Source organism: Nicotiana sylvestris, chromosome 7 (assembly GCF_000393655.2).
Source record: "Nicotiana sylvestris chromosome 7, ASM39365v2, whole genome shotgun sequence".
Classification (NCBI taxonomy): domain Eukaryota; kingdom Viridiplantae; phylum Streptophyta; class Magnoliopsida; order Solanales; family Solanaceae; genus Nicotiana; species Nicotiana sylvestris.
The window spans coordinates 164,566,671-164,638,759 of NC_091063.1; the positions used below are offsets into that span (position 1 = coordinate 164,566,671).

At 37.9% G+C, this 72,089-nt stretch overlaps 3 protein-coding genes across 3 annotated transcripts; 2 read left to right on the forward strand and 1 right to left on the reverse strand.

Moving 5' to 3' along the window:
- The first annotated feature begins 5,994 nt into the window (after positions 1 to 5,994).
- On the forward strand, positions 5,995 to 11,152 carry LOC104240106 (uncharacterized). The gene is made up of 6 exons (XM_009794889.2): positions 5,995 to 6,353; positions 7,411 to 7,487; positions 9,861 to 9,926; positions 10,090 to 10,164; positions 10,257 to 10,331; positions 10,454 to 11,152. The coding sequence occupies exons 1-6, from the start codon at positions 6,032 to 6,034 to the stop codon at positions 10,880 to 10,882; spliced, it is 1,044 nt and encodes a 347-aa protein (XP_009793191.1). The 5' UTR covers positions 5,995 to 6,031; the 3' UTR covers positions 10,883 to 11,152.
- Positions 11,153 to 11,703: 551 nt separating this feature from the next.
- LOC104240105 (phosphatidylinositol 4-phosphate 5-kinase 9-like) lies at positions 11,704 to 21,077 on the reverse strand. Its single transcript, XM_009794888.2, has 9 exons — positions 20,955 to 21,077; positions 18,194 to 19,528; positions 16,967 to 17,134; positions 16,015 to 16,180; positions 15,676 to 15,786; positions 14,144 to 14,331; positions 13,278 to 13,435; positions 12,304 to 12,463; positions 11,704 to 12,172 (listed from the first exon to the last, which is right to left on the reverse strand). The coding sequence occupies exons 2-9, from the start codon at positions 19,420 to 19,422 to the stop codon at positions 11,896 to 11,898; spliced, it is 2,457 nt and encodes an 818-aa protein (XP_009793190.1). The 5' UTR covers positions 19,423 to 19,528; positions 20,955 to 21,077; the 3' UTR covers positions 11,704 to 11,895.
- A 9,789-nt stretch (positions 21,078 to 30,866) lies between these two features.
- LOC138874073 (uncharacterized) lies at positions 30,867 to 32,278 on the forward strand. The gene is made up of 3 exons (XM_070152578.1): positions 30,867 to 31,231; positions 31,338 to 31,635; positions 31,730 to 32,278. Exons 1-3 carry the CDS (start codon positions 30,867 to 30,869, stop codon positions 32,276 to 32,278), a joined length of 1,212 nt encoding a protein of 403 aa, XP_070008679.1.
- The last annotated feature ends 39,811 nt before the right edge of the window (positions 32,279 to 72,089 follow it).

The window sequence follows — 72,089 nt, forward strand, 5'->3', positions numbered from 1 at the left end:
TCTTTCCTCTCTACATCTCTTGTCTATTTTCTTGTTTTATATTATTATTTTTAGCTTAATTTCTTTTAAAAAAATGTCAAATTTGGTTAGGTCAAGTGTAGTCCGAAATGGTTACAAATATTATGAGTTATGTGAAAAAATCAACAGACAATGTAGGCCAAGGAGTATTCAATGGTGTGGGGAATGGACTGCTTCAAATGTTTCTGGCTTTCAAGTTTCAACTTTATTAGTTTTATCAAGAAGATAATATATAATACTAGTAATATTTTCCTTTAATGAGTGTGCAGTAGGAACCACGAGTTCAAAATTGATAGACCCTTCATCAAAATTGATGTTTATTTGTAATTGTTTTCAAGCTATCTTAATCTATATTACATATTAACGTATTTATTTTAAATATATATATATATATATATATATATATATATTATTCGCTTTGTCGCAATTTACGTGAGGTATTTGTCTTAGCACGTAATTTAAGAAAGAATTTTTTTTGAAATGCATGGCCTAAAACAAGTCATAGATATATAAAAATAAATTTTAAAAAATTCAAATGAAAAGATTTCTCATAAAAGTTGGCCAAATGGTCCTAGCCGAGTCTATTTTCTTTCTTAATAGATTTTATATTTGTGCACCATGCCAAGTGCTTTTTTGCTTTAAAGGAGCATAGACCAAATCAAAGACCAAAGTAGAAAAGAATATGATATCTTATGAAATTAAAATTATAAAACCATTGCAAATACATCTGTAAGCGTGCTCATTTCATGATTATGTTGAGGGAAGTTCAAATTAACAAAAATAAACATTCCAAGTTTCTAATTTATTTCCTCCCCTTAATGATTCCCTTAAGTACCAAGTTATTCTTTAAGTGCAAAATAAAAGGAGAAGGCATTTTGATAGGACAAGAGGGCATTTTGGGAAAAACATTATGTGCGCCAAATGACTATATCAAACTACATCAATTCACAAAAAAGGAATAGAGTCTTGGAGCACCGATAAAGTTGTTGTCACGTGATATATAAGTTACATGTTCAAGCTGTGATAATAGCCATTAATGTTTGTTGTCTATATTAAACCCCTTGAGTACGACCATTTTCCAGATACTACACGAATGCAAAATACTTTGTGTACCGGGATGCCCTTTATATTAATTCACAAAATTTTTTACTTACAAATATATTATTATTATTGTTATTGTTATTGTTGTTGTTATTTTAATGAGAACAATGGATGCGAATAAATTGTAACCAGTATTGTGGTTTGTTGTGTATTCTTTTTTTAAAGTGTCGAAGCTAGAAAATTTAATAAGGGTGTTCAAAATCTATACATATATTCTTAACAATAACAAAAATATTTTATGCTATATACAATATAATTTTCTAGTGAAAAATATTCAGTTGACTATCCTTGACCCGTTGTGCCCCTTCTTTAGAGTTTTAGAGTGCAAGGAAGGAGCTTCGTTCACCTTCTGAGAGTGACCAGTGTCAACATCAGAAGTTTTGATGTATCAAAGACAAAGCACCAGATTTCTACTATTCAAATTCATATTCCTACCCAAAAGTACTCCACAAAATTGACAATAATACACATAAGAAAACAAAATTGATGTTTGTTGCGGTTTTGTGGTCAATTTAATAGCTGTCTCATTTATCATGAATTCATACGTACATATTTTGGGCAATAAAACGGATTTGACTAGAAACGAGGTTAATTTACATCAAGATGAAAATATTTTTTTTAAGGTTGGACTACTTTGTCTGAATAAAATATGTACATATGAATCTATAATATATATATATATATATATATAAAATAAATTTGTGTGTGTTTACCTTAAAAAACGGATAACAATTAAATTTGTAAGTGGTTTTAAGGATATGCAGATTAATTCAATACAAACGATAAATTGCGTTAGATTAAACATATAAAGGACAAAATAAATTGTCAAACCGCGTAAAGGGGGTGGTTCCTGACTCAATAACAGCCTTCACGAAGTGTCTGCCCTCGATTTCGGATACATAGTAAGTGAGAATTTTTGAATAACAGAGAAAATAATAGTATATTGCCTTATATGTGTGTTACAGTGTGTAATGAATAATTTGAACCCTCTCCCCCCTATATAGCAAGGGAGTCCTACTCTAAGTACAGTTCTATAAAAGATAAAAAATCTTCCGTTTAACTAATCACCAGATTTCCACCGGTACGTGCCGAGATCCACGCCATGGTATATGGTTGGTCACGGATATCATGGCCTTTTGTTAATCGTGCTTGGTTGCTCGGTAATGCTCTCTGAAGTCTTTTGAGATTTGAACCAGTTCCGGGGTCATGGCCCGGATAGTCCCGAGGGCGGGCGTTGTGCCCCCGGAACCCGGCTTGAGGGGCTCCTTATCTCGGTCCCTTGTCGTCATGTCTCTTACTCCGTTTATTTCATCGGCAACTAAAGCGTCTCAAGGGTTCGGTTTCACCCGCATACAGATAAAGCAATATACTATTATTTTCTCTATTATTCAAAGTTCTTGCTTTTGTTCATCAGTGCTTCGTTAATGTGAATTAGGAATCGAGGGCAAACACTTCGTGAAGGCTGTTATTGAGTCCGGAACAACCCCCCTTAAGCGGTCTGACAATTTATTCAATCCCTTATCTGTTTAATCTGACACAATTTATAGTTTGTATTGAAATTAATCCGCATATCCTTAAAACCACTTACAAATTTAACTGTTATTCGTTTTTTAGGCTAAACAATATTTTCTAGCTACTTTTTCTTGTGTAACCCTATTTTCCTTTTTCATTCTTTTGTATAATTATATATTGACTAATTAACAAAGATGGTAACTATAGGTTGAAAAATTTGAGTCGACAATTATTCTATTAATTCGTGGTTGTTTCTCAAGTCCGAAAACAAATCTACGTCTGAGTATACTTATTTTCAAAGTTGAGATTCATGCAAGTCTTCATATTTTCTTTTTGATCAGCTTTCATGGTTCATTTTCATTCTTATATCTCCAAAAAAAAAAAAAAAAATTGGTTAAGATCCCCATCAATAGTGTAAATCTCAATTAGAGGAGGAGCTGGTATTTTTATAACATGAGTGCACCCAGGGGCAGAGCTAGAGTGTTTCGAACGACGTTCGGCTGAATTCAGTAGCTTTAGTTCGAACCAGGTATTTGTCATACAAAATTCATTGAATATATATATAAATTATTAATTTAGAACCCAGTAGTTTAAAACGATTTGAATCCCGAACACATAAACTAGTAATCCTGACTCCGCCTCTAAGTGCACCATTAAAGAAAGGAGAAAAAAGAAAGTATTAAGTGGGAATTGATTCATGCTCCTTTAGCTAAATAACTTAGCATTCAGGGTGTATTTGGTAGGAAGAAAAATATTTTCCTACAAAATGTTTTCCTGAAAAATGAATGGTTCTATCATTTATTTTCCCTTGTTTAATTGGCGAGTGAAAATCTTTTTGCGAAAAATATTTTCCAAATTTTGGTTAGAGAGTATAAAATATTTTTAGGAAAATATAATTTTATGTTACTCTCCTCAACCCACCTTCTCCAAAATCCCCATATTTCCTACATTGCCCCCCCCCCCCCCACACCCCCTCTCCCCCAAACTCTATTTTCTTCAAACATTTAGTTATTCTTTTCAAAAACCACACCAACCCAAAATAGCTATTATGATACTTTACTTTTTCGCACAAAAACGTTAAAACTTGAGCTCGATAACTAAAAAAAATATATTATTTTGTTGAAAAAGAAAGTATCTTTCTACAACATAAAAAGAAATTACTCAGTTTGTTGAACGAAAGAAAATATTTTTTCTACATCATGAAAAAAAGGGCTCAGTTTGTTGAAATGAGAAAATATTTTTTCTACATCATGAAGAAAGTATTATTTTTGTTGAAATGAAAGAAAATAATTTTTCTACGTCACAAAAAGAAATTACTCGCTTTGTTGGGGAAAAAAAATACATTTTCTATTTAAGGATAATAAAATAGTTATAGCCCATTTGGATTGGCTTAAAAAAAGTGGGTTTCCAGCAAAAATAGCTTTTAAGCCAAAAAGTAATAAGTTGGGGTTGCCTAGCATATTGCTTTTGGCTAGTTTTAAGCAATTTTTAACTTATTTTAAGTACTTTTTGACTTTGCCAAACACTAAAAAAAGCTAAAAAGATCTTAAAAGCTTATCCGACCAGCTTAAAAGTCAATCCAAACACTATCTTAGTTTGTTAAAATGAAAGAAACTACTTTTTATACATCATGAAAAGAAAGTACTCGTTTTGTTGAAAAAAAGAAAATACTTTTACTACATCATGAAAAGAATATACTCATTTTGTTGAAATAAAAAAAGTATTCTATCTACTGTATGAAAAAAAAGTATTCCTAATAATAGCTCTATTTAGAGTGGGTGGTGGGCGAGGTTGGGGTGGGTAGGGTGTGGTCGGTGGTAGGGGTAGGGGTAGAGGTTGGGGTGGCGTGGTTGAGGATGCATTGGTGGGGTTGGTGAGCATGCGGAATAGGGTGGAGAAGGTTGAAAGAGAGTTTTGGAAAATGTTTCCCTCCTTTTGACGGGAAAAAATTGGAGGAAAATGAGTTGATAAGGAAATATTTTTCAAAACATTTACGCCAACCAAACAAGAGAAAATTGAAAAATACTTTTCGGAAAATGTTTTCCTTCCTACCAAACACACTCTTAGTCAAATGCACCATTTATCTTATTTAGAACACGGATATTAGCAAATAATATTAGATCAATTCTAGATAATATGTACATAAAATATCTAGTTTGATGAAAAAAATTATAGGTTCACGTGTCCTAGGCTATAAATCCGCCCACGATCTCAATAATCAGATGAGTTTATGGCATGAAATCTTCTCGTACATATGTAATGAGCGTTTATATATATATATTTTGTGTGTGTGTGTGAGATTGATGATTGACGCATATGGCCATTCAACATAAAATGTCTGCTATAACTGATATTATATATATATATATATATATATTTTGTGTGTGTGTGTGAGATTGATGATTGCCGCATATGGCCATTCAACATAAAATGTCTGCTATAACTGATACATCATTCTGTTAACTTTAGAACTCTTATAATTTTTGCCTTATAAAGTCTGGGGACCAAGTCCTATGTCCAAATAGCCGGGACATTTGCAGAAATAGCCTTTTCTTGTGACCACTATTTAAACTATGTCTTCTATTAACCCAATGGACTAAACTTGTCTGCAAAATATATATATATATATATATATATATATATATATATATATATATAAATGTAAAATTTAGCTAACTAAGCCAACAGGAACATAATTTAAAAAGTGACCTCTAGAAAGACATTTTGGTGAAGATACTCGAAAACAATATCAAAATTGAAATGGTGCCAAAAAATTTTATAATGCTTTAAAATGAAAAAAAGTGTCAGATAATTAAACCAAATAGAGCAAAAAATCGAGAAAGGGAAAGGTTTTCAACTTAAGTAGGCATTTGAATAATATCTAAGTTGAAATTGAAAAATATATATTTGAAAGTTGGAATATAGTTTGTAGAAATTGAAGTTATTTTTTAACATGGACTAATTTCTTTTTGTAAATTTTTTGAAAATGATGAGTGAAGAAAATAGTATTTCATAGCTAACTCATTATTTGTAAATATTGAAGTTCAAACCTATTTGATGTAGGCTTAAAGGAAGAAAAGAAGAATTTACCTAAATAGCTGATCACACAATTGTATTAATCAAAAATAGGTAACAAATATATAATTTAGTTTAAATAATACACACATATATATATATATATATATATATATATATATAATCGTATAGAATTAGTGTATAATTCATATATATAGAATAAAAAAAGTAAATAGTGAATTTAATGGGCTTTTATGTAAAGATACCATGGGCCTGGTTGTCCAACTGATACTGACCCGATCCATCTGAACCAACCGCGCTCTATACAACATCAATTTTACTTGCATCTGTAGCTCTTCGAGTCGGATTTTGTGACGAAGAAGAAATGGACAGAGAATGGGGTTCCAAGCCGGGAAGCGGCGGCGCCGCCTCCGCCCAGAACGAAGCCATCGACCGCCGTGAACGGCTGCGACGGCTGGCCTTAGAAACCATTGACCTTGCAAAAGATCCTTACTTTATGCGAAACCATCTGGGAAGCTATGAATGTAAGCTTTGCTTAACGTTGCACAACAACGAAGGGAATTACTTGGCGCACACACAAGGGAAACGGCATCAGACTAATTTAGCTAAAAGAGCTGCTCGTGAAGCTAAGGATGCTCCCGCTCAACCTCAGCCTCATAAGCGCAAAGTCACTCTCAAAAGAAACGGTAATGATTCAATTAAAATCGCCTTCTCCTCCCCCCCCCCCCCCCGTATTTTACAGTAATTTTTATCAGTAGATGAGTTTTGTTATTTGAATTTGGGACTTAATTCTGGTGATATGTAAGAGATGTTAGTGTTATTGTTATTATTTGTTGAGTTTGGAATATGATTTAGGGTTTAACATTATACTTCTTTATTTACCCTTAGCCACGATTATGTACTGCTCCCAGGAATAGAAGCTCGAACCAATAAGCTTCAATTCCTGGTTCTACCTGTGACCACACCTAAGGGTGTGGCATTGCATTTAATGAAGCGGGATCGAACAAATGGGAGACTAGAGTTGATTCCAGTAAAGGCAAAAAGTTTATTCCCATTTACCTAAGCCTTGATGGGCGGAGTTAACAGTTACTTCTACTGGTGGTACAACTATGGAGTTTGAGTGTAATTTCGCCTGACACCATCATTGTAAAAAGCTAGTCACAATTATGTGCCATTAGATTTTGGTTAGAGAAAGTTCTTTTAGAAAATTTAATTCCTACAATTAATTTATCCTCTAGCACCCAAGGGTGGATGAAGTTGAAAATAGATTGCCATGGGAGTCCAGGTTCAAATGCAAAAAAACTAGGTGATATCTTCTCATCCGCCTGAGATTTGGTAGACAGAGAGTTGTACACAGTAGAATAGGCAAAGTGCAAGCAAGCTAATCCAGTTTTCCTAAAAAAAATAAGAAAGTAATCCACCAACTAGCAAAAGATACTTGACCTAGGTTCTTTAAATATTGTAACTAGTCACTAGTGTGTGGATATAATCAAGAAGTGTGATTTCTTGTAAGACATAGATCTTATAGAAGGGGTACAGTCATTCTGTTGGGTTGGCTTTATGAATCATCTATAACTATTTGGCCTTTTACCTGGGTGCAAATGAATTAATGTCATGATGATTTATCATAGTTTGACTATCTTTCACGTTGAGAAATTGTTTTATTTTGTTGGTGGCTGATTATCCATTTTCCTTAATTCTTGAGTGTCATATGCTAATTTTTTTATGGGGTTGGATCTGCAGTTAAAATTGGTAGGCCTGGCTACCGGGTGACCAAGCAATTTGATCCAGAGACGAAACAACGATCTCTTCTATTCCAGGTTAGATTTTCCATTTGTCTCTTTAACTTTCAACAATGTGTCTGCTGCCAATTTAAGGCTACTGAGCATTGTTTTCTGTCAATGGTTGTTCATTCAGCAGTTCCTAATCGTTCGAATAGAATAACATTATTTTTTACATGTGGCGGAAGTCAAATCTTTTTCATTGTGGAAATCAAGAACTTCAGAACTATCATTTGAAAGATCAAAATGAGACAAGGGAGAGATAGCCTATCAGAAGTAGCTCTCCTCCTTCAACTATGAGTTTGGGGGTTCGAGTCGTTGAGGGAGCAAAGTGGGAAAGCCACCATTTGGCTCGTGGAAAGTGGGATTTTGGGGAGAGGGAGGTAGGGTTTAGTACATCCAAAAAAAGTTGAAATATGACATTAGTTTTGCAATTGTTTTAGATTATTGTATACTAAAGATTTACTAATTCAGTTTATTAGGCTGTTGTATGATATGTTTAAAAAGGACGAGTTACGAAAATCTACATTGATTTGTTCAGCCCGATTAAGAGGTTTTGGTAAATTATGTATTCTAGTGAGCTCCTCAAAATGTTCTTTGCTTTTGAAGCATATGGTTGTTCGACTAAAGTAATTTAGGCCCCCTATTTTGCTGTCACGTTCTACGAAATGGACATACCTGTTAGGATCGATAAGCCTTTTCTTGTTTTCGTTTTATCGATGTAAATTTGATCTGCTTGTCATGCTCGTATTTTGGAACACACCTTTTTATGGTTAGATGGATATCAGATGGTTCCTACCGTAGCTGTAGCAATTTGACCTAATTAATACTGCCTTTTTCTCAATTTTCGTGTTTTATTTTTCTTTTAGTCAGTTTCAAAAAGAATGTCACCTTTCTATAATTTTAAATTCTTAATTCCAGCATTCCTACTTTTCTCTTAACCATTCCCTTTTAGAAATGACATGGCATATAAAAACCACAATATGTAAAGTTTTGGGATGTTATACACACCTTTAATTTAAGACCACAAGATTGAAGTCTTACAATCTTAAACTTCGTGCTCATTCTAACTAAAACACATATATTGAAATGGAGAGAGTATATTGGGATAGCTTTACATTGTCAGGATATGGATTTGACTAGTCGTGTACTAGTCTCAGTCAGAACAAACTTGGCTCCTGAGTTTAGATGATTTCCAACTTGTAAGCTACCATATTGATTGCTGGGGTATGAGAAACGAGAGAAATTAATCAAATGGAAGATGTTTGTCTTTTCAAAAGAATCTGTGTTAAAGACCAATCTGCAGGCCGCAGTTGTGGGGGTATTTGAGAAAGGAGGTGTCTACCTGATATCTACAAAATGCGTCTGGGTTACACAGCTGGGCTGCATATTTTTGGCATGTTGCTTTGCCCAAAAAATAGAAAGTAGAAAATAAAAGCAACTCTCATGTCTTTCAAAACTTTGGAGGCTAGTGTACCAAGTAACAACATTGAGACCAAGCCCTGTACTCTGGGTGCAATGCATGGCTTCTCGATTTGTTGTATGAAGGTGAACCAGTAAAATAAGGCAGCAGGACTTATCCAGATTTTGAGCTAAAAATGTCATAATGCTAGAATATGGTTAAATAGTTGGACTAGCCGTTAGACAGTCACGGAGTTTAAGAATGAAAAGAAGCTTTTGAATAACATACCAAAAATATCCTTTGAATCTTGTGGTCTTAAACATGATATGTCATTCATATGAGGGAGTGTCACTAAAGGTAAAATGAGAACGTTGAATTTTAAATTACTAAATATAGAAAGAGGCATTTTTTAAATAAATGTGGTGTCCAGGCCAGCTTGCGCGCACCTCGACTAATTCCATGGGATATCTGCCACATCCTACTAGCAACAAGTACCAGTTAACTCTGTCCACCAAGGCTTGGACAGATGGGAAGAAATCACCTAGTGTTTTTGCCTCCGCTGGGATTTGAATTGAAACCTCATGGTTATTATCCACTTCATTGACCATTAGGCCACACCCTTAGGTGAAGAAAGAGGCTATCTTTTTTAAATAAACTAAAAAGGAAAATAAGACACAAAATGAATAGGAGGGAGTAGTAATACTTAAGACTAATTGTGGGTTGTTTAATTATTTTCTTTTGGTTATTATAGTGCACCAATCTCTTGTCACATACTCAAAGTATATATTGTAATAGAGAATTGCAGATTGCAAGAAATGGACGTTTACAGTATTACATGTGCATTTCGTCAAGTACCAAAGGAGTCTTTGCTGGCCAAATTTACCTTCCATTTTCTGTGGTTTTCCCCTTTTTCTTACTTTATAGAAGTTTGTACTTGCTAATAGTTTCATGACTTTTAAACTAAATTTTATCAAAAAGCTAATAGTTTCATGTCTTTGGCTATGGTGCAGATTGAATATCCTGAGATTGAAGACAATACAAAGCCAAGGCACCGATTCATGTCCTCCTTTGAGCAGGTTTGTATCTCAAAATATCCTTTTCTTGAGTGGTTCTACTGTTTCTAACAGAGTACTATTCAATTTCCTATTCTCTGGATTTACATGTGGAAGAATAAGTAGTTTTTTATCTTTTGAAGATTAACTGGGTATTAATCTTCTGTATCTCTTTCCTTTTGGACAGAAAATCCAACCATTTGACAAAAGATATCAGTTTCTTCTGTTCGCTGCTGAACCATATGAGATCATTTCATTTAAGGTAACTTTTTCCCATAGCCGAACATAGTCTTTCCCACCTTGTTTCCATTGTTGGTTATTTGATCATGGAACTGATTCCTTTGCATTATTCAGGTTCCAAGCACTGAGATTGACAAATCAACTCCCAAGTTCTTTTCACATTGGGATCCAGACTCGAAAATGTTCACTGTAAGCCTTCTCACTTTCTGAATTACAAACTTGTAAGGCACCTACTCAACAGGTTTTCCAAAATTTACTAATTTCTTCATGGTAAAACCTCTTTAACTCTTTTCTGGGTGAATCTATTTCAGTTGCAATTATACTTCAAGACTAAGCCGCCAGAGACCAACAAACCACCACCTGCTCCTGCAGCAAATGGGACAGCAGCACCTGGTGCCCCATCCAGGCCTCTACCTCCACCACCCCAAGCTCCACCGCCGCCCCCACCACCACCACATGGTCTCCCCCCTGGAGCTCCGAATCCACCCAGAGGGCCACCATCTACCCCTGGGTCTATGCCTCCACCCCCTCCCCCTATGGGCAACGGACCAAGACCTATGCCACCAGGAGGCAACTTACCTGCTCCACCACCTCCTCCAGTTGGTGGCGGCGCAATGGCTAATTTCACTCCAGGTGGACACATGGGGAGACCTCCAATGATGCCTCCACAAGGTTTTCCAGGCCAACAGATGCAAGGACAAGGAATGCGCCCACCACCTCCACCACCCAACATGGGTTGATGAGCTGAGGCCATATTACCTAGCAGTTTAGTTCATTTTTTTTGGTAATTTCGAAGTCTGTAACTCAGTTGTTGTATTAAGGGTCAGATGCTGGTTAGGCCCTAACAAAAATCATGCTATGTTGACCGAAACTGTTCTATCTTTTAGCTGATTCATCTGAAAGTCTTTGGAGGTAGATGTAATAGAATACCGGCTTTATTACAAAGTAGTACCTTAATGCTGTTTGTATGCTGCATCAAAAGAAAGCAATCTGTTACAGAACTTTTTAAATCTTGGCATCAGGTCATTATATATGAAGGGGGAATTGGGTGGATTTAGCAAATGCACAGGTTAGTAATAGTACAGCACATAAAGTAACAATAAGATATTTCATCCCCTTGGAACTAGATTTCAGCTTAGAGCTTATTCGTGTACCCAAGCATGCTATTGGAACTTTGAAATAATTTATTGGAAGAATATATTTGACAGTGGTCGCCGCTATTTCTTCTTGGATTCGTCTTACGAGAATATCTATCCGCCAGCCCAATTCAAAGAATTAAAAAGATCAACTCCTAAGTACGAGTTTTCGATAAATAATAATTGAAAATTATCGATGGAGATGGGGGTGATCCAATCTTGTATCTTATTTTCTTTTTCCTCCTTGATCCGACTTCTAGGCTTCACCCACAAATACAATCATGTACCGTTTCTACCAAGTTTTTGTACTTAATACTTGGAACATATCTTGAACATGGAAATATAAAGCTGCTGTAACTGCCAGCTGATCACTCGATGCTAGAAAGCTGTTAAAATAATACAACACTAAGAAAAATGAAGACATGTAAAGAAAAATCTGATATGCATTGCTATGAACAAGAAGAGCTGTGATCCGCATTGTACACACTCAATAAATACAAAACAATAGCTGTATCCTCTGCCACCCTCTGGGAAAAGGCTACAAACATTCTCAGGTTCGGATGAATTTCCATGCTAAGAGCTAAGGATGGCGGTAAAAATATACTGTTCAAACTCTTCTAAGTTGCCACTGCAAGCGTAGGAAAGACCTTCCGAATGAACTCTAAGAACCGCTCCGAGTAAAATGTTGGATCCACAGCAGAAATGGACACAGAATCAAACTGAATCGATTTGTATGCGTGTTCTAACTTCTTACTTATATTGTAGTCTTGCAATATGTCAATTATCCCAAGGTATAATACAACATCATATACTTCGTGAAAAACCTGCGTCTGACCTTCCTTTGGTATATATTCCGCCCTTGCTGGCATATTCACGCCAAGCTGAATCTGGAGTCTGTTAGAAAGGCAAAGAAATTTTTTTTAGGAATGTACAATTGTCACTACCAAAATCCAAACACGAAAAGGATCAACTCCGCGTCAACTTGGATTAGGAAAATACTAACGTCAAGCGTGGTGAAAAATTACCTTGCTGTCCCTGGGAGGAGGAGGTCCACTTCTGCGTCGCCAGTAGCTGATGACGCTCGTAATCGGCTGCCTCTGACATGAGGACCCACAACCACGCTATCATCACTTCCGCGTGGGACCAAAACAAGGCCTTGGGGCGATATTTCATCCTCCAGAGACTCTGTAGTAGTAGAACAAAACAATAGTTTATAGAAACAGTGATAAAGCAAAAAAAATCGATAAATCTTCAGGAATCCATTCTTTCCACAAATATCGGGCATGATAAGGTGCCACCAGTACAAGTTTGAAGCAACAATGGCTAGTTATTCCCCATTTTAGGGATTTAACTGTCCAAAGTCATCATTAATACATCAGGAGAGTGAACCCTATGCCTATTAGTCACTTAGGAGTCGTTTGGTATGATGTATAAGCAAAAAATAATCCTGGAATAAAAATTTGGTACCGCCTTATCCCTTGTTTGGTTACTAATCCTGTGATAAGTTATCCCAGGATTAAAAATAGTACCATGAGAACATTATGTCTGCCAAAGGGTGGAATAGTAATCCCAGGATAAGGTATCCCAAGATAAACTGATAAAGCAGTAAAATTGACAATCCCAGAATTAATACAACATACCAAACAGTAAATAAGAAATAATATCAGGATAACTACTCCCAACATAACTAATCCCATCATAACTTGTCTTCAAACCAAACGACCCCTTAGAGTGCACTTAACCTCAGGCCGAGCATAATGGAATAATATATCCTTCTGTGTGTTGGTATTATAGTTGTACATGTTTCCAACTAGTGAATAAACAGAATACTCCACCAATAAATATATGACGAGATTTGTATAAATTACGGACTGGATAAACAGAATAGCCACAAGCTATCAGGTCATACTTTTGTTTTGTCCAAGTGGTACGCCTTAAATAAGTAGTTCATGTAAATTCAGGTGCATATTATTATTAATTTTCATATTCAGAGACAAACCTTCCTCTGCAACAATTTCTAATCCATCCACTGTGGTGCGTCCACTGCACGAGATGAGAGATTGTAGGTGTTGAGGTGCTCTATAATGAACACCTAACAAGAGGCTGTAATCCATAATGTGCTGTTCCTCCAAAAATTTACTGTCGATTTCGATCTGCCTGTACAAACAAACACACATGTATGTCACGACGAAATTGAAAAAGTAAGGGAAAAAAAAGAATTTAAGATTTGCCATGAAATAGAGCAAACTTTATTCAAGACCAGATTTACAGTCCACAAATCGGAAAAGATACTGAAGCAGGTGGTCTACTTGAAAAGTATCTACTATCCTGGTGTCAAATTGTAAGTCCGAAAATGCTTCCTCTGCAAGCTCTTTATACTAAAAGGTAATCAGAAATTTACTTAACGGTTCCCTTTTCTTTTGCTCTCTTTGGATGTAACCACAGCACTTTCTTAGTGCTGGTTTTAACATCAATAGTATTTACCATTTTCTAAAAAATAATGCGAAGGACAAAATGCTAATTGGCTCATCATTACTTTGGTCAGTTTAGCATGTTCAGTCAAAGTTGAATCACAAGAAAACTAATTACACAAGATATTTTTGAGTAAAATGATTAAAGCTAAAAGTGCAGACCAAACTTAAGGGTCACATTTTTTAAGAACCATCCAAAAGATTTAAAAAATAAAACAAATAACAAGTCCTGCCATATACACTACTGTGAACAGAAGCTTTATAAGCTATCTGCGTTACATGGTGACTGGTAACCCCTGGATATTACTACATAATTAAGTTAGAACAGCAACTGAAAAGTAAAAAATGTACGTACATCAGAGAAATAAGGACTATTAAGTTAGAAGTCACTCACCTTAATAAAGCTTCGCGCCAAGAAGGCTCTAGATAAAAGCAGTAGTTCAAATCTAGATCCTTAAGTATTGTGTTCTCATCAATTTCAACCTTGTCTGCCGATCGCCCTAGTGAAGAACCTTTAAGATCAAATCTTCGGTGGATTCTCAACTCCGTACAAAACATATTTCCCATTACTACAAAGCGGAACTGCAAAAATCAATGTTACAAAAGTATAAGTCCTATGTATATAAAACAGTCTTTATTTTCTGTGAAAGTTTCTTCAAACAACATCATGGATGCAAAGAGAATTTTTTAGCAAGATTCTGATTTATCACTCCCAATCCACAAATTAATTCTTCTCCACGCCCCTTATCAGTTCATCTTGAAATGTTTACTATTATCATTACGTGATCCTCCCTCCAACTAATAAACCTGCCCTTCTTTCCTTAACGGTTAATTCCAGAAAGCTTGATCTCTTCCTTTTTTCCTCTAGTAACAGCTAATGCTCGGATCGGTTTGCGCATACCGTGACTAATTCACATTTTGGTTATCGCTACACCCTCTTTAGACAAACGATTTGAATCAAGCACCACTGGTACAATAGCGCCTTGCCTTAACAATTGCATATGCGTCCGAGCTTGAGAAGTTCAAGTAAAACCGTAGAGAGAGTGGATACCTGCTACCTTATACCAGCACAGATACCATAATTATGTTCGCTAGGCTTAAACTGATGGGAAAAGATTACCTAGTATTTTTTTGCCTCTACTGCGGTTCATTGATCGTTAGGTCAAAACCCTCTAGTGCAACTTGACCTCTTAATAAAAGTTTCCCCCTCAAACAATTTAAATTAAAACAAATGAATACAATTTTATGTTATCACATACTGGATTTGACATCTTATTACTTTAATTTTGCATATTCCAAACTATTACTTTTTAAACACTTATAAATCCAAACTCACCATAATAATTTATTGAAATAATTTCGTTTCAATAACCGCTCAGGTCAAGTTAGAAGCAGATGCCGAACCTCATTATTTAGCAGCTCTCCGAAGTCATAGAGATGGGTGGGGGCCTTTCTGATAGGTGGGACAAAGTGCTTTCAATGGTGATGAAAGAAGAAGAAATGCCTCCTTTATTGGGACAGAAGAAGCTACATTAACATTCAATATAACCTTTGGAGCTCTACTTATCTCTAAACCCTTATGAATTGTAGAGCAAGACAAGCGAGGTTTTTACAGTCACAATAGTGCAACACTTACAAAAAGTGGTTGCGAGTTCAAGTCACAATGGAGCAAAGTGGGAAAGGTCCACTGTTGACTCCTAGGCAGGGAAAATTTGGCAAGGGTTTTACCACATCGATTTCCCTTTTTTTTTGGAAAGAATTGTTGAGCAATTAGAATCCAAACAGCTTTTGTAAGCCACAATAAAATAGAAGTTTTCTTTTTAAAATTTATTGTTTAATGCAATATTAACACAAGTATATGGACACAATACAGTACAATCCTTTTATATATGCAAGATATAATTATTATATTTACAAGTATATTACCTTCTGTCCACTGGAAGGTTTTATCCTATGAAGTCCAAAAAATTTAGTGATGAGAGTATTCTCATGCGTCTTGACATGACGATGATAATTCGGAAGCATCTGCAGCAAAACCTACACGTGAAATCAATGGTCATGAGGTTCTCTTTTCACCCAACTTTATATGTAAAAGGAACTCCAATGAAATAGTTACAGGCTAAGCTTTAAAAGAGACATCTAAACAGGTTCTTCAAAATCTAGTTGACGTAAAAAAAAAGGAGCTGTTTACACAAGTATGAGCCTTACAACTGTAACTTCAGATTTAGGTATATCAACTGATAGGTTTAAGTCAAGATTACACACCTTAACTTCAGATTTACGTAATGTCTTAATCATGAAACGGTCATCTTGAGACAGGAAAAACACACTGCCGCTTTTCCCAGGAGAAGAAAGCTCTCTAAGTGCATCATTTCCACAAATTGACATCATATAATCAGCAGCATCAATCTTAAACATCTCCCTCAGATTCCTACAAGAAGATAAACCCATATTAGTTCCTACATATGTATGTAGAAATCAAAAAGTCTAACAAGCTAGCTTGAACTTCTAATAATACATCAACATTAACAAGAAAAAGCATCTACAGAAGGGACACAAAGAAGCTACTCTACTTTAACAACAAAGCACCTAAGTCGGCATATGATAAATGGAATAAAACCATATCGAGGACTTAGTTATACAGCTTCCCCAAAGAATACAACAAGGGAACTCATTTCAGTTGCTATATATGCGTGTAGCAAATCCAGAACCCTAATAAATCAGTGTGAATCTGTGAGAAAGCACCAAGAAATAGCATCTAGGAAAAGGACACAAGGGATTAGCTCAGTTGGTGAAGGTGTTCCTCTTAAGGGGAAAAGTCTAGATTCAAAGCCACTACTCTCCCTTTTGCCACATCACCGAATAATCAGCATCAATGAGAACTCAATTACCAATGTACAAACTAGAGTTTTTCCTTTACGAATAGAAAAGGGGAGTCAGAACTGAGAGGTCAAAGAAGATAAAGCCACTACTTACAGATGTACATCCAATGTACAAACTATAAAGTCAGTTGGGAGATCTAATATATTCGTTCAGCAGAAGAACATGCCATTAACATATCTAAAGAAAAAAAAGCACAAAAGGAACATGCATAATGAAACCACATCTAGCCAACAAAAAAGAAAAACCCAATGTGCATGAAGCTTACACCAATAAATATTAAGAGCTGCTTAGAGTTTATCAACCATTGTCAGAGAAAAGATTCCAAACCACCAACCTGAAGACCATTGGGCAATAATCTTTCCACTTGAAATCTTCGGACTGATGTGTAGGTGTCAATTGTGATCCTTCTTTAGGAAAATACATCCAAAAGCTAGCACGTGGACCAAAATCTGAAGCCCGTATTTCTCGTCTTTGTATAGGTGTAATTTTTCCCACTGTGTATCTGGTCACATTTCAACTGGTCATATATTTGATATAAGATAAAAGGAGCAAATAAAGCCATCTCGATAGTTAGTTTCATGGGAAAAAAGAGCTATATTTGCACACAAGTTCCTCACATCCAATGCTATTTCCACTTCAGGAGTAATTCAAGAAAATATCAGAGTAGGTTGTGTAAGATGCTAACTTTGATACTAACTCCACTTCAGGAATTTTCTAACTTCAGATTTGCCTTTCAGTTATCTCTAACCCTTCCCCTTTATTTATGTCATTAATTATCTGCCTAAGTAGTGCTTCTGCAAACCCGACGAAATATTTAGTAGTTGTTAGCACCGAAGCTCTAAATATAAAAGAATGGTTGGGATGGAAAATCGTCAGAGTATTTGCCAAGTTTTTTTGTTATTACCTTTCCCCGCCCTTTGAAAGTTAGAGACTACTTTGTAGACTTCCATCTGAATAGCCCAAGAAGAACCTAAATTATCCAATTGATGTTTCATGATTTCTTCCTTTGAACACATTAACTTACACAAAACTATTGGACGGTACTATAAAACTTTGAGCAAATACTTCCAAATCAAAGTTCTATGAATAGATGACGTCTAGAAGATGGTAACTTCCTTTGACTTCCTATGATATTCAGAGACATTCTAGTCCTCAATCTATGCATGGTGACACAAAGAAAAGTAAGACTTATAGGAAAAATTTCCACTATTCTTTTGTATGCACATGCAAATACTCGAGAAACACGTGATTATTAGCTAAAGATGTGATGCTGATGTAACCCCTTCTCCAGACTTCTTTCTTTTCTCTTTATCTAGAGAAAATAACACATACCTAAAGTAGCTTCCTAAATTCATTAAATCTAGCAAAATAGCATGGAAGATCTATACAATAATAACACAATATGTAGTTTCAAGGAACCAATAGAAAAATTTAGACCCAAGAAAGACCAGCATAAGTGAGATAATCTGTAAATAAGATGGGGGGAGGGGGGTGGAGAACAAGGAAAACATATTACAACAAACGCAAGCAATAAGGTTGTCAGCAATCACAAGTAGTGCACCTGATCCCAAGTTGAAGGCTGAGCATTAAATCATAACTCCTGTGCCCTTTTATGATTGCTTCACCTGGTCTCTTCAATTCCCTTGCAAGTTTCCTTTGCCTCCTTCTGGCTCTTCCGGATGGTGGTGAAAACCGATCATTCAAGACAACCTCACTGATTAGGACACCTTGCATGTATTCTCTTTCCAAAATTGGAGCACTCATATTGTCTTCCATGTCTCCATCTAAATCATGTCCAATCACTTTCTCAATGGCTACTTCAAGACTCCATCGCCTTTCGAGAGCAACATTTGTAGGCCGAGACTGCTCGAAATTTAACAGGTTTCTCTCTGGACGCTTATCATATGATCCTTGGTTACCACTTACTAATTTGACATTTCCCATATCAACTGAAGCAGCATGATGGATATGAGAGACTTGATTTTGTTTTCTCATATCCGGCAATAATCCTCGTTTCCTCAAAGCATTAAGGTACAATTCTTGACCGGCCGTAAGCCTGCTACCACTAGGATAAAATGTTCCTTTTCCATCCTTTAGACTATGTGTCCATGTACCGATATAACAACTACCTTCACTCCATGTATACACACCAACGCCATGCATTGTACCATTTAACCAGCTCCCTTCATACGAATCGCCATTAATCCAAGTGAGAGTTCCTTTCCCCGATATTTTCCCTCCTTTCATGTTTCCAAAGTAGACATTCCCGTTAGCCCATGTATACTTACCCGGTCCTTCTGGTGTTCCCTGAATCCATGATCCTTCAAAAATATCTCCATTTGGATACATTTGATATCCTAAACCATGTTTAAGGTTCAACCGCCAGCGTCCCCTATAGGTCACTTTATCAGGTCCAATATACGTCCCCTCGCCGTGCATATAACCACCTGAAAATTCACCATCGTAAACAGCACCGGAAGGAAATTCTAGTTTCCCATGCCCATGCCTCATCCCGTGTCTCCACTCACCATCATACTGACAACCATCGGACCAAATATACTTTCCGGAACCCTCGGGTATGTTTCCCAGCAGGGACCCGGAGTAGGATTCCCCATTTGGTAATAAGAGCTCCCCAACTCTGAAGTTGGTGGTTTCAGAAGAAAGACAAACTTCACCATTTGTCAATTTTGTAATGTAGTTATTATCATGAATGGCGTCAAGTGATTTCGTCCTATCCGATAAAGTTACTGTTCTTTCAATATCATCAACAGTGGCCCCAGGACCAGACATGCATAATTCCAGAAAGTTTCGAGTTTTAACTGGATAGGAAGGGCCAAGATTTTCAAAAAAGGCTCAAGCACACATCCAACTTTAAAACAATTTCCCCTGCTTTGACCTGGGAAATAGATATACAGAACAATTAACACTTACTCATAGCAAAACTCAATCTACACACGTTAATACAAGTGAAAGAAGAACATTATTCAAAACCCTTCCTTACTCCTGAAATGAGAATAGAAAGCTAGGGGTGATTATCTGTTTTTTATTTTTCTTCTCTTTTTTTTCCGGATAAGCACTGTTACGATTCAGTATTTTTTACCAATGTTAAGACAACAAATATAGAACTCTCTGATATCATCTGTTTGCAATAATTGTTCATAATCTCAAGTAACATGAACTGCATGCTTGCCTTCTGATGTTAGTTGAACTTTATCTCCTATTTAAACTTCAAGTAAAATTAATGAGCCAGATTCCTATTAAAACTAACGATTATCGGTCATTGAACTCAGTATACAAAGCACTCTATCCCCCCGCCCCTCGTGATCTCGTTCTTCCTCAGTACACAAGCGCAAGCACACACGAGAAGAAGTAGGTCGCAGTGAAAGAATATTGAAATGCCGATGATTCTTACAATCTATTGATGTTATCCAAGATATAATAACCCTGAAGGTCCTATGAAGTGCCAAAAGAAAGACTATGAAAGGAATATTTCACCAAGAATCGAGTAAGGTCGAAACATAATGAATTCAATCAAGAAATCAAGAAGAATAAGCATTTTACAACACCATTCACTCCAGAAAATTGTATTTACATGATTACCTATTAACATTAAAGTACTAGTTAATATACAATTACCTATTAAATTGTATTTACATGATTACCTATTAACATTACAACTATTTGCTTCAGAAATCCACAACTATTAATCATCTCATTTTACATTTCATGACCTTTTTTTACTTTTGTGATAGTTGTGGTGTCTGACCGGTTTGTGCGCACCTCGACTAATTCCACGAGATACCGCTACCTCGCACCAGCACATATATCAGGTAACTCTATCTACCAAGGATTGCACAGATGGGAAGAAATCACCTAGTGATTTTGCGAGATTTAAACCCGAGACCTGATGGTTCACAATCCACCTCATTGACCACTAGGTCTCACCCTTAAATCTCCTCCACGTGCCAAATTTGTCTTTTTTATAATTTACTGACAAAAAGAGATCATATCTTTATGATAGCAAAATATAAAATCAAATTCAATCTCTTTACACAGAAAAAATAAAACACATTCATACAAAATTTTGGCAAATATTTCTGATTAACCAATCTTTTCTATCATTCATTCTCCACAGAGCTGTAAACTTGTTGACTTCAAGTTTTCACAACAAACACCAAACCATAAATAATTAACCAAAAAAAAAAAAAACCATTTTCAAGAAAACAAAAAAGAATCAAGCTTTAAACTCTATGAAACTATAACCTTAAAAAAATGCATTATATTTCAAGAAAAATAAACAATAAACCATAAAAAATGAGTACCTTACAAAGAGAACTCAAAGGGAAGTTGAAAAAGAACTAAAGAAACAAACAGTTGCTGATTTTTGCCTTTTTTTGAAGAGAAAAAGTCTGAGGAGAAATGATATGAGAATTGAAAAATGGGACGAATCCCAAGTAGAAAGTAGTGTACGAAATTTAACAAACTACAAAAAGGCTTTCTGAGTTTTTAACTTTTACTTACGTTATTTAAATATATTTTCAAGAAAACGATTAGATTACGATATGGCTTTTAATACTACTTGTAATCTAAGGTATAAATAGCGTGTCATTTTCAAGCTTGATTCATACACCACCCCCCACGAATGATGTAAAGACACTTCTACCCTTGCTAAAAGTCGTAGGGCTCGTTTGGTACTAGGGATAATAGATAATTAATTTCAAAATAAACTTGAGATGAGTTTATCACATATTTGGTTGGGATAAAATAGCGGTATAATTATTTCCGATATCAATTATTCTAGGATTTTAATGTTATTTTATCCCTATGGGATGCTGGGATAACAATCTTGAGATAATTTATTCCAGGATAATTAATTACTCCCTTCGTTCATTTTTACTTGTCCACTATTAAACTTTGCACACCCTTTAAGAAATAATAAATAAAGTGCATAATTTACTATGATACTTATATTAATTGGTGTATAGTCTTACTGGATTTGAAAAATGATTTGAAATGAGTAGTTAATGCTAAGAGCAAAACAAGAAAAGTACATAATTTTTTTTCTCTTGATATGCGAAAGTGGACAAATAAAAGTGAAAATCTATTTTTAGAATAATGGACAAGTAAAAGTGAACGGAGGGAATATGTGATATTTGTTTCCCAATCAAATAACTCTAATAGTTAAATTTTGCTTCATTTACTGAAAGATAAATCCAATGTTGAAAGTTTTAGATTAATTTATTTGATTCAGAAGGGAATAACTCGCTGTATATTTTATTTTCAATTAAACTTGAGAGCGACTTTTTTGAGAAATATTTATCTAACGAGAACAATAAATATGAGAACATGAAATAACGGTATGCTAATTTAAAATGGTATACTAAAGTATTCATAACAAAAAGGGGAAATTTATATACATTTTCCATCACTAGGAAAAAAAAAATACATATACATGGATTGTTTGTCAAATTTCAACATTGAGTCATTGACGGTTAAAAAATGGTAAACGAGTTTTATCCATTTTAGGAGTCAAATAATTAGGACTAAACTAATGTGGAAATTAGGGGTGTACAAAGAAAACCGACAAACCGCACCAATTCGATAATCCGAGTCAAACCGAGAAGAAAAACTCGATTATGATTTGGTTTGATTTGGTTTGGTATTGGAAAAAAAAAGCCCGGCCATAATTGGTTTGGTTTGGTTTTAACTAAAGAAAGTCAAACCGAAATCAAACCAACCCGACATTACATATATAGAAATTTTAGATATATTTAATATATAAATATACTTATTGTGATGTAATTTATAAATATTTCTTAAATTTTTTCATAATTTTATCATTTAAGGTATTATTTCAAGGTTGAACTTAGAACTTTTGAATGCTCCAATAAGTTTTATAGCCATTAACATGGGAGAAATTCAAAAATAGCTAGATTTACAACTGGTCATTCAAAAATAGCTCAATTTCAAAAGTAATCGAAATTTAGCCACTTTTCATGTAAAGATAAATCTGAGCGAAAACGTTGTTCAAAACTCGAAAAATATGCCAGTATATTATACTGGAGTTCCAGCATAAGTATGCTTGAACTCCAACATATTATACTGGAGTTCCAGGATAAGTATGCTGGAACTCCAGCATAATATGATGGAGTTCAAATATAAGTACACTAGAACTCCAGCATAATATACTGGAGTCCAGCAAGTATAATTGTCCAGTATAATATACTAGAGTTTGGAGCACTGGTGCTCCAGTCTCCAGTATATTATACTGGAGTCAGCAAAGTATACCGGTCCAGCATAATATGCTGGAGTTCATACACAGGTGCACCGAACTCCAGTATATTATGCTGGACCGGTCTCTGTTGCAGCAAAATAGTGGCTATTTTTTATTGACTTTGTAAACGCTGGCTATTTTTGAATGACCAGTCCGAAAACTGGCTATACCGTGCTATTTTTACCATTAACATTAGTAAATTAAATAATGCTAACAAAAACCCAAACCAAAATCAAATCAATACTAATGCTAACAAAAGACATTCAATTCAATATTACGAACGAGAATGTATTGAATATCTATTTTTTGTTTTGCAATAATTTAGATAAAAATGCATAATCTATTTTTATTTTTCTTTAGCGTTTATTCATGTAATTAATACTCCCTTATTAGTCTATTTATTTTAGCATGACTTAGTACTTTTAGATTATGTTTATTTTTATTATGGCTTTTTAATTAGCAATATTTATATTACATAATTTTATTATTGAATTTTAGGATAATGCCATGAAACATCTCATATTTTGTATTATTTTCTTGGAAAATACTTTATATAGTTGCGTCTTACTAGGATTAAAGAAATATTTTGAGCATACATTATATGTTTTGTTCTATGAAGATTTTACCGGAAAAAAAAACCGAAAAATCCGAAAAACCCAAAAACTCGAGAAAAACCGAGATTGAAAAACCCGAGTTTTATTGGTTTGGTTTGGTCTTCAGATTTAATAACCCGACACAATTGGTTTGATTTGGTAATTGTAAAATCCGAACCAACCCGGCCTAGTGGAAACCCTTAATATAGGACAGTTAGGTTGCTAGTTAGGTTTAGGTGTGCTGCACAAACCTAAGCCGTTTGATTTTTTCACTTACCGATTATAGTAATTTTATAATGACTATATGGATTAATATATCTTTATTTAAATTTTATGAATAAAGAATTAAACCAGGTCACATCTAATCCACTTTTTTTTCACGCACTACCGAAAAAGTGCTAGAATTAACTTGAACTTTATTTCTAATTTATTGTTAAATCGCTCGTAATTAAAACAAAAAATTATAATATGTCGCTCAGTATGATTAGGCAATTAGCAAAAGATTTCTTTATTTAGTTATAAAATTTGTCCTTCACTAATTTTTTATTAATGTGACAGTATCAGATCGCTTGATTCAAAACCATGATATTTCACGATTATAATCATGATTATAATCTGAATAATACACCCAACCATCTATGAGATAAGTTAAATCAAAATTTAGATCTAAAAGTAATATTGATTTAGCTTATACCTACAACCAGGGGCGGATTTAGGGGGGGCGTAAGGGTGTTCACCCGAACATCCTTCGCCGAAAAATTACACTGTATATATAAGGCAAAATCTGTTTTTTATCTCTATATATTAAGTTTTGAACACCCTTTAACATAATCCAAAAGTGTAGTTTAGTAGTCAAGGGGGTTCAAAATCTACATAAGGTCATGGGTTCAATTCCCACTAGCTACAAAAAAAAATTTTGAACCCCGTTCGTGGAGATCCTGCCTCCGCCACTGCCTACAACTAAACATAAGATAAAAAAAAAATTAAAATTTTATATCGAAATAACTCATCTAATCCCTTGAACCAAACGGACCCTCATAGTTTATTATGCAACCAAATATTTTTAACTGAGTTGCCCTGTGGCTGTTGAAGTGACATTAAACCCCACTAATGAAAATATTATACTAGTAAAATAAGGTTTTAAAAAAGGTTTTTGTCTTTTGGATTAGCACTTGATTAAGATGTATTTAACATTATTTTATAAGAACAACGTTGGATCTTTTTAATAGTGGGTCCAATCGATATAGACAATTGGAAATTCACTATTAGTGGGTAGGCATTTTGTTTAGCGTTTATGGAAATTAAGACTTGACTAGTTAGTTAGGTGCGTTATCACGTTATGCATTAGACAATTACTTTAATTTTATCTAAAAAGGAAATTACTATACAAATTCTATTGGGATCTTATATAAATAAAGAAGCAGGTTAAGTGCAATTTTGGATTTTGAGTAGGTAATAATGATGATGTTTACCTAAATACTTTCTTGTAACGAATGAAAAAGTACCGCGAAGAAACTTGAAAAATATATATTTTTAGCTGTTCCAAAAAATAATAACTGAAAAAATATATTTTCTTATATATATGTGTATTATACACATATAATATAGATATTTTATATATTTTTTGGTTAGCAAATACAATTAACGTCTTTCGGCCGATCAGTTTTGTATTTTGCCCAAAAAACTTTTACGTTGAAAAAAAAAAATACTCTTAGGCATGGGAAAGTTGAACCATTTCATTGTGTGTATTTGATTCTCATTACACCCTTTACCCTCGATCCCCATATGTACTGAAAAAATTAAAGAAATAGAAATATCTCCTCTTTGATTATCAATATATACAAAATTATGTCAATCAATATAGCGACACGACGATAAATTATATATACTGATAATTAATGATACGGAAAAGGTCAAAAATACCCTTGTATTATTTGAAAATATTCATTTATACCCTCCGCTATACTATTAGTCCACTACATCCCCCAACGTCATACAATTATTTCAAAAGTACTCCTCTGCCGTTAGAATCCTTCACCATGACAAAATTATTCCATGTGGCCTGACATATCGTTGAGGTGGATGTCACGTGGCATGCCACCCTCATTGCACCTTCCCCAATGAGGTGGCATGTCACATGACATCCATCTCAGCGATATGTCGGGCCACGTGGAATAATATTGCCATGGTGGAAGGTCCTAACGACAGATGGGTACTTTTGAACTAATTGTATGACGCTTGGGGCTGTGGTGGACCAATAGTATAACGGAGGATATAAATAAACATTTTTGAATAGTAGAAGAATATTTTTGACTCTTTTCTGTTAATTAATGATATATAAATCATGAGGTATGACCTTTTTGTCGATCTAATTAACTACGTACTTTTACGTATAAGTGCATGACAGTAATAAGTTCAACTAACAAAATACCTAGTTGGATATAAGTTAATGATTTCTTTATGAAGGATTAGCTGGAATAAATATAATCACACTTTAACCTCAAAATCCTTTTCTTGAAATGTAATGCTACATCATATGCGATTAATCAAAAGGGAAAAAAGTGCAATTTGCATCAATTTGAAGATCAACACATATTTACCAAACAAAACCTTGTTTTATTTTGTTTAAGAGTTGATTAATTCTTGTTTGCAAACAACTTTGTTTTTAAAAAATTGTTCTATATAAAATTAATTTCGATCGTAAAACATTGAACATAGTCGATAGTTGTTTATATCAAAATGAAACTATAATAATTATATGCTAAAACAAGTTGGAAGCAAGAGATTTTATCTACGAAAGGGTCACAATCATACACGGAGGAGAACATTGATATTCCATCTTTTCTTTACCATTTATTTATCTATTTATATTTTCAATTATTAATTACTTCCTTTGTTCGGATATTCTTTTTTCTTATATTAGCCGTCCAACACCAAAAACATATTCTTTAGAACATGAATTTAAGAATTTTTAAATAAACATTATATATAGGTATTTTGTTTGACAAGAATAAATCCAATTATTTAAATAATAATACTAAGTATTACTTTAAGTTTGTAAATGACCCATAATAACTAGTCAACTTTGTATATTTATTAATTAAAAAATCCATCACCTATTTGTGTGATTGGGAAGCTAGGAACCATAGTATTGAGCACATCATTGTACCAATAGTGAATATGAATTCAAAAATAGACTGATCTTATTATTTGAACATTTTTTTGTTTATTTGATATATAATTCGAAGCGAAAGTAATGAATTCAATTGAACTCACGTAATTCTTTCTTGCCTCTTTATTTACAAGAAGCAGAGTGCCATTAGGAAAAACAATGGCATATGATAAATCTATTGAGATAAAGATAGAGGCGAATTCAGCACCCTTAGGGTAGGAGGGTCGCTGTCTCCCGATAATTTTTTTTAACAAAAAAATATGTATCTTTGTGTATATATCTTAAATATATATATATATATATATATATATATACATTGTGACAAATATATCAAATCAATATTTTTGTGTATGTGAAACATATATCCTGCCATGGAGATGTCATTTTGTTAAGTGCATACAGTTCGATATATATATATATATATATTATTGTATTATACATATATATATATATATATATATATATTGATATTGGCACCCTAAGACTCTAAGCTTAGGCAGCTGCATTGGTCGATTTAGGGGGTAATACTTGACTTTTAATGTGCTGCATAAGTTCGATCATACTCTAGCATTTACTCCAATTTTTATTCGACAGTGGTACCCCGCTACTTTCAAATTCTAGGTTCGCCTCCTGTTAAAGATGTATAGCAAAAATATGATATAGAAGATGTGGTGCTAATTTAAGCTTGCAGCAGTTCAGTATATTGACTTTATCTTTACATTAGAACGTCAAAACACAAAAGAAATAATGCGCCAGATGAAATGTTCCCTGTTGATAAGTAGTAGCTACCTTTGTGTAGGAAGAATATGTTAAAGCAATGATGTTGAAGAGATTAGGTATGTGAATAAAGCATAAAGTTCGAGGGACAACTAATAAACCAATCATAAACAATGATGTCGCATGCCTGTACGATATTCCTACAGCAGTACTACTATGTCTTTTCTCTATTAGTGTTAGGAATATTTTTGGTTTTTATTCGGTATTCAGTATACTTGTTAGAGTACCGATTAATTTGGGTTTGCATGTCGTAAGGTTTATTAAAAGAGAAAACGCTCTTTATCGTAACTTTTTCATTCTCAAAATTCAAATTTGAGACTTCTCATTAAAGGTGGATGGCTTCGTTGTGGTATAGAGAAGCGAATATATGCATGGCTTCGTCGATTTTTTAATTAAATATTTATATATAGATAATAAGTAAAATAAAAATATTAAGTATATGTAGAAGCCATGCATATATTCGCTCCTATACATATATCACACTGCCACCACGTAGGATTTTTTTTCTTTTTGGGTTTCCCATTCGGTGTTCGATACCTGTATTGGAGCCTGACTATATCTGAATTCGCGCCGCGTAGGGCCCTGCGCGCCCACATTCACATTTTCTTACACTACTTTGGGCACATCCGTTACAACGATCAATAGTAACCAGAAAAATTAAAATATATCTAGGATATAAAAAATTGAAGTTCTTGGTCAAGAAAATATTTCTTTTTATTCAGAATTTTTATTGGAATGAGTCTTGTACGTAAAGAATAATTTGTCGGTAAATTAAGCATTAAATCCATAGTAGAAGTTTTAAACTATTCTGAGAGCATCTTTTGGTATTTAATTTTTATGACTTCCAAATATTTCCAGCTCTAAATTCCTGTATCCTATTGTCTTGTAATAGCAGCCATGGCCGCCCCTAATTTCAACCCCAAGTCCCCAACTAAATAATTTGTCCAAATACTTTTATCAATTTTTTTATTTGGCCTTTTTTGTTCTATAATGAGATATTTGTACGAAAAATACATTTCTAATGGTCAGGAAAAATTGACGAAAATAGTTTTTTAATGTTTGGATAAGTTTAAAATAGTCCTTTAAATATACCGTTAAGCAATTTGATCTTTAAATTTTGCCCAAAATAAAACCTTTTGATCTTCGTCAAATATCTAACAAATTCCTCATGAGAACTGTGAAGAGATTTAACGAGAATTAACATTTGGAGGTGCAATTTTCATATTTTTCTATTATATTTTGGTCTATTTCTGATACCCGCAGAATTAAAATCTACTATATTTCAGGTGTCTGGTGCAATAGTTTTTACTGCAATTTTTGATAGTTGACGGGACTAACCTGATATTTTTTGGTAATTTTTTTTTTTGTCACAGTCCCGTTACATTTAATAGCCATAATTTGTTAAATATTTGACAAATACTAAAAATATTCACTTTTGACAAATATGAAGGACCAAAACTGTTCAAAGTGTATTTAAGGAACTATCTAAAATCTACACCAAACATGACGGATCATTTTGTTTGTGGCTGACCTTTTTCACTTGTAATTAATGGACATGTCTTTTGTTTGCTTGCGTGATTTTCTTTTTGTTTTCTTTCATATTTTCAAATTTTCTTTATGATAAAAGCAAGATTATATTATTGAGCATGATATATTTGGTTACTTTCGAGCTGCACGTTGACAAGGTTCTCCTAGGAGGAGGTAGCTTTTGCCATATATATATATATATATATATATATATATATATATATATATATATATATATATATATATATATATAAATTGTCTGTGTCTGACTTATAAGTCATGAATTTAAATCGTAAAATTAGTCACGAGTACTTGTATTAGGGTTGGTTGCTTATATTACAGTCCTTTGGAATGTGACTCTTTTCCGGATTCTACGTGAACGCGAGATACTTCGTGTACTGCGTTTTAAAAAAATATATATATACACACATACATATCAAGAAAAAGCAATTATTAGGTTCACTTCTTTAATGTGTTTCATGATGTTATTGATCTGTTTTTTGTTACGTAAACTGAAGTAAAAAAAGATAATGTGGAAGTTAGCATCTTGTCTTTTCTCTCTTTGTATGTATTTATGATTAAAGTTGATTATTTATATTCAGCATTCTAGCGAATTTCTTTTCAGCTTTTGTTGCCAACTCTTACATCGTTATACAAGGAAATGAAAAGGATTGAAAAACAATTAAAGTAGACATGACAAATAGTAAATTAAATAAATTAATTTTGAATATTTCCATATGGACACGCCAACTTCATTCTTACACCTTTAATGAATTGTGTAAAAACTTCGCCTTCATCTAATTAAACTTCATCCTACAAATCTGTTTGGCCAAGTAAAGGAGAATTTTGAAGATTGACAAAGGAACTGAGATATGGACCAGGTCCATCTTAGTGAAGCACAGATGTGGTCAACTCAAACATGTGAGATATACGTGAAGGAGATAAACCCAACTTACCAGAAGTGATATCTCCTGATCCTGATCGAAAATGTTGCATATTGGATAAGGAGAAAGACTCCTTATGCAAAGAGAACACGGTTTAAGAGAAAGATAGAGATAGAGGATGAGATCAACTAGAACTCTTCCACCAAGAAAGAGTAGCATCAGAATTCTAGCTAATCTCTATTTACTAACTCCATAAATATCAGTGTTGTTCTATTTTACAGGAAACACACATAAGCAGAAGTTAAACGTGAATTGAGAGCAAAATAGCAAGACAATTTTGCAAGCAATTTGTGTGTGATTCAAGCTTGCAAACCTGAAGCTACTTGAACCAGATAGAAAAACCAGTTCCAAGTGTTTGTCTTTTATTTCTAGTTCAATTATAGTAAGTGTTTTCATATTGTACCTTTCAGCTTATCTAGAAGCAATTATATTAAGTACTTAGAGTTTTCAAGTTAGATTTAACCTGAAGCTGTCGCAACAGTTGAGGTTGTGTGCTACAACGGGGTTAGAGTTAATCCTAAGTTTACAAAAGAGTTTTGTAAATGTAATTTTTGGCTCAGTGATTTTAGTGGAGAGTTTGGGAAAATCCTACTGAAAAGTAGGTCGTAGTTTTTTCACCTTTTGAGCCAGGTGTTTTCTATGTAAAATCTCTATGTTCTTTAATTTCTGTACTTATTATTTTGCAACAGTAGTAGTTGGAACACATAGAAGAACCGGGTCCTTCTATAATTAGGTTAAGCGAAAAATTGGACACCACACAAATCACCCCCCTCTTGTTTGGTATTGAAGTATAAAACATCAATTGGTATCATAGCGGCTTATCCTTGAAGAGGATATCACCTTAGGAACAGATCAAGATGAGTGCACCACCTGAAAACTGGGAAGGACAATCCACTGCTAGGCCTCCACTCTTCAATGGCTAGTACTACTCTTGGTGAAAAAACAGGATGAGAGATCACATCATCGGAGATGATTATGAACTATGGGACATCATTACTGATGGTCCCTTGGCTACCATGAAGAAAAATGCTGAAGGAGTGGATGTGCCAAAGACTAGAGCTGACTGCAACGCTGAGGACTTGAAGAAGTGGGAAAAGAATGTTAAGGCCAAGAAATGGCTTGTGTGTGGACTTGGTCCAAACGAGTACAGGAGAATTCAAAGTTGCACTACTGCTAAGGAAATTTGGTACACTTTGCAAGTGGCTCATGAAGGAACTCCTCAAGTGAAGAGATCAAAAAGAACACTGTTATATTCTCAATATGAGAATTTCACCATGAAGGAAGGAGAAACCATCCAAGATATGTATACAAGGTTCACAACACTAACAAATGAACTTAAATCTCTTGGAAGGATTATCCCTTAAAGAAGACAAGGTTGAGAAAATTCTGACTAGGTTTTTACCAGTTACTTGAGAAAGCAAAATCACTGCTATTCAGGAATCAAAGAACATTATCACTCTCAAGTTGGACAAGTTAATTGGAAATCTCACTACCTATGAACTGAGAAGGCAAACCATGAAGATGGATGCTCCCAAGAAGGAAAGAAGCCTGGCTCTCAGAATCACTGAAGGTGCAGATCTAGAGGAGGATGAAATGACTATAATCACGAGGGATTTCAAGAAGTATCTAATGAGAGGAAAGGGTTCTTCAAGAGGTGCAACTTACAACAAACCAAGGGTCCCTGAGAAACTACCAATGAGGGCTATTACAAATGTGGTAAGACTGACCACATGATCAAAAACTGTCCCTAGTGGGAAATTGAATAGAAAAAAGAAAGGGTTGAACGAAGAAACATGTTCATCCCAAGAAGAACAAAGGATCAACAAAGGCTATAGTTGCTACTTGGGGAGAAAGCTCAGATGAGGATTCAGAAGATGAATATAGAGATGAACAATCACTTATGGCCATTGGAGAATCACATGATGAACCAGAGGTAAGTGTGATTCATCTCAAAGACAAGATTAAATGTTTGTCTAAAGAAAGGCTATCTGAGTTACTGCTAGATTTCATTGATGAATCTGAGGTGATAAACAATGAAAAGGAACACCTGTCTAAGGAATGTGTAATCTTGAAAGCTAATTGCAAAAATCTGGAACTTAGGGCTGGTGAAAGTGATAGTAAAAATACTGAGTTGAAGAACCAGGTTCTTGAACTTGACACCACTGTGTTAGAGCTTAGATCTGAAAATTTAAAACTGAAATTAAGAACAGGTAAAAAGAAAGCTAATCACATACATCTCAACTTAGAAGAAAATCTAGGAAAAATGAAGGATGAGTTGTACAAAAAGGATGAGCAGATAAGAGCCCTAAAAGAAGATCTAGGCAAGGCTAAGCATGAACTAGACAGAAGTTGCAAATAGAATAAGTCCTCTGATGCACTGTCATGTCCACAAGAACATCACAGTAGCAATAAGATAGGACTTGGCTATGGGACCCCTGCACCTAAGTGGGATCCCAAAAGCAAGTACATCACACTTCCTGAGAACAAAATCTGCACACACTGTGGTAAGACTGACCACTAAAAAAGTGAATGTAATGCAAAAGAAAAGGCCAATCAAAAGAACAAAACCTTTGTTCAAGGAAAAAATATGCTGCCAGGATGGACTAAAAAGAATTTAATTCACCCTTTTGCTTATAGAAAGGGACCCAAACTAGTTTGGGTTCCTAAGACTAACCCCTGATTTTCTTTTACAGGTCCAAGTGAAGGAGAGCAACCAAATATGGTACATGGATAGTGGATGCTCAAAGCATATAACTGGAAGCAAGAACTAGTTCCTTTCACTTGAGGACCTAAAAGGAGGTAATATCTCCTTTGGAAATGGTAAGAAATGTGAGATCATTGGGGTTGGAAAGGTAGGTAAGACATACTCACATTCCATTGAAAATGTCTACTTGATAGAAGACTTGAAATATAGCCCAATCAATGTATCACAACTATGTGACAGAGGTAACTTGGTAGCATTCACCTTTACCAAATGTTTTGTGATAAATCATACCACTGACAAGATTGTTTTGCAGGGAAAAAGAGTAAATAATATATACATTGTAGATATGTCCACTCTTTCAGAAAATGAACTCACTTGCTTAAGTTTGTTGGACAATGATCTCCTCCTTTGGCACAAAAGACTTGGGCATGCTAGTCTAAGTCAACTCAACAAATTAGTCTCCAAGGACCTGGTGATAGGGCTACCTAACATCAAGTTTAAGGAAGACAAAGTTTGTGAGGCTTGTGCAAGGGGGAACCATGTAATATCCTCTTTTAAAATTAAGAAAGTGGTAAGCACAACCAGGTCGATGGAACTGGTTCATATAGATTTCTGTGGTCCAATGAGAACATTAAGCAGTGGTGGTAAAAAATATGTGATGGTGCTTGTCGATGGTTACTCTAGGTTTACTTGGACATTGTTTTTAACATCTAAGGATGAGGCATTTGACATGTTTACTGCCTTTGTTAGAAAAACTCAAAAACAACTAGGTAATCAACTTGCATCAATGAAGTCTGATCATGGAACTGAATTTGAAAATGCTAAGTTTGCTGAATTTTGTGATGAACATGGAATAGATCATAATTTTTCTGCCCCTAGGACTCCACAACAAAAAGGAGTAGTTGAAAGAAAGAATAGGACACTTGAGGATATGGCTAGGACTATGCTTCTTTCTAGTAAACTGCCCCATAGCTTCTGGGCAGAAGCTGTAAACACTACATGTTACATCATTAATAGGTGCATGACTAAAACTCTAGTAGAGAAGACTCCCTATGAGTTACTTAAAGGGAGAAAACCAAATATATCCCATCTTAGGGCATTTGGATGCAAGTGCTTTGTGCACAACAATGGAAAGAATTCCCTAGGTAAGTTTGATCCCAGAAGTGATGAGGGAGTATTCTTGGGATATTCTTCACATAGCAAAGCTTATAAAGTATACAACAAAAGAACTATGTGTGTAGAAGAAAGTATACATGTAGTTTTTGATGAAACTAACATTCTTTCTGAGAGACAAGAACATGAAGATGAAGCTATTGGGCTAGTAAAAGGGTTAAATGAAGTCACAGCCCAAGCTGAAGCTGTACCAGAAGAAGGAACGGGTGATGGAACAGGTTCTTCCATCCAGGGCAACCTGACAGGAGGAATCGAACAAAGAAGAACTGAATCTAATTCCCAAATGGAACCTGTCCCTGAGCCTGTTCCTCAACAATAGAACATAGGAGAAGCATCAAACAGAAACCAGTTGGTTGTGAAACCTTACAAGTATTAAAGTTCTCATCCCATTGAGAACATAATTACTGATCCAACTTCTAGAATTAAAACTAGATCTCAATTAAAGAATCTATATGCTTTTGATGCTTTTCTATCTCTTACTAAACCTAAAAATATTGCTGAGGCTTTGCAGGATGCATGCTGGGTAAATGCAATGCAAGATGAACTCAATCAGTTTGAAAAAAGTCAAGTTTGGCACCTGGTTCCAAGACCCAAGGACAAATCAGTTATTGGGACTAAATAAGTCTTCAGAAACAAACTTGATGAAGATGGAACTGTTACAAGAAACAAGGCAAGGTTGGTGGTTCAAGGTTATAGTCAGGAGGAAGAAATAGACTATGATGAGACATTTGCTCCAGTTGCAAGGTTGGAAGCAATAAGACTCCTCATAGCCTTTGCTGTATACATGGAATTTACTCTTCACCAGATGGATGTCAAGAGTGCCTTCCTAAAGGGCTACTTAAAGGAAGAAGTGTTTGTCAAACAACCTCCAGGGTTTGAAAGCAAGGAGTGTCCGGATCATGTATACAAACTAGACAAGGCACTCTATGGACTCAAGCAGGCTTCTAGAGCATGGTATGAATGACTATCCAAATTCCTGTTTGAACATGGCTACAAGAGAGGTAAAATTGATAGCACTCTATTCTTGAGGGAAAAAGGTAAGGATCTTCTTGTAGTATAAATATATGTTGATGACATAATTTTTGGGGCAACCACTAAAAAACTAAGTAAGGAATTTGCTAAACTTATGGGGAGTGAATTTGAAATGAGTATGATGGGTAAGCTTAATTTCTTCTTAGTCTTACAAATTAAACAAAACTCAAATGGAACGATGATCCATCAACAGAAATACACAAAAGAGTTTATTAAGAAGTTTAAAATGGAAGAATCAAAGGAAATAGACACTCCTGTTGCAACAGCCACAAAATTGGACATAGATGAACCTGGTTCATTTGTTGATCAGAAGTTGTATAGGGGTATGATTGGTTCACTTTTATATCTTACTTCCAGCAGACCTAACATTGTTTTCAGTGTAGGGCTTTGTGCTCGATTTCAAGCAAATCCAAATGAATCTCACTTGACTACTGTCAAGAGAATATTGAGATACTTAAAAGGCACTACTGATCTTTGTCTTTGGTATCCAAAAGGTAGTAACTTTAACCTAGTGGGATATGCTGATGCTAACTATGCAGGTTTCCCTGTGAATAGGAAGAGCACCTCAGGTATGGCACACTTCCTTAGTTCATGTCTTGTGTCATGGGCTACTAAAAAGAAAAATTCAGTGGCCTTATCCACTACTGAAGCTGAGTATGTTGTTGTTGCTTCCTGTTGTGCTCAATTATTGTGGATCAAACAACAGTTGATAGATTTTGGTATTGAAGTTAGTTGCATACCTATTTTCTGTGATAACACTAGTGCTATTAGTATGTCACGACACCAGTTCGCCCTCCGTGAACTATCGTGACGTCACCTAATCTCTACAACTAAGTAAGCCTAACAAATGCAGAAAAGAAACAATTTGCAAAAAGAAAATAATCTAATACCGAAATAACAAAATGAAATAGTGTTTAAGATACCGCCTGACACCTAACAGTACAAGAATCTCAACCTAACACTTCCCAAAATTCGGAACCCCATGAATCAAAAGCTAAGAGATACATAAGAAGCTCTAACTCCAGAAATGTCTAGCAAAAAGGAAAATACTGAAGGGCTATACTATTACAGAAAGATAGAAAGGGATTCCTCGGTCTGCGGATACGACAGATATACCTCGAAGTCTCTACAGAAGCGCCTCACCTCAAAGATGATAAGACTGAGTGGAAGTACCTGGATCTGCATATGAAAAACATGCACAGAAAGGGCATGAGTACACCACAACGGTACTCAGTAAGTGCCAAGCCTAACCTCGGTCGGGTAGCGGCGAGGAAAGTCAGGGCCCTACTGAGGTTAAATGAGATACAAGGTATAATAGTGTAAAAATAAGACAGTATAATAAGTGCAACAGTAAGGAGTAACACAGAATAGAAAGAAAAACAACAACTACTACAGAGGCAAAGTAAACACAGAGAGAAACACATCTCAACACAGAAATAACAACCGGGGATCTCCTAGGATACCGTCCTGCAGTCCCAAATATAAATATCCAGTGGATCTCCCGGGATACCGTCCCGTAGTCCAACTCATAATGCGAGGGAATCTCCCGGAATACTAATCCGTAGTCCCAAATGTAAATACTCAGTGCAGGGAGAATCTACCGGGTGCAGTCCCGTAGTTCCAATGTAAATGTGCAGAGGGATCTCCCGGAATACCGTTCTGTAGTCTCAAAGTAACATACAGGGGGATCTCCCGGGATACTGTCCCGTAGTCCCAAAGTAAACACACAGCAACAACAAAAAAAATACACAGTTCAATTCAAATTCCATACCAAGGTAAAATAGGTATTTCTAGCCTAGCATGCTGCACGTAATCCAAATAAGGCAGTTTGGGCAAGTAAAGCAATTAAGTCAATTAGACATGTTTCCCTAAGCTAACAACAAGAAAAAGAAACACAATTAAAATTTACTTAAAGAAAAACCGAATTTTTCAACAATTAGCATAAGTACGCACTCGTCACCTCACGTACAAGGCATTTCAAGTATCAATAATACCAAATTCTAAGAGGAGTCCCCCCTCCCCCCCACAAGGTTAGGGAAGCCACTTATCTCGAACCGGCTCAAAATCAACCCGAAACCACGTTTTTGCCACTAGTACTCGACTCCAAATGGCCCAAATCTATTCAATTAAATTGAATAATGTAAATAACATTTCAAGTAACTGATTCTACAAATAAATTCTAAACTAATACGTGAAATTAGGTAAAATAACCAAAATGCCCCTCGGGCCCACGTCTTGGAATCGGGTAAAATTTACATTTTCAGAATCCTCATACTCTCACAAGTCTAACCATACCAAAATTATCCAAATCTAATGTCCAATCCACAATCAAAACTTGAATTTTTTGTCTAAAAACTTTCCCCCAATTTTCATACAAATTCTAAAATTAAATGATGAATTCATATTTAGATTAATGGGTTACAAGAAAAAAAGAGTTAAGAATCATTACCCTATCGATATCTCTGAAAATCCCTCAAAACCTCGCTCAAACATTCTGCCCAGGCGCGTTCTTCTTCGCGAACGCGAGACAACGGTGGCGAACGCGAGACAACGGTCACGAACGCGATGCACTAAAGTTCCATTGGCCAGTCTCCCTCTTCTAGAATGCGATGCCCGAGCCACGAACGCAATGGTCATTTCTCTTCTCCTACGCGAATGCAAGACAACCTTCGTGAACGCGTAGGCACAAGGTCCTACAGCCTCGCAAATGCGGGAGCTCCTTCGCGAACGCGAAGTGATAATTACTCACCAGCCCCAGCTCCTCTTTGCGAATGCGAGACTCCACTCGCGAACGCGTAGAATGAAAACCACAACTGACCGCTGCAACATTTTTTTGCAATTTCTAAGTTCCAAAAATGACCCGTTGAGTATCCGAAACATACCCAAGGCCCCCGGGACCTCAACCAAACATGCAAACCAATCCTCAAACATCATTCAAACTTTTTCCAATCTTCAGAATGCTCAAAACAATATCAAAACACTAATTAAACAACGGATTCAAGCCTAAGAACTCCAAAACTCTCAAATTACGCTTTCGATCAAAAAGTTTATCAAACCTCGTCCGAATGACCTGAAATTTTGCAAGCACGTCACATTCAACACTACGGAGCAACTCCAACTTCTGGAATCCCATTCCGACCCCGATATCAAAATCTCACTATCGAACCAAAAACTTCAAAAATTCGACTTTCGGCATTTCAAGCCTAAATAAGCTACGGACCTCCAAAACACAATCCGAACACACCCCTAAGCCCGAAATCATCCAACGGAGCTAACGAAACTGACAAAATTCCATTTGGAGGCTATCTTCATACTGCTCCAACTACGGTCCAAATTCTAAAGGTTAAGCTCTCATTTAGGGGCTAAGTGTCCCAAAACACTCCGAAACTCAAAATCAAACATCCCGGCGAATCAAAATAGCAGAAATAAATATGGGGAAAGCAGTTAATAGGGGATCAGGGGGTTAATTATTACAACGACCGGCCGGGTCATTACATAGTATGACTATGAACCGGTTCATTATAAGAGAACTAAGCACATAGATGTTACACACCATTTTTTGAGGGACAACTATGAGAAAGGACTGATTACTATAGAATTTTGTGCTACTGATAAACAGATTGCTAACATCTTCACAAAAGCACTGAGTAGAGAGCACTTTGAAAGGAACATGTTAGAATTAGGGATGATTAAGATCGCCTAATGGGACCAGTTTAGAATGCATAATGAAAAATTGAAAAGAAATAAAATGGATTTTTTTTTGCTTAGAAAATTTGGAACTTGTGTAAATATCTAGATTAATATTTGCTTAGTCTCATATTGTAAATAGTATACTCCCGTGACATGTGTTGATATGACTCACTGATCTCTAATAAAATTTTCTCTATTTTGGTAAATTGAGGCATGATAAAGAGGATTCTTAGTGAAGAACCTGGTTCATCAGTACTGGTTCATCTGAATAACAAGGTATGTTTTCTACACTCTGCACAATTAAAAATATTAATAATTAATTCATGAGCAGAGTCCTACCTATGCTCAAAAACGTCAGAAAAACCTATCCTTTTGAGTTTGAACCAGTTCCATCTCTATTAGAATCCTCACCGTATAAAATGCCTAGAATCTTGGGAAGCTTAACCGCTCATTCAACCTGAAATTTCAGGTTGATTGGACTTTTAGTTGACTACAAAAAGCCGTCGTTTGACATTAATTAACCCTTTCTCTTTAAAAACCATCATCATCATCACCGCCACTCTCATAATTCTCTAAACCGTCAATTCTCTTTCATTTTCTACTCTTCTCTCTTCCAAAAACCCAATTCAAAAATCCTCTTCTAGAATTAGCAAAGATGACCAACCCCCAAGATAACCCATGCACTCTTCCACCTCCTACACGCTCTGATTCCTCCACTACTCCTCAACCTAGCACAACCCCCCAACCTAGGAGAAGGCGGGTGAAGATGCTTGCTCGCAAAACTGTGGCTATAGGTGCTCTTTCAAAGAAAATAAATGCCAAATTAAAGGCTAGTCAAGTTCAAGATTCTGAAAATTATGATGATTCTTTCAAGTCTGCAAGTGAGGGGGAAGGAACTGCGTCTTCTGATTCTGAAAAAGGGCAAAATCCCCCTTCTGAGGTACATTCTATTCTAGTTGAAAATTTAGAAAATCATTTTGTTCTAGTTGGGTCTGTTATGAATGTGGAAATACCTGAGTCAAGAAGGAGAGGAGGTAACAATAAAAGTGAAAAGGAAAAAGAGAGTGGGGGTGTGAGTAGTGATGTGAGGGGAAAAGGGAAAGAAGTGGCTGATTCCTCACCCACTTCTGAAATAGTTAGACCAACTATCTATGGGGTTGAGCATGAAAATGTGGTAGAGAGTAGCAAGAAAATAGAGGGAAGTAGTTCAGGGAGGATGCTGAAGGGCTGGTCAATCTCAGTTCACATGCAGATGAACCCGATTCATCTATTGAGGAGACCCTAACAGACCTTCTGAAGAAAGTGGGTGCAAGCTATAACCACAAGAAAAGGAGAACCCCAACACCAAAAGCTCCTAGCACTACAAAAACTACCAAGAAAAGGAAGGCTACTTCTCCAACAACTATTGAGATTCCTCTACCAAAAGGAATGGCCACAAGGAGTAAGTTGAAGCAGAGTGAGGATGAGTTAAAAAAGGCTATGGCAGAAAGCAAGAAGAAAAGAATGGACAAAGGGAAAGCTAAGGTTGTAGAGCCTGTTGAGGCTGTTGATATGGATATGATGGACCCGGTCCCTCAAGATAAACATGTAACTGTGGATGTAGAGGTTCAGACCCATAAGCCAAAGAAAACCAAGACTTCTTCAAAGAAGTCTTCATCTATTTCCAAGGCTGCTGAACCTTCTTCTTTGGCTAAAAGAACAAGGTCTAATGTGAAAGCCAAGTAAGTTAAGATTACTGAGGAAGAAGATTCGAGTGGTGAAGAAGAGGGTGAATCTGATTATGAACAAGATAAGCTAGCCAAGTTTGGTAAATGAAAAATCTTGAAGGGTAAATTGTTGAAGGATTTGGAGGAACCAGGGATGGTTCGACTGGTTAATGCTCTAGTTATTTAGGGCTGGAAGGACATGGTCCTTCAGTTAGATGGCAGGCTGACAAGAAATGAGGTTATTGAGTTTATGGCTAATGCAGAGGTCAAGGATGGCAGAGTTACCAGTCAGGTGAAAGGGGTTCAAGTGATGTTTGATGCAAAAGAGCTGGGTGAAATCCTTGACATTCCTTCTGAAGGGTATGATAACTACACGAGGCAAAGAGGCCAAGTATTGTTACAACCCATATCCACACGCGTTAGTTCATGACATATATTAGTTAGCATAAATCCAAGAAGGAATTACCTTTGAGATGATAAGAAGTTAATCCTATTGGTCTTAAGTGATACAAGGGTGTATAAGGGTGATTAACAAGTATTAGAAGTTAAACGAATCAAGGATATTGAAACTCGTATTTTCAGGTAAACCTAGAGGTTCTTAATACATTCAAGGTCATGTATTAAGGTGTTTGAATCATATAATATCCGTATCATAAGTCTTGAAGTCAAACGAGTTATGAAACAAAAGTCGACAAACGTTGTCGCAACTTAGGTTCATAATTTTACTTAAACATTAGGTTAAATGTTTCTAAGCTTTTCTCCTAATTTACAAGGAATTACGGGGTGATCTACCCACCAAATTAAAGATCTATGAGTCTAGTTTCCAACTCATTAAACAGTTTGTCAATACAATCTCTAAGTATAGAGATATTCATATTTTCACAAGCCTGCGCAGATTGGTAGATGACAAGTAGGTGCATCACCTACTTGCCAAAATGATAGGACAAAATTAAAAGACCTAAGTCGACCAAGAGAGGACTTTTAAGGGGTTATGAACTCAGTTATTTCATCCATATTTCATACCCTCAAAACCAAAGTTAACCCCTGCAACTCCTCCCTAAAAATCCCACACAAACCCTAATCGATTTTCCCTATCTTTCAAGTTCTATTTGAAGGTAAAACCTAGAGTTTGAAGAACCAAGGGAAGGGCTGAGTTATCCAACAAGTAAGGTAAGTTACTGCCATATTTTATACATTTTTATCTTCTATGAATTCATGGTAATTCGTTCTATGCATGTAAGAACTAACAGGACGGTGATCGGAAGCAGTGAGTTCGAGTTATTCACTTGTAGCGGACTGTTTTGTGTTGCTATTGGGCTGCGTGTTTTACTACTATTTTGTGGAGATTTGGAGGTGTAAGGGTGTGGAGGAACACCATATATATGTAGGGTTGTGGGCTAATAGTTATTCATAACATTTCCGGGTCGTTTGACACGACTACGGTGTCGTCGTATGTATGATGTAATTAGGTTGTGCGTGGACTATTTTGGGAGGCTCAATATGTTTATTATTGATGTTGTTTGGGAAGTTTGGTGATTGTTTTGAATGGTGTGATGTCATATATATAGGGGAGGTGCTGTCCGTTTCAACGTAAAATAGGTTGTGGTCGATACATAATAGTTATGACGCTTAAATGATAACGATAGTACCGTTTCTCTTATTGTAGACTAAGGAGTTGTGACAATTGCATAGCTTGTGATTGGGGCAGTATATACAAGGTATGTGAGGCTATCCCTTTTCTTCTTTTGCACGACTCCAATTGTACATAATGTAATGAACGAGCTTCCAAAGATACTCTACTCTTAGAAGCTAGCAGTACTTACATTGCTTTCCCTCTTATGGAACGATTGATGTTAATGTTGCTTCTCTTATTCTTATGTTATCAATGTTGTTGGTGCTTCCTGATTCTTATAAGGTTCGTAATGAAGAGTTGGTCCTATTAACGTGTATAGAGGATACCGACCTTACGTCACTCCGAAAGGTTTAGAATATGATTCCATGAGTCGAGCATGAATTATATATATGTATCTATTTTACTATACAGAGTCGCGCTATAGTTGGCTGAGTACGAAACATATTGTGCAACCACTGATCGGTTGGGTTTTACCGAGCTCCACGTGGCCGAGTACGATTCACCCGAGCCTTATGATGGCCGGGTACATTTTTTACCAAGCCTATTATGGCTGGGTACGATATGATGATGATGCTGCCCACAGAGGTGTATGTTTTAAAAGTTTATGTATACATATATATGTATCATGCATTTCATGTCAGTAGCCCTCAGAGGTACTCAGATGTTCTAGGTTGTATATTCTCTATCCCTACTTACATTACTGTTCGTATTTATGGTTCCCTGCCTTACATACTCAGTACTTTATTCGTACTGACGTCCTTTTATTTGTGGACGCTGCATGTCGTGCTGCAGGCCCTAATAGACAGGCAGGTGCAACTCCCCCGCCACAATAGGTTGTCCAGTTCAACAGTGATTGGCGAGATCCCTTCTTCGGACTTGCCGTGGTCTTGGTATGCATTTTTGTTATAGACATTATGGGTATGTCAGGGCCCTGTTCCGGCTATGTTGCAACACTTATGTTCATTTAGAGGCTCATAGACAAGTGTCGACTCATGTATAGTTTGGTATGCCTTGTCGGTTGGTTTTTGTTGTATAGTCTTTCATGGTAACGTGGTAGCTCGTACCTTATATGTAGTTTCTTGATTGTCTGGTCATCCCCTGCTATGTATGTTCATGCCATCATATTTTATTGCTGGTTTTCCATGATCCAGGTCTAACATTTATATTGATCTCGTCAACCCTAAAAGATAATAAAAAATGGGTTATTATAAAATGTACATTGGTGCTCGGCAAGTATGGTCGGGTGCTAGTCATGACCCTCCAGTTTGGGTTGTGACAAACTTGGTATCCGAGCAAGTCTATCCTAGGGATTGTTTATGAGCCGTGTCTAGTAGAGTCTTGATTATGGATGTATAGCGCGCCACATTTATAATCAAGAGGCTACATGACATTTAGGGTTGTTACCTTCTTCCTGAATCTAGATCGTGCGTAGAGTTGAGTCGTAAGTGTTCGTATCTAATATTCACCTTGTTTTCTTTCAGTGATGCCTTCGACTAGGAAACAAACAATTAGTAGACGGCTTGATACAGGTGCGGGAGAGGGTACCAGTCAGGTGCCCCAAGCCAGAGCAGGCCAAAGTGAGGCTCAGAGTGAGATGTCGTCTCATACCTCATCTACCCCATCTCCTCCAGAGGATATTAGGAGGCACCCAGCACCTCCAGTTCCTCCGTCTGGCACTACAGACCAGGATATGCGGAGTGCTTTGCAGTTATTAACTAGCTTGGTAGCTGCTCAGGCTCAGAGGCAGAATACATGTGCTGCTGATAAACCAGTTAGTACGAGAGTTCGTAATTTTATTAATTTAGACCCTCCAGTGTTTACCGGATCAGACCCCAAGGAGGACCCGCAAACTTTTATTGACCAGGTTCATCGTACACTGTGGGTTATGCATGTTAGTGATATAGAGGCATTAGAGTTGGCTTCTTATCGGCTACGGGATTTAGCGGTTTTCTGGTATGATAGTTGGGAGAGATCTAGGGGTTTGAACGCTCCTCCAGCTGTGTGGAAGGAATTTTCTGAGGCCTTTCTTCGTCACTACTTGCCAGTTGAGATACGACGAGCTAGAGCTGATAAGTTCTTGAACCTTAGACAAGGTAATATGAGTGTGCGAGAGTACAGTATGCAGTTCGATTCTTTAGCAAGGTATGCTCCCCATATGGTGGCCGAGATGAGTGATCGGGTGCATTTGTTCATGAACGGATTGGGACCATATCTGATAAATGAGTGCACGACAGCCTCCTTGGTGGAGGGCAAGGATATTTCCCGTATTCAGGCTTATGCCCAGACCCTAGAGGATCGTAAGCTCTATCAGAGGGCAGATAGGGAGCAGGATAGGGGCCAACATAAGAGGGTGAGATTTTCAAGGTATTCTAATGAATTCAGAGGCAGTGTCAGGCCCCAGTCTTCGAGGAGTTCGGCGCCACCTGTAGCTAGTGCTCCCCCACAGTTTCAGAGGCCTCGATATGATCGGTTTACCCATTCTGGTCCAGGTCAGAGTTCGCAAGCATCAGGCTCGCAACATCACATGGATCTAGTCAGACGAGACCCACAACACCACGTTGTGATCAGTGCGGCAAGGCTCACTTTGGACTGTGCCGTCGAGGTTCTGATGCATGTTATTCTTGCGGACAGCTTGGCCATATGATGCGGGATTGTCCTAACAGGGGAGGTGATGGTATGGCTCAGCCGATTGGATCTATGTCTGCTTCTTCCTCATCAGTTCGACCTCCAGCACGGGGTTTTCAGCAGTCGATAGGTCGTGGTAGATGTAGAGGTGTAGTGCCGAGTTTGAGGGGTGGTCAAAATCGAACCTATGCTCTAGTAGGTCGACAGGATCTCGAGTCGTCTCCAGATGTTGTTACAGGTATATTATCTGTGTTTTCTTACGATGTATATGCGCTGATTGATCCAGGATCTACATTATCATATGTTACACCCTTTGTGGCTAATAAGTTTGGTATTGAACCTGAATTGATAAGTAAACCCCTTGCGGTATCTACTCCGATAGGAGATTCTGTGATTGCTAGAAGGGTATATATAGGTTGCACTATGATGATTTGTAGTCATCAAACCTCGGCAAATTTATTTGAGTTAGAAATGATTGACTTTGATGTGATAATAGGAATGGACTGGTTGGCCTCATGCTATGCAAATGTTGACTGTCATACGAAGATGGTTAGGTTTCAATTTTCTGGTGAACCCATCATTGAATGGAAAGGGAATATTGCTACACCAAAAAGTAGGTTTATTTCCTATCTTAAGGCAAGGAAAATGATCTTAAAAGGTTACATTTATCATTTCGTTCGCGTTAGGGATGCAGAGGCGAAACCGCCTACTTTACAATCAATCCCCGTGGTCAACGAATTCCCAGATATTTTCCCAGATGAACTCCCAGGCCTTCCTCCTAAAAGGGAGATTGAGTTTAGCATTGATGTGTTGCCTGACACACAACCGATCTCTATCCCTCCATACAGAATGGCCCCGGTAGAGTTGCGAGAGTTGAAGGTGCAGTTGAAGGACTTGTTGGATAAGGGATTCATTAGACCTAGCACTTCACCTTGGGGTGCATCAGTCCTATTCGTGCGGAAGAAAGACGGGTCGTTATGGATGTGTATCGACTATCGAAAGTTGAATAAGTTTACTATAAAGAACAAGTATCCACTTCCAAGAATTGATGACCTGTTTGACCAACTCTAGGGTGCCAAGTATTTCTCCAAGATTGATTTAATCAGGGTATCATCAGGTGAGGGTTAAGGAGAAGGATATTCCAAAGACGGCCTTCCGGACAAGATACGTGCAATTTGAGTTCTTGGTGATGTCGTTCGGGCTAACAAATTCCCCAGCAGCTTTTATGGATCTCATGAATACTATATTTAGGCCCTATCTTGATGTGTTCGTGATTGTATTCATTGATGACATTCTAGTATATTCTCGTTCGGAGGCGGAACATGCGGGCCACTTGCGGATAGTATTACAGACGCTTCAGGATCGTAAGTTATATGCTAAGCTCTCCAAATGTGAATTTTGGCTGAACTCAGTAGCGTTCCTTGGCCATGTGATATCTGACGAGGGTATTAGTGTCGACACTCAGAAGATCGATGCAGTAAAGAATTGGCCGAGACCTACAACACCATCAGAAGTCCGCAGCTTCCTAGGGCTAGCAGGATATTATAGGCGGTTTGTGGAAGGGTTTTCCTCTATATCATCACCATTGACTAAGTTAACACAGAAAGCTACCAAGTTCCAGTGGTCTGACACTTGTGAACGTAGTTTTCAGGAGCTGAAGAATCGATTGACATCCGCACCAGTGCTCACTCTTCCTGAAGGAACAGAAGGTTATGTGGTATATTGTGATGCCTCAGGTATAGGTTTGGGGTGCGTATTGATGCAGCGTGGGAAGGTGATTGCTTATGCATCAAGACAATTGAAGAAGCATGAAAAGAATTATCCAACCCATGATTTGGAATTGGCTGCAGTAATATATGCTTTGAAGATATGGCGGCACTACTTATACGACGTCCATGTTGACATCTACACAGATCACAAGAGTTTACAATACATCTTCAAGCAGAAAGAGTTGAATTTGAGGCAGCGTAGGTGGCTTGAATTACTGAAAGACTACGACATCGAGATATTGTATCATCCCGGTAAAGCCAATATTGTGGCAGACGCTCTCAGCCGTAAATCAATGGGAAGCTTAGTACATATTGAGGCAGGTAGATGGAGGTTGGCTAAAGAGCTTTATCAGCTATCCAATATGAGAATCAAATTGTTAGACTCTGATGACAGAGGTGTTACTGTACAGAATACATCAGAATCATCTTTGGTAGCTGAGGTAAAAGCACGGCAATATGAAGATCCTATCTTAGTACGATTAAGAGAGAGCATTCAGCAGTGTAAAAGTATGGCTTTTGAGATCGAAAGAGAAGGGGCACTGAGATACCAGGGCCGATTATGTGTGCCTAATGTGGCAGGGTTGCGAGAGAAGATTATGAATGAGATTCATCAATCCCGATATTCCATCCATCCCAGCTCGACAAAGATGTATCATGATGTCAAGGAGCAGTATTGGTGGGATAACATGAAGAAGTCTATTGGAGAATTTATAGCCCAGTGTCCCAATTGTCAACAAGTAAAGATAGAACATCAGAAACCCAGTGGATTGCTTCAGAATATAGAGATTCCGACCTGGAAATGGGAGGTGATTAATATGGACTTCATTATTGGATTACCTCGCTCTTATCATAAGTTTTACTCCATCTGGGTGATAATTGATCGACTTACAAAATGTGCCCATTTTCTGCCAGTTAAGACAACTTACACGGCTGCAGATTATGCGAAGTTGTATATCAAGGAGATTGTTAGGCTTCATGGTGTGCCGATATCTATTATATCAGACCGAGAAACTCAATTTACAGCTAACTTTTGGAGGTCTTTTCAGAAGGTTTTAGGCACACAAGTGAATCTCAGCACTGCATTTCATCCGCAGACTGACGGACAGGCTGAACGTACCATTCAGACACTGGAAGATATGCTATGAGCATGTGTTATAGATTTTAAGGGAAATTTGGATGACCATCTTCCACTCATAGAATTTGCCTACAATAATAGCTACCATTCCAGTATTAAAATGGCCCCATACGAGGCACTATACGGGAGAAGATGTAGATCACCAGTTGGATGGTTCGAAGTCGGTGAAACAGAATTATATGGGCCAGATTTGATTCACCAAGCTATTGAGAAGGTGAAAGTGATACAGGAGCGATTGAGGACGGCACAAAGCAGGCAAAAATCTTATTCCGATGTCCGACGTCATGATCTGGAGTTTGAGGTTGGTGATTGGGTTTTCCTGAGGATCTCACCAATGAAGGGTATTATGCATTTTGGGAAGAAAGGTAAGTTGAGTCCAAGGTATATCGGGCCGTATAAAATTCTTCGACAGATTGGACAGGTTGCTTATGAGTTAGAATTTCCATCCGAATTGGAATTTGTCCACCCGGTATTCCATGTATCTATGTTGAGGAAATGTATTGGAGACCCTTCTCGAGTCGTCCCTATCAAAGATGTACCGGTTACAGAGGACCTATCATATGAAGAAGTGCCAGTGGCTATATTAGATCGACAAGTCCGCAAGTTGAGAACAAAAGATGTAGCTTCCATCAAAGTATTGTGGAGGAACAAGAATATGGAAGAAATAACATGGGAAGCAGAAGAGGAGATGAAGTCTAAATACCCGTACCTATTCCAGAATGAAGATAACAAGGATGCTGGTGGAACACATGATACATTGGAAGGTGAAATGGCTCTATGAGGTAAGCAATAACTTGAGAATACTCTTCCTTAATACAAAATGGCGATATGCAGATAATGTACATGTCCATAATGCTTTTCATACTCTTGTAAGGCCATACATTGAGTTAACCGCTTGCAAGTTTGTCCTCTATTTATGGGAGAAACTTGACTGGAATCCACGATGATTTAAACTCCCCATGAACCCTTACATTCAAGGACGAATGTTCCTAAGGGGGGAAGGGTGTTACAACCCATATCCACACGCGTTATTTCATGCCATATATTAGTTAACATAAATGCAAGAAGGAATTACCTTTGAGATGATAAGAAGTTAATCCTATTGGTCTTAAGTGATACAAGGGTGTATAAGGGTGATTAACAAGTATTAGAAGTTAAACGAATCAAGGATGTGGTAACTCGTATTTTCAGGTAAACCTAGAGGTTCTTAATACACTCAAGGTCATGTATTAAGGTGTTTGAATCATATAATATCCGTATCATAAGTCTTGAAGTCAAACGAGTTATGAAACAAAAGTCGACAAACGTTGTCGCAACTTAGGTTCATAATTTTACTTAAACATTAGGTTAAATGTTTCTAAGCTTTTCTCCTAATTTACAAGGAATTACGGGGTGATCTACCCACAAAATTAAAGATCTATGAGTCTAGTTTCCAACGCATTAAACCGTTTGTCAATATGATCTCGAAGTATAGAGATATTCATATTTTTACAAGACTGCGCAGATTGGTAGATGACAAGTAGGTGCATCACCTACTTGCCAAAATGATAGGACAAAATTAAAAGACCTAAGTCGGCCAAGAGAGGACTTTTAAGGGGTTATGAACTCAGTTATTTCATCCATATTTCAGACCCTCAAAACCAAAGTTAACCCCTGCAACTCCTCCCCAAAAATCCCACACAAACCCTAATCGATTTTCCCTCTCTTTCAAGTTCTATTTGAAGGTAAAACCTAGAGTTTGAAGAACCAAGGGAAGGGTTGAGTTATCCAACAAGTAATGTAAGTTACTACCATCTTTCATACATTTTTCTCTTCTGTGAATTCATGGTAATTTGTTCTATACATGTAAGAACTCACGGGACGGTGATCGGAAGCCGTGAGTTCGAGTTATTCACTTGTAGCAGACTATTTTGTGGACTGTTTTGTGTTGCTATTGGGCTGCGTGTTTTACTACTATTTTGTGGAGTTTTGGAGGTGGAAGGGTGTGTAGGAACACCATATATATGTAGGGTTGTGGGCTGATAGTTATTCGTAACATTTCCGGGTCGTTTGACACGACTATGGTGGTCGTCGTATGTATGATGTAATTAGGTTGTGCGTGGACTATTTTGGGAGGCTCAATATGTTTATTATCGATGTTTTTAGGATGTTTGGTGATTTGTTTGAATGGTGTGAAGTCATATATATAGGGGAGGTGCTGTCCGATTCAACGTAAAATAGGTTGTGGTCGATACATAATAATTATGACGCTTAAATGATAATGATAGTATCGTTTCTCTTATTGTAGACTAAGGAGTTGTGACAATTGCATAGCTTGTGATTGGGGCAGTATATACAAGGTATATGAGTCTATCCCTTTTCTTCTTTTGCATGACTCTGATTGTACATAATGTAATGAACGAGCTTCCAAAGATACTCTACTCTTAGAAGCTAGCAGTACTTACATTGCTTTCCCTCTTATGGAACGATTGATGTTAATGTTGCTTCTCTTATTCTTATGTTATCAATGTTGTTGGTACTTCCTGATTCTTATAAGGTTCGTAATGAAGAGTTGGTCCTAATAACGTGTATAGAGGATACCAACCTTACGTCACTCCGCAAGATTTAGAATGTGATTCCATGAGTCGAGCATGAATTATATATATGTATCTATTTTACTCTACCGAACCGAGCTATAGTCGGCCGGGTATGACACATATTGTGCAACCACTGATCATTTGGGTTTTACCAAGCTCCACATGGCCGGGTACGATTCTACCGAGCCTTATGATGGCCGAGTACATTTTTTACCAAGCCTATTATGGCTGGGTACGATATGATGATGATGATGCCCACAGAGGCGTATGTTTTAAAAGTTTATGTATACATACATATGTATCATGCATTTCATGTTAGTAGCCCTCAGAGGTACTCAGATATTCCAGGTTGTATATTCTCTATCCCTACTTACATTACTGTTCGTATTTATGGTTCCTTGCCTTACATACTCAGTACTTTATTTGTACTGACGTCCTTTTGTTTGTGGACGCTGCATGTCGTGCTGCAGGCCCTAATAGACAGGCAGGTGCAGCTTCCCCGCCACAATATGTTGTCCAGTTCAGCAGTGATTGGCGAGATCCCTTCTCTGGACTTGCCGTAGTCTTGGTATGCATTTTTGTTATAGACATTATGGGTATGTCGGGGCCCTGTTCCAGCTATGTTGCAGCACTTATGTTCATTTAGAGGCTCATAGACAAGTGTCGACTAATGTATAGTTTGTTATGCCTTGTCGGCTGGTTTTTGTTGTATAGTCTTTCATGGTAGCGTGGTAGCTCGTACCTTATATGTAGTTTCTTGATTGTCTGGTCATCCCCTGCTATGTATGTTCATGCCATCATATTTTATAGCTGGTTGTCCATGATCCAGGTCTACCGTTTATATTGATCTCGTCAACCCTAAAAGATAATAAAAAAAAAAGGTTAGATAAAATGTACATTAGTGCTCGGCAAGTATGGTCGGGTGCTAGTCATGGCCCTCCAGTTTGGGTCGTGACAAGTATGGACTCCCTTCCTACTGCCTTTGCCATTACTAGGAAATTTTGTGATGTCACAAAAGTGAATGAGGCCAAGGTTGTGCATAAAAGTGAGATGAAGCCTTGCCACAAAGTCCTATTTGAATTTGTCAACAAGTGTTTGCTGCCTAAGTAAGAAAGAAGACACATTGCTAACTATATAGATTTGGTTTTGATGGAGTGTCTTGAAAGTGGAAGATAGATCAACTGGCCTGCGTTTATGATCAAGTTACTTGATAAGGTTATCAATGGCTCCAAGGCACATGTCACTCCTTATGGGTTTATTCTCATCACTATTCTTGATCGTTGCAAGGTTCCACTGAAGAAGTAGGAGATGGCCACAAGCAAAGACTATTTTGGAATCAACACTTTGATTGCTTGTGACTATGAGGTCAATGCCATTCCCAATAAACCTGGTTCATCTAAAAATACACCTAGTAAGGTCAGAGCTCTAGTACAGGAGAGTAGGGCAAATGATTCTAAGTTCGCTAGGCTGAAGGCTCGTTTAGCAGAGGTTGAATCTGAGAGAGGTGCTCTCAGAACTGAGCTCATAAAGAAAAAGGAGAAGAATGATGGCATTCTTCAAGACATGCCACACCTTCTCCAAGATAAGACTCAACCCTCTAGTTCTTCCAAGCCTTAAGTTCTTTAGCCTTCATTTCCTAAACCTTGTCTAGACCTTTCAGTGACCCAGATTAGGGATTTTTCTTGTTTTGCTCACGTTTTGACTATTTTTGTTTCTTTTTGTGGATTGTGATAGAATCATATTCTCTATCAATGAAGTTTTTTGTTTTTGCTCTTGTTGACTGTTTATATTTCCTTAATACTTTGAATATGTTTGGTTGATTAATGATGATTAATCCATGATTTCACCTGTAGTTGCCTCAGTGACCATGAGTAATTGTTAAAATTTAGGGAATTACACTGTGTTTATGCAACTTTTCGATGATGCCAAAAGGGGGAAGAGATATTGCGCTTTATATTCTGAATAAGTGATGTTTATAACCTAATGAACCTAGTCCTTGATGATAAGTAACAATATTTCTAACTTTTCATTGATGAATAAGCTGAGTTCTGATAGGGCCTAAGTGAGTAAAAAGCACAGAGTTTGTCATCATTAAAAAGGAAGAATTTGTTGGCCCAAGTAAAGGAGAATTTTGAAGATTGACAAAGGAACTCAGACATGGACTAGGTCCATCCTAGTGAAGCACATATATAGTCAACTCAAGCATGTGAGATGCATATGAAGGAGATAAACCTAACTTACCAGAAGTAATATCTCCTGATCCTGATCGAAAAGGTTGCATATTGGATAAGGAGAAAGACTCCTTACGCAAAGAGAACACGGTTTAAGAGAAGGATAGAGTTAGAGGATGAGATCAACTAGAACTCTTCCACTAAGGAAGAGTAGCATCAGAATTCTAGTTAATCTCTATTTACTAACTCCATAAATATCAGTGTTGTTCTCTTTTGCAGGAAACACACATAAGCAGAAGTTAAACATGAATTGAGAGAAAAATAGCAAGGCAATTTTGCAAGCAATTTGTGTGTGATTCAAGCGTGCAAACCTGAAGCTACTTGAACCAGATAGAAGAACCTGTTCCAAGTGTCTGTCTTTTATTTCTAGTTCAATTGTAGTAGGTATTTTCATATTGTACCTTTCAGCTTATCTGGAAGCAATTATATTAGGTACTCAGAGTTTTCAAGTTAGAGTTAACTTGAAGTTGTCGCAACAGTTGATGTTGTGACGAGATTAGAGTTAAACCTAGGTTTACAAAAGAGTTTTGTAAATGTAGTTTTTGGCTCAGTGATTTCAGGGGAGAGTTTGGGAAAATCCTACTGGAAAGTAGGTCATGTTTTTTTCACCTTTTGAGCCAGGTATTTTCCACATAAAATCTTTGTGCTCTTTAATTTCTGTACTTATTATTCCGCAACAGTAGTAGTTGGAACACATAGAAGAACCAGATCCTTCTATAATCAGGTTAAGCAAAAAATTGGACACCACACAAATCACCCCGCCTCTTGTGTGGTATTGAAGTATAAAACATCAAAATCATTATGAAGTTTGGCAAATTATTTAATTTTTTCAAGCAAAATAAAAGGAAAAGAAAAAAATCACTATTTCGCTTTCCCGTGCAGGACCTATTTACTAGCTATCACTTTTGTTTTGCATCTTTCTTTTGGATTTCATTTTGTTCCTATTTTTCCTATGATTTCTGTTGTGATACTAATATTATCTCCTTTTGTCCTTTTATTTTCTTGACTCGAGGGTCTTTTGGAAACAGCCTCTTTACTCCTTCGGGGTAGGGGTAAGGTCTGTGTACACACTACCCTCCCCAGATCTCATTAGTGAAATTTGACTAGGTTGTTGTTGTTGTATTTATAAGTGTAATTTTTTTTCCATATAATAAATAACAAAGTGGTCGAATAAGAAAATTGTGGAACAAGGATTGATGGTTACAAATTTAAGTTTAGCTAGCGGATAATTAGTGGTAGATCATGATATTAGTGGTTGCATGAGTTATACCAAAGATAAAAATCACTTTTTTGATAATTTATATATACTAATAGCACAAAAAATAATGTACACTTTAATATTATAATTTTAAATTTAATATTAAAATACGCATAATACAAACATAAAGTGAATTGTACTAACGAAGGGGAACTGAGTGGTAATTGGTCGAACTAATTATTTTGCATGATAATCAAGGTTTTTCTGACCAGACATTTTGTTATATTATTTATTTATGTTTACTTTATAACTTTTTAGGGGGCTAAAATTTTTTTGGGACCGCGGTTGTTCGGTATTCGTATTTGGCCTGATTAATTTCGGATTGAGTAATTTATGCAAAATAACCATTGAGCTTAAAATAGTTATCTTTTTCTACTCATTTGAAAACTATTTATAATATATACCTACCCAATTAAAACTAGTTATCCCTACCTCCCACCTATTACCCATTGGCTTAGGTTAGCTTGATTTGGCTTGAATTGGCGTCGCTTCGCTTGATTTAGTAGTTTAGTTTGACTTCATTTGGTTGACTTTGACTGAACTTAAAAAAAAATGGGTAAAGGGCAAACCAAATGGGCAAAGGCGGGTAAATATTTTCCCCCGTCTGGGTATTTGCCAAAGATTCCCATTCGGATTGGCACCTGAAAGTCTTGCATTGAGGGTAAAACGCTTACTATAGTAAAGGTAACTCCATATTCAAAGCTCGAACCCAAGATTATTGGTTAAGAATATAGGAGTATCACTCTCCAAATCTTTTGGTAGGGGTTAAATCTTGTTAATTAGCCATAAAGTAAGAATTATTTATGTGTACTTTATAGCTTTTTAAAGGGCTGAGTCTATGTATTAGCCCTAAATTTTTTCTTTATTGATATTGACTCAATCAATCATTCTATATATACTGGCCAATGGCTACTTTTGCATGTTGAAGTTAATGCAAAACCTAGATTTTTTTATATATGCCAACTTGTGCATAATTATACATAAAAGGTGGAGTACGTACCAAAATAATACTATTAAAAAACTGTTGAAAATAATAATCTTCTGGAAGGAAGTGCTTTGCTCCACTTAGCAAGCCTATATCAAATGCAAATTAGATTTGATTAAATTACTCAGTAAATTTAATGTCTAAAAAAAGGACAAAAAAGATGACTAGGTTGGGGTGGGAGGTTTGAGCTAAAGGGCTGAAGTAGGGGGAGGCAGCTCTTTAATCTTTATCTAATAGAAAGATTATGAAATGGTTATCTAAATTAATTATTTTTATATTATTCGTAATTATTCAATTTTTTCGAAACTACACTTTTGATTACGAAATAGTTATTCAATTTTGTCGAAACTACACTTTTGATTACGAAATCAACTCATATATGGGTTAGCTTAGTGAGAGAATCTCCTACCTCTCTCTAGAATCCTTAGAGAAAAATCTCCCCCATCTCTTCTCAATTAACCTACAGCTACCACGCCTCTATTGTAACAAGCAACACATACACCATTCATGCTCGATCAAAACAGCCCAGATCTACAATACGATGCCTCCAAAACATCGCCCTCCGTTATAACTGATACTGAGATGGAGCATCTCGAAGAAGAAGAAACAAAAAAGAAGTTCCTTCACCAAAACATGAACATCCAAATAATGGGAGACCAGCAAAAGCCCCTAGAACAAAAAAATGAACAACAAGATCAAAAAATATCCTTTCTAAACAAACTGCAAGCCAATATCCAAAACGTCCAAATAAGAAATCAAATAACAGTTCAAAAATCCATCATAGGCTTTGACATATCGGATGAAATTGAAAACCACTTTGACTCGGACAATTTCATTCTCATAACTTCGGAAGACAAAGAAAGAATATACAAAAATTGGGAAAACTCCCTGATAATTAAAATATTTGGCAGAAGAGTAACCTACCAATTCCTCCAACAAAAATAAATGCAATTTGGAAATCTTCTGAACATCTAACACTGATAGACCTTGGCCATGACTACTACCTCATAAAGTTCACTAGACCAGAAAATTACGACAAAGCACTACACGTGGGACCTTGGTTCATTGGAAACCAATTCCTCACTATAAGGAAATGGAAACCTAGATTCATAGCTTCAGCGGCATCCCGAACCTACTCAGATGTATGGGCTAGGCTACCAGAGCTCCCAATGGAGTTTTATGATTATGAGATCCTTCAAAAATTAGGGAACAAATTAGGCAAATTACTTCGGATCGATGCTTGCATATCCTCAACCACACTAGGGAAATATGCAAGGGTATGCATCCTAACACCCATAGAAAAGCCCCTAAAAACACATTATCATAGGAAACCATTACCAACAAATAGCCTACGAAGGCTTCAATCTATCGTGTGAATCATACGGAAGGCTTGGACACACCCTAAGGAATTGCCCTAACGTGACACCTATAGTGGAAACTAGAACTAACAACAACAATGGAAAAGCTAAGGAAATCGACTCCCTAACCAAACAGATTGACCAATGGACCATCGTGACTGTCACGACCCTAACTCGGACCCAATCGTGATGGTGCCTCTCGTGAAGACAAGGCCAGCCGACACTTCCCATTTTCCAATTATTAATAGTTAATTATTTAAGAAACGGTTTAAACATGATAAAATAAATCTGAAATAACAATGATAACATAAATACACGGAAGAACACCCATACACAACCCTAATCGGGATGTCACTAGTCATGAGCATCTATAAGTGATAATACAAATCCACTAAGTCTATGAAATTAGTACACCTGTCTGAAAAGAGATAGAACTGATAGAGGGGTAGAGACACGGGGCTGCGGACGCTAACAGCTACCTCGTGAACTCCGAATGTCCGCCTGAAGCTGGAGGGATCAGCACTCGGGAGCGGAACCAGCTACGCCTGAATCTGCATATAGGGTGTAGGGAGTAAAGTGAGTACTCCAACTCAGTGAGTAACAAATGTAAATAATGACTGAAAGTAAGAAATCATGTAAGGCACATGACATTCTATAATGAAGCAGTAAAATAATTTAAAAGCAGTAAACCAGTGAAAAGCTAAGTAAAAATCCTTTTTCAACAAGTAAATAGGTAATTGACAGGCAGTCAAGGTAAATTAAACAAATAGAAGTTCGCCCCTCGGGCACAATATCAACAAATCTGCCCCTTGGGCAGTATCTCAGAAGCTCAATCTCACGTCACAATAGGTACCCGTGCTCACTGGGGGTGTGCAGACTCCTGGAGATGCCCCTTACGACCCAAGTGCAATAACAAACCATCTCGTGGCATCAAAACTAGGATTTCGGCCTCATATCAATCAAGCCACCTCGTGGCGTACATGTCTCAGGCCCTCGGCCGGAAATCTATATTAGTGTTTCCTCACAACTTAGGCCCTCGGCCTTACTCAGCCAAAAATCCTCCCAAGCCACTTGGGTAATAGTAAAACAGTGTTTCTCAGCCCAAACATCATATAAAATATCATTCAAGTATTAAAACTGAGTAAATATGGCTGAGTATGAAAACAGTGGAAAATAACATGATTGCGTTCAAGTATAAAGTCAACATAGTGAGGAAATATCAATAAAAGCCCCGAAGGGTTCAAATAGTTGGCACTAGGCCCAAATATGACATTCAACCCAAATAATGATGATAGCAAATAGATTTCAATCAAATACGCGGTAAAATCATCAATCGGGATGGACCAAGTCGCGATCCCCAATAGTGCATGACCCCACGCTCGTCATCAAGCGTGTGCCTCACCTCAATATAACACTACGATGTGCAATCCGGGGTTTCAAACCCTCAGGACATCATTTACAATCATTACTCACCTCGAACCAATCAAATCTCTAGCTCGCGATGCCTTTGCCCCTTGAATCAGCCTCCACTCGCGTCGAATCTATCCAAAATCAGAACGTGAATGTCCAAATATTCTAAGGGAATGAAGCCCAAGCGAAAGTAATCAAAATACTACACAAATCCCAAAATTACCAAAACCCGACCCCCGTGCCCACGTCTCGGAATTCAATAATTTTTACATCAATAGATTCCTTATCTCCATGCGAGTTTATAGATATCAAAAGTGCTCAAATCCGACCCCAAATGGTCCTTCAAATCCACAATTAGAGGCCTAACTTTCCAAGCCCTAGTTTCCCCAATTTTAACCTTGATTTCCATAATTTCTAGCTTAATCCGTGAATAAATAGCATAGGAATGAGTTTTAAGTTCAAATTCCTTACCTCAATGAAGTTCTCTTGAAATCCCTCTTCCAAATCGTCCAAAAAGCTCCCAAGCCGAGATAAAAATGGTGAAATAGCTCAAAATTCGCAAAGGCTACAATTTATACCTTCTGCCCAGTCATTTTCGCATCTGCGGCACAATACCCGCTTTTGCAGTACCGCATTTGCTGTTATTTCTCCGCTTCTGCGGATATCACTTAGCTTATGATTTTTCCGCTTCTGCGATCCCTCATCCACATCTGCGATCCATCTCACCACTTCTGCAGTTCCTGACTCCCTCAGCATTTTCCGCTTCTACGGCTCCTCTTCCACACGTGTGGCGTCGCACCTACGGTCCCCAATCCGCAAGTGCGGAAATACCAGAAGAGCAAAGTTCAGCAGCTGCAACAAGGTTTCAAATTCCCCGTCAACCATCCGAAATCATCCCGAGGCGCCCGGGACCTCAACCAAAAGCACAAACATATCCTAATACCTTATTCGAACTTGTTTCACTCATCAAAATACCTCAAACAACATTAAATCACCCAAAACACATCAAATTCAAGCCAAACATTCTAAAATCTTCTAAATTCCGCTTTTGATCAAAAACCTAACCAAACCACGTCCGAATGACCTGAAATTTTGCACGCACATCCCAAATGACACATCGGAACTATTGCAACTCTCGGAATTCCATTCCGACCCCTATATCAAAATCTCGCCTACCAACCGAAAATCTCCAAAATATCAACTTCGCCATTTCAAGCCTAAATCTATTCCGGACTTCCAAAACCCATTCCGATCACACTCTTAAGTCACATATCACCTCCCGAAGCTAACCGAACCTTCAAAACTCACATCCGAGCCCTCTAACACATAAGTCAATATTCAGTTGACTTTTCCAACTCAAGCTTCCTCAAAAGAGACTAAGTGTCTCAAACCTTACCAAAATCATTTAGGATTCGATCCGACCAACTCGATACCACATGACACGTATAAACAAAGCATAAAGAAGCAGAAATAGGGAAAACGTAGCGGTAACTCATGAGATGATTGGTCGGGTCGTCATATCTTCCCCAACTTAAACAAACATTCGTCCGCGAATGAATCAAGAAACATACCTGAAGCCTCAAACAGGTGAGGGTATCTGCTCCGTATATCCCGCTTGGTCTCCCAGGTAGACTCCTCCACGGGCCGACCTCTCCACTGCCCTTTCATTGAAGCTATATCTTTTGATCTCAACTTTCGAACCTGACGACCCAAAATAGCTACTGGCTCCACATCATAGGTCAAATCATCATCCAACTGAACCGTGTTGAAATCCAGAACATGAGACAGATCCCCAATATACTTTCGGAGCATAGAAACATGAAATACTGGATGCACACTCGACAAGCTGGGTGGCAAGGCAAGCTCATAAGCCACCTCCACAATCCTTCGAAGCACCTCAAAAGGCCCAATGAATCGAGGACTCAATTTCCCTTTCTTCCCAAATCTCATAATACCCTTCATGGGTGAAACCTTCAACAGAACCTTTTCACCAACCATGTAGGACACATCTCGAACCTTCCTGTCAGCATAACTCTTTTGCCTCGACTGCGCTGTACAAAGTCTCTCCTGAATCACCTTCACCTTTTCTAAGGCATCCTGCACCAAGTCTGTCCCCAATAGCCTAGCCTCACCAGGCTTGAACCAACCAACTGGAGATCTACATCGCCTCCCATACAAAGCCTCATATGGATCCATCTGAATACTCGAATGGTAGTTGTTGTTATAGGCAAACTCTGCAAGCGGTAGAAACTGATCCCATGGCCCTCCGAAATCAATGACACAAGCACGCAACATGTCCTCCAATATCTGAATAGTACGCTCGGACTGCCCGTCCGTCTGAGGATGAAAAGTTGTGCTCAACTCAACCTGAGTACCCAACTCTCACTACACAGACCTCCAAAACTGCAATGTAAACTGAGTTCCCCTATCTGAAATGATGGAAACTGGGACACCATGCAAACGAACAATCTCCCGGATATAGATCTCTGCCAACCGCTCTGAAGAATATGTAGTACACACAGGAATGAAGTGCGCGGACTTGGTCAGCCAATCCACAATCACCCAAATAGCATCGAACTTCCTCAAAGTCCGTGGAAGCCCAACTACAAAGTCCGTAGTGATCCTCTCCCATTTCCACTCTAGAATACCCATCTGCTGAAGCAAGCCACCCGGTCTCTGATGCTCATATTTCACCTGCTGACAATTGAGACACCGAGCCACAAATCCTACAATGTCTTTCTTCATTCTCCGCCACCAATAGTTCTATCTCAGATCCTGATACATCTTTGTTGCACCCGGATGAATGGAATACTGCGAGCTATGGGCCTCCTCTAGGATCAACTCCTGAAGTCCATCCACATTAGGCACACAAATCTGGATCTGCATCCTCAACACCCCATCATCACCAATGGTCACATCTCTGGCATCATTATGCTGAACTCTGTCCTTAAGGACAAGCAAATGCGGATCATCATATTTGCTCTCTCTGATGCGATCATATAAAGAAGACCGAGAAACCACACAAGCCAATATCTGACTGGGATTCGAAATATCTAACCTTACGAACCGATTGGTCAAGGCCTGAACATCAACTGCAAGAGGTCTCTTCCCAACTAGAATATATGCCAAACTCCCCATACTCACCGCCTTCCAGCTCAAGGCATCGACCACCACATTGGCCTTTCCCGGATGGTACAATATAGTGATATCATAATCCTTAAGCAACTCCAACCATCTCTGCTGCCTCAAATAAGATCCTTTTGCTTGAACAAATGCTGAAGACTGCGATGATCAGTGAACACCTCACAAGATACACTATACAAGTAATGCCTCCAAATCTTCAATGCGTGAACTATGGCAGGCAACTCCAAATCATGAAAGGGGTAGTTCTTCTTATGAGGTTTCAACTAACGAGAAGCATAGCAATAACTCTACCCTCCTGCATCAACACACAACCAATCCCAACTCTCGAAGCATCACAATACACAGTATATGAACCTGAAGCTGATGGAAAAACCAACACTAGAGCCGTGGTCAAGGCTGTCTTGAGCTTCTGGAAGCTCTCCTCACACTCGTCCGACCACACAAATGGAACACCCTTTTGAGTCAACTTGGTCAAGGGCGATGCGATAGATGAGAATCCCTGAACAAACCGGTGATAATAGCCCGCCAAACCAAGAAAGTTGCGAATCTCTGTGGCTAAAGACGGTCTGGGCCAACTCTAAACCACCTTTATATTCTTCGGATCAATCTGAATACCCTCGCTGGACACCACGTGCCCCAAGAAAGCCATTGAACTGAGCCAAAACTCACACTTAGAGAATTTTACATAAAGCTTCTCCTCCCTCAATCCCTGCAACACAACTCTCAAATGCTCTGCGTGTTTCTCCTGACTACGCGAGTACACCAGAATATCGTCAATGAAGACTATGATAAACGAGTCGAGATAAGGTTGGAACACGTTGTTTATCAAATGCATGAACGTTGTTGGGGCATTGGCCAGCCCAAAAGACATCACCAAAAACTCATAATGACCATATCGGGTCCTGAAAGCCGTCTTAAGAATATTTGAATCCCTGATCTTCAACTGGTGATAACCTGAACAAAGATCAATCTTGGAGAACACCCTCTCTCCCTGAAGCTGGTCGAATAAATCATCAATGCGAGGCAAATGATACTTGTTCTTAATTGTTACCTTGTTCAATTTCCTATAATCAATGCACATTCTCATTGTGCCATCCTTCTTCTTCACAAACAAAACCGGCGCACCCCAAGGTGACACACTAGGCCGAATGAACCCCTTATCAAGGAGTTCCTGAAGCTGCTCCTTTTACTCCTTCCACTCTGCTGGTGCCATACGATACAGCGGAATAGAAATGGGTTGAGTGCCCGGCACCAGGTTAATACCAAAATCAATAACCTTGTCTGATGGCATGCCCAGCAGGTCTGCAGGAAACACATCGGGAAAATCCCTCACAACTGGAACGAAATCAATATTGGGAGTCTTAGCACCGACATCCCTCACAAAGGCTAGATATGAAAGACAACCCTTCCCAACCATACACTGGGCTTTCAAGACTGAGATCACTCTACTGGGAACATAATAAGTCACACCTCACCACTCAATCCGTGGTACACCTGGTATCGTCGATGTGACTGTCTTAGCATGACAGTCCAGAATAGCACGGCACGGAGATAGCCAATCCATGCCCAAAATGACATCGAAATCCACCATACACAATAATAAAAGATCCACACGGGTCTTTAGACCCCCAATAGTCACCACACATGACCGACACACACAGTCTACAACAACAGTATCGCCCACCAGGGTAGATACATGAACAGGTGAAGAAAGAAACTCATGGGGCATACCTAAATAACGATCAAAGTATGATGACACATAAAAAAAAGTGGAACCAGGATAAAATAATACAGAGGTATCTCTGTGGTAGACTAAAACAATACCTGAAATAACAGTATCTGAAGCAATAGCATTGGGTCTGCTTGGAAGTGCATAGAAACAGGCCTAACCGCCACCTGATCGACCTTCCCCTCTAGGGCGACCCCTAGTTGACTGACCTCCACCCCTAGCGGGCTAGGCGGGTGGTGGTGAAATAACTGACGCTGAAGCCGATGACTGACCCCTCTGTTGAGATGAACTCGCAAGACGACGAGGGCATTGCCTCCACACATGACCCATCTCACCACACTCATAACAACTCCCAGGTGCTGGAAAGGGGACTGAAGGGAACCCCTTGCACCGGAGTGACTAGCAGATGCAATCGGCATAGAAGAGCCCTGGACTGATGGAGCACGAGAAGAACTCTGAGCTGGAAGGGTACTAAGTGATGACTGGCCCTAATGAGAACTATGAGAACCATGACCCGATAATGCCCCATGATAACCTGGGCGAGCTAGCTGAACATGCCTGAATGGACGGCCTCTACCGTGCTGAAACTAACCTCTCGAAGGAGTACTACTGTAACTACCAGATCCTCGAGGCCTCTTGGCCTCCCTCTCCTCGCGCTCCTAGTGACGAACAGACTCAATCTCACGGGCAATGTCCGTAACCTCCTCAAACATAGCACCAATCACCCTCTCCCTGGCCATGAGAATATGAAGTTGATAAGTGAGGCCATCAACAAACCTCCTAATCCTCTTTATATCTGTCGGAACCATCCAAATAGCATGACGAGCTAACTCGGAGAACCTCATCTCGTACTGCATCACAATCATCTCTCCCTGACACAACCAATCAAACTCTCTACGCAGCTCCTCTCTACGGGACTGCGGTACATACTTCTCTAGAAAGAGAATGGAGAATTGCTGCCAGGTAAGGGGTGCTACACCAACAGGCCTACGCCTCTCAAAAGCCTCCCACCAAGTAAAGGCAGCTCCCGAAAACTAATAAGTAGTGAAAGCGACCCTGCTGGTCTCCAGAATACCCGCTGTATGGAGCATCCTCTGGCACTTATCTAAGAAACCTTGGGCATCCTCGCCCTCTGCACTACTGAAGGTCGGAGGCTGTAGTCTCCCAAACCTCTCCAACCTACGTTGCTCATCCTCCGGCATAGCAGGAACTACATAGTCCTGAGCAGCTGCAACCGGTTGGGCTGGATGTGCCCCCGGCGTCTAAAGTCCTTGCACGACCTACTCAGGTGTGTGGGCGGCGGGAGTCTGATTGCCTCCCCCAGCTTAAGAAGTAGCTGCAGCTGTAGTGGTTGAAACTGCCTGAGCTAGGCCAGTGCACACTGATAAGATCTGAGCCAAGGCCTCTTGAAGACCCGAAATCAAAATGGGCACAGCTGGTGCTGTAGGAGCATCCATAACCGGGACATGATCCTGAATTGGGGCAGTTGGTGGATCCGCAGTTGCTGCCCTAGCTGCTCTGCCCATACCATGACCACGACCGCGTCATTGGCCTCTGGTGGCCACAACCGGTGGTACTGGTGGTCCTCCACCCTGACTGGTAGTGCACTCACCATCTATGAGAGAATAGAACAACAGAAGTTTAGTACTCGGATCAACAAATTCGCACGACAAGAATTTCAAGAATATGAAGTTTTTCCTAAAGGTTCTGCAGCCTCTCGAGAATAAATACAAACGTCTCCATACCGATTCATGAGACTCTACTAAACCTACTCATGACTCGTGAGACCTATGTAACCTAGGCTCTGATACCAACTTGTCACAACCCTAACCGAACCTGGTCGTGATGGCACCTCTCGTAAAGACAGGGCCAGCTTACACTTCCCATTTCCAATTATTAACAGTTAAGCATTTAAGAAACGGTTTAAACATGATAAAATAAATTTGAAATAACAATGATAACATAAATACGCGGAAGAACACTCATACACAACCCTAACCGGGGTGTCACTAGTCATGAGCATCTATAAGTCATAATATAAATCCACTAAGTCTATGAAATTAGTACAACTGTCTGAAAAAAGATAGAACTGATAGAGGGGTAGAGACACGGGGCTACGGACGCCAATAGCTACCTCGTGAACTCTGAATGTTCGCCTGAAGCTGGAGGGATCAGCACTCGGGAGCGGAACCAGCTATGCCTGAATCTGCACATAGGGTATAGGGAGTAAAGTGAGTACTCCAACTCAGTGAGTAACAAATGTAAATAACGACTGAAAGTAAGAAAACACGTAAGGCACAAGGCATTCTATAATGAAGCAGTAAAACAATTTAAAAGAAGTAAACCAGTGAAAAGCTAAGTAAAAATCCTTTTTCAACAAGTAAACAGGTAATTGACAGGCAGTCAAGGTAAAGTAAACAAATAGAAGTTCGCCCCTCGGGCATAGTATCAACAAATCTGCTCCAGGGCAATATCTCAGAATAATACCAGCCCCTCGGGATCAATCTCTCATCACAATGGGTACCCGCGCTCACTGGGGGTGTGCAGACTCCTAGAGGGTCCCCTTATAGCCCAAGTGCAATAACAAGCCATCTCATGGCATCGAAACTAGGCTTTCGGCCTCATATTAATCAAGTCACCTCGTGGCGTACATGTCTCAAGCCCTCGGCCTCAAATCAATATTAGTGTTTCCTCACAACTTAGGCCCTCGGCCCTACAATTTATACCTTCTGCCCAGTCATTTTTTCATCTGCAGCACAATACCCGCTTCTGTGGTACCGCATTTGCGGTTATTTCTTCGCTTCTGCGGATATCACTTAGCTTATGATTTTTCCGCTTCTGCAATCCCTCATCTGAATCTGCAACATCGTAGATGCGGTCCATCTCACCGCTTTTGTGGTTCTTGACTCCCTCAGCATTTTTCGCTTTTGCGGCTCCTTTTCCGCACGTGTGGCATCGCACCTGCGGTCCCCAATCCACAGGTGCGGAAATACTAGACGAGCAAAGTTCAGCAGCTGCAACAAGGTTTCAAATTCCCCGTCAACCATCCGAAATCATCCCGAGGCCCCTGGGACCTCAACCAAAAGCACAAACATATCCTAATACCTTATTCGAACTTGTTCCAATCATTAAAATACCTCAAACAATATCAAATCACCCAAAACACATCAAATTCAAGACAAACTTTCTAAAATCTTTCGAATTCCGCTTTTGATCAAAAACTCAATCAAACCACGTCCGAATGACCTGAAATTTTGCACGCACGTCCCAAATGACACAACAGAACTACTGCAACTCTTTGAATTCCATTCCAACCCCTATATCAAAATCTCACCTACCAACCAAAAATTGCCAAAATATCAACTTCGCCATTTCAAGCCTAAATCTATTCCGGACCTCCAAAACCCATTCCGATCACACTCGTAAGTCACAAATCACCTCCCGAAACTAACCGAACCCTCATAACTTACATCCGAGCCCTCTAACACATAAGTCAATGTCTGGTTGACTTTTCCAACTCAAGCTTCCTCAAAAGAGACTAAGTGTCTCAAACCTTACCAAAATCATTCTGGATTCGATCTGACCAACCCGATACCACATGATATGTATAAACAAAGAATAACAAAGTAGAAATAGGGAAAACGGAGTGGTAACTCATGAGACGGCTGACCGGGTCGTCGCAGTAACACACCACAAAAAATCAAAAAATCTCCAAGATCATCCAAATATTATCCTTAAGGACTCATCAAAACAATCTAGGCATGAACTAAAGCTCAACGGTAAGGCTCCAATTGACAACACCTTTAGACCTATGGAAACAACCCTATCCAGAAGAAAGAATTTAGGAGGAAAAACCAGCTTAACACATATGATAATACCCAGGCCCCCATATGCAATACCAGCGCTGACCAAAACCTAGGAAACCCTAGCCAACAAACAAATCAAAGAAACCACATAAACAAAAATCCACTGGATAATAATCCAACCCCATCAATGTCAAACCACACCATGAAGCATTTAATGCCCAAATTCAATACCCAAGAACCCACATCCGTTAGCAACAACAATGACACTGCCCCAACCCAAAAAACCAGGGGGCATTCCTTACCAAGCCTAGAGACAAAAGGAAAACCTACTGAACATATCCCTAAACCAACCAAAAGCTACATCATAATGGATATCGACCCCCTACCCTAGGAAATGTCCCAACAACATTAATTGGTAAAAACAATCCTCCTAAATCAAAGCACACCCTTCCTAAAAAAGCAGACATCAAATTATATGATTATATGTCAAAACTCATCCTAACCAAAACCCTAGAAGCCATCATCTCAAACCCTCAAGTTGACCAAGACATGGTCTTATCAGATATGACCAACACACCCATATACCCCACCTTGAACACTATTACAAATGACTTAAACGAGCCCTATACACTCAAGCGTAAAAACACCAATCTGTTAAGTAAGAAAACACAACACAATGTCAGGTTTCCATCCAACAACTACCAAAGGAGACACCACAGGAACAGGAGAAACGTTTGGATGAGGGATCAAGAAAGAACAAACTATCATGCACCATACCTACCCATGAACCCACCCTAACCAATAATCTATACCACACCCCCACTACCAATGAACCATGTTCCAAAATCATGGTTGGAGCATGGGGCTTACAGGTTTCTCCCTGAACATGAACCTGCAACTAAATGGTCAGGACATCACAATTCAACTAGAGGATCCGAGTTACCTTGCTCAGATATAAGAATAGGGTTGGGAAACATAGCAAACTACCTATGGTTGGCCATGTTCAACAACCAGATGCCCACGTCCATCAGCCACCCCACCATAGGAATCCATCTAACACCATGGAGCAGGCAACCAAGGATGGCCTCTTCAGCCCCGATAAGCCTAAGAATTAACCTACCCCTTTTTCCCGAACCCATGCACCAAAACCAAACACCTAATCACCAAAATCAAGCAATAGCACGCCAAGACACTACACCAAACAATCTTGTGATGATTTCAAACCCAATACAAGCGAGTGCCATTTTGACCCCAACTTTAGCAGCAACAATGGACAATGCTCCTCCACTAGCTCAGCCATAGATGGAAGAGGGGGAAGAAGATGAAGGATCATCGACAACAAGACGAGTGGAGTATGGCATGATAAGGGACCCAAAGATGCTGGTGTTTAAGGAAAAAAGAGAAAAAAAATACATCTTATGTTGCCCACAAGACTTGAGGAAATTCTCGATCAATATACGAGTACTTCTAAGTCCTGCGGCAATCTACAAGTACGAGATAGTGATAGTCCCTACACTGTATGCACATCATGGGACGAACCAAGACAATAGGGCATGAGAGATATCACCTCAAACAAGCCCATGGCAGGAACAAGTGGAGATACCCCAAACCCTAAATAGATTAATGATTGTCATTGTTTGGAACTGTAGAGGAGCGGGGAATGAAGAGTTCAGAAGGATTTTTAGATCAATGCTAGACTATAACAGGCCTCTTCTGGTAGACTTACTAGAAACAAAACTAGCGGATCACCAAGCTATTATTGATGACTTTGGCTTCACAAAAATGACCCAAGTCGCAGCTCAAGGCAACTCCGGAGGCATGGTTATGATGTGGAATGAAACAGAGATGCCGATTGACCAGGTTGCAAGTACTGATCAGGAAATTCATGCTATGGTGAAGGTAAAAGATTCTCCCCATCAATGGATTTTAATAGTTATTTATGCTAGTTATTTAATAAAAGAGAAAAATATTCTTTGGACTAACCTAAAAATAGTAGCAAATTCTTTTAAGGGTCCTTGGTTAGTCACTGGAGACTTTAATGAAGTAATAGGGGCAAATGAAAAATTCAGCGGTCTACCCGTAAATAACAGTAGAGTCTCAAAATTTATTAATTGTATAGACAATTGTGGTCTCCTAGACCTAGGGTTCAAGGGTGCTAAGTTTACTTGGTCAAATAATAGGAAAAAATCAAAAACTATAATAATAGAAAGGCTGGACAGATTTATGGCCAAGTCAAACTTAATTAATTTATACTTAGAAGCACATGTCACCCACCTAACCAGGGTATACTCGAACCATTGTCCTATTAAGCTAGACTTAAAAAAATGTGTTCCATAATAATAAAGTTTTTAGAATAGAATCAATGTGGCTATCCCACCCTTCCTTTAAACAATTAGTAGAAGACACTTGGAACAACCATGACAACCTATTAATGGCTATTGAAAATTTCACAGAAGATGTTAAAAAATGGAATGTAAATACCTTTAGGAATATCTTTCACAAAAAAAATGTTACCCTAGCTAGGCTCAATGGAATCCAAGACTCCCCCAAGTATACTACTAGTCAATCCCTAATGGACCTTGAATCCACTATATTATAAGACTTTAATGGGCTCTTAAAACTAGAAGAAGAATTTTGAAAACTTAAATCAAGAATCTAATGGTTAAATGAGGGAGACGCAAACACAAAATTCTTTCACATTACCACCATGCAATGTAGAAGAAAGAATAGAATCCTTAGCTTGAGAGATGAAGGAGGAAACTGGTACTACGAACAAAAAGAGATCATTCCGTTAATAACTAATTTCTTTAGGAAACTATTTACCACCAGTCAAGACCTTTCATATTTAAAACATACTCCAATGTCCTACTATGGTACTCTTGATAGCACTGACCAATCTGACTTAAGCTTAGAACCTACTATCCAAGAAATTAAGCAAGCATTCTTCTCATTCAAACCTTATAAAGCTCCAGGACCGGAAGGTCTCCACCCTTTTTTCTACCAAAATTTTTGGAATGAAACGAAAAGCTCCTTAATCGACTTCTGCAAGGAAACCGTTAGGAGTAAAAAGATGGTTGAAGAAATGAGTAAAATCTACATCTGCTTAATCCCAAAATGTCAGAATGCAGAAACTATAAAATAATTTAGATCAATTAGCCTCTGTAACACTGCCTACAAGACCGACACAAAAATTATAGTCAATAGAATCAAACCTCTCCTCTCAAAAATCATACACCCCACTCAAACAAGCTTCCTGAAAGGGAGAAGGGCATCTGATAACGCCATTATTGTCAATGAAGTGATGAATTACTTTAAGAGAACTAAAGGGGAAAAGGGGAAAATGATGATCAAAATAGACCTCGAAAAAGTTTTCGATAAAATAGAATAGTCCTTCATTAGGCTCTCACTGACCTTCTTAAACTTCCCCAATGACCTAATAAACCTAATCATGTCTTGTATCTCTGCCACATCAACCTCTATCCTGATAAATGGATCTAGCACGGAATTTTTCAAGCCCACAAGGGGACCCCCCTATCCCCCTACCTCTTCATAATCTGCATGGAAATGTTGTATAGGCTTATCCATCACGAAATTTATTGTTGTAACTGGAACCCCATTAAAATATCTAACAAAGGACCCCAGCTATCACACCTTTTCTTTGCCGATGACCTAATCTTAATGGCAGAGACCAATCAAAAAAATTGTAACTCAATAATAGACTCCCTCAATAAATTTTGCAACTATTCGGGCCAAACCATTAACTTTAACGTTAAGAGTTATCTTCTCCAACAATACGCCCTCCGGAAAAAGGAATATATTAACCAATACCTATCCATGAGATTCTCTAATGAAGTAGCGAAATACCTGGGATTCCCAATTCTGAACTCAAATCCATCGAAAAAAGACTTCTAATATATCATTGATCGACTCAACAGTAGGCTAAAGGGTTGGAAAATAAATCACCTAAATATAGCATGTAGAACTACCCTAATAAAAGCCACTCTAGCAACCATTCCTAACCACGTTATGCAGATCTTCAACCTCCCAAAAGCCACCATCAAAAATATTGACACTATCCACAGGAATTTCTTATGGGGGAGCACATCTAAAAAAAGAAAATGCCACCTGATAAATTGGAACACCATAACTAGGGGAAAAAAAAAGGAGGACTAGGGCTATACAAATCCAAATGGAAAAACCACTCCTTCAATGCGGCCTTGGCATGGAGATATGCAAAGGAAAAAGAGTCTCTCTGGGTAAAAGTTCTCCAAAGTAGGTATAACGACAACAACCCCTCTAATAAATGGAGCTTTTTAGGGAAAAAAAGGATCCCACATCTGGAAAAACATCTGTACTGGAGGAGAAATTTGTGAAAAAGATATTCATTGGGAAGTGGGTAATGGGAAATCTATCAACCTATGGCAAGATGCCTGGATAAACGACTCAGGACCTCTAAGATCCCTCATACAGGGACCCCTACCCCCCAATGATCAAAGCCTCTCTCTAAACACCATCCTAGAGTACGACTCCTTCAATATTAACAACCTTTCCTTTGAGCTTCCATAAAACATTTGCAAAAAAATCTTAGCACCTATATAAAACAAATTGAGCCGGCAATTGACAAATTCACATGGGTGGAAGGATCCAACTGGGACTTCTCCACAAAAACAGCCTATCAAATCATTGCGAATTAGTCAAAAGTAGAAGGAAACCTGGCAGACTACTCTTGATTATGGAAACTAGATACGCTATACAAAATCAAAACATTCCTCTGGATGGTAGTCCATAACAGACTCCCAATATCAAAAATACTTTTTAATAGGAAATCATTGCCTCTAGTCTTTGTAATATCTGTCAGACTGAAGAAGAAGATATGGAACATATGTTCTTTAACTGACTTCTTTCAAAACCTATATAGGATCAACTGGGAAGCTCTTACAAATACCCAAACCAACCCCACAATGACCTCACTGTGCACAACTGGGTTAAAATACAATGTCAATCAAAATCCAAATTCAACAGTCTTATAAATAAGGCAGACATCTTGCCTTTCACCCTTTGGCACATTTGGATACACAGAAACAATCAAATCTTCAACAACAATAAAAATCCTCTCTTGTTAGAAAATATAGTCAATCACAATTGAGTTTAAAATGTTAACGGCTTCAAATAAGAAGTCAAGCCTAAGGACTACTATCTACATAAAATGGAAGCCACTAGATACGAGCACCTTCAAATTAAACATTGATGGCTCAAGCATGGGTAACCCAAGAAAAGGAAGCATTGGGGGGGGGGGGGGGGTCTTTAGAAATAATGACAGTAATTGGGTCCTAGGTTTCAGCATGTCCATCCCCCACCCAACTAATATTTACATGGAAGGCCTTGCCCTTATGCATGGTCTAAAAATTGCCATGCAACAAAACATCATGCCATTAGAGATTGAAACAGACTGCAACATTCTAGTTAACATGCTTACTAATAATAATTGTCTATACCAAAACTTGATTATTGATTGCAGATGGATGCTCACTAGAGCAGGGGAGCCTAAGGTGACTCACGTCTTCAGGGAAGCTAATAGAGTCGCTGATCTTTTGGCCAAGCATGGAAGCAACTCGAACGTTTTTAGAAATCCTATGTTGTATTTCACCCCGCCCCTTTTTGTTGTATCTACTTTTGAACTGGACAAGCTAGGAACCTTGTGCCCTAGAATAGTCCCATCTTGTAATAACTTTAAATAGGGCGGAACAAAAGTCTTCATTACCAAAAAAAAACTCATATTGTTCATGACCATTGGCGAAGTCAGAAGTTTTTCCAAGGGTGTTCAAATTTAAAAGCAATAAAAAAAATTCCAATAAAGGGTATTCAATATGTGTTATATACCTCTAAAATATAATAGTTTACCTATGTATACAGTGCAATTGGTCGATGTATCTTAGTTCTTTTTCAAGAAAAAAAATAAATATACCCCTCAACTTTTGATTATAGTTTAAAATTACCCGCCGAGTAAAGTTCTGTTTGAGGGTTAACCGTTAAGAGGCAAAAAGGATATGTTTTCTTAAGGACATAATAGTATTAAACCAAAAGTTTTAACGAATGACAAATTACTCAATTTCAAATAATTCATGGGCAACTTTGATCATTTTCTCTTGATATAAATAGGACCTTATGGGTCGTTTGGTATGAGGTATAAGGTTGGATAACATGTA

Bases quoted from the DNA above. Each gene is read 5' to 3' on its own strand.
- LOC104240105 (XM_009794888.2), bottom strand. From the start codon at position 19,422: ATGTCTGGTCCTGGGGCCACTGTTGATGATATTGAAAGAACAGTAACT. The intron at 17,135-18,193 runs GTGCACTACTTG...AAATGTGACCAG, and splicing joins AGCCTTCAACTTGGGATCAG to ATACACAGTGGGAAAAATTA. The intron at 12,173-12,303 runs GTAATTTTTCAC...CCTTTCTAACAG, and splicing joins CTCCTCCCAGGGACAGCAAG to ACTCCAGATTCAGCTTGGCG.
- LOC104240106 (XM_009794889.2), top strand. From the start codon at position 6,032: ATGGACAGAGAATGGGGTTCCAAGCCGGGAAGCGGCGGCGCCGCCTCC. The intron at 7,488-9,860 runs GTTAGATTTTCC...GCTATGGTGCAG, and splicing joins AACGATCTCTTCTATTCCAG to ATTGAATATCCTGAGATTGA. The intron at 10,332-10,453 runs GTAAGCCTTCTC...AATCTATTTCAG, and splicing joins CAGACTCGAAAATGTTCACT to TTGCAATTATACTTCAAGAC.
- LOC138874073 (XM_070152578.1), top strand. From the start codon at position 30,867: ATGAGAGATCACATCATCGGAGATGATTATGAACTATGGGACATCATT. The intron at 31,232-31,337 runs GTTCACAACACT...TACTTGAGAAAG, and splicing joins ATCCAAGATATGTATACAAG to CAAAATCACTGCTATTCAGG. The intron at 31,636-31,729 runs GTAAGACTGACC...CATCCCAAGAAG, and splicing joins TGAGGGCTATTACAAATGTG to AACAAAGGATCAACAAAGGC.